Genomic DNA, 56,215 nt, shown 5'->3' with positions numbered 1-56,215 from the left:
CACCAAGGGACCACTGGGGAAACGCTGGGAAGGTCTAGGGGGGACACCGGGGGGAACCAGGGTTGGGGACATCAAGACGGTTCAAGAACTGGGGTTGGGGACATCAAGGGGACACGGGGGATGGTTGGGAGGTCTAGGGGAACCGGGACTGGGGTGGGTGTTGGGGGACATCCAAGGGGGACACTGGGCACGGTTGGGAAGTCTAGGGGGACCCACCCGGGACCAGGTGTTGGGGACATCAAGATGGGTTTTTCCAAGGACTGGGGGGTGGGTACATCAGGGACACGGGGGGGGGGGGGACATGGTTGGGAGGTCTAGAGGGACCACAAGGACTGGGGTGGTGACATCAAGGGACACCTGGGGGACACAGTTGGGAGGTTAGGGAAAACACCGGGGACGGGGTTGGGGACATCAAGGGGACACTGGGGACATGGTTGGGAAGGTCTAGGGGACACCAGGACTGGGGTTGGGGACATCAAGGGACACTGGGGACACGGTTGGGAAGGTCTAGGGGACACCGGGACCAGGGTTGGGGACATCAAGAGGTTCCAAGACTGGGGTTGGGGACATCAAGGGACACTGGGGACATGGTTGGGAGGTCTAGGGGACACCAGGACTGGGGTTGGGGACATCAAGGGACACTGGGGACACGGTTGGGAAGGTCTAGGGGACACCGGGACCGGGGTTGGGGACATCAAGGGACACTGGGGACATGGTTGGGAAGGTCTAGGGGACACCAGGACTGGGGTTGGGGACATCAAGGGACACTGGGGACACGGTTGGGAAGGTCTAGGGGACACCGGGACCAGGGTTGGGGACATCAAGAGGTTCCAAGACTGGGGTTGGGGACATCAAGGGACACTGGGGACATGGTTGGGAGGTCTAGGGGACACCAGGACTGGGGTTGGGGACACCAAGGGACACTGGGGACATGGTTGGGAAGGTCTAGGGGACACTGGGACCAGGGTTGGGGACATCAAGGGACACTGGGGACATGGTTGGGAAGGTCTAGGGGACACCGGGACCAGGGTTGGGGACATCAAGAGGTTCCAAGACTGGGGTTGGGGACATCAAGGGACACTGGGGACATGGTTGGGAGGTCTAGGGGACACCAGGACTGGGGTTGGGGACATCAAGGGACACTGGGGACATGGCTGGGAAGGTCTAGGGGACACCAGGATGCGGGTTGCAGACATCAAGGGACACTGGGACCATGGTTGGGAAGGTCAAAGGGACACAAGGACTGGGGTTTGGGGACATCGAGGGACACCAGGACTGGGGTTGGGGACACCAAGGGACATTAAGACTGTGGTTGGGAAGGTCTGGGGGACACCAGAACCAGGGTTGGGGACACCAGAACCAGGGTTGGGGACACCGAGGAGTGCCAGGGTTGGAGCTGGGGACACCAAGTGACAGCGGGACCGTGGTCGGGGACACCGAGGGCCACCAGGACCGTGGTCGGGGACCGCGGTGGCTCAGGTGTCCCCTGTCCCCGCAGGCGCCGCGGGACCGGGGCTGGAGGACGTGGCGGGGCTCTGCCTGGTGGCCTTCGTCCTCTGCGGGCTCTGCCGCTGGCTCAGCCCTGCCCGTGAGTAGTGTCCCCATCGTCCCCTCGTCCCCATCCCCGTGTCCTCCCATGTCACCCCTGTCCCCATGTCCCCCCTTTGATCCCCATGTCCCCCCTTTGATCCCCATGTTCCTCATCTCCATGTCCCCCCAATGTCCCCAAGCCCCTCCATGTCCCCCAATGTCCCCAAACCCCTCCCTGTCCCCATGTCCCCCCAATGTCGCCAAGCCCCCCCATGTCCCCAAGTCCTCCATGTCCCCATGTCCCCCCCCATGTCCCCAATGGCAGCAGCCACCTGACCCCCCCTCTCTCTCCCGCAGCCCCGTGCCTCGACCAGGAGCCCAAGGTAACGTCCCCGTCCCCATCCCCGCGGGGTGCCAGCCCCCCCCCCATGTCCCCAAGGTGTCCCCGAGCCTGACGTGTCCCCTCCCTCACAGAAAACGCAGTGACCCCACGCTGGAGCCTGACGACGACGAGCCAAATAAAGTCTTTTTTTCCCCAAAAGTGGTGGCAGTGGTTTTGTGTCCCCATGTCCCCCTGTCCCCCCATGTCCCCAAGCCCCCCCAATGTCCTCATATCCCCCCATGTCCCTTCCATGTCCCCCCATGTCCCCAAGCCCCCCCCAATGTCCTCATATCTCATGTCCCTTCCATGTCCCCCCTGTCCCAATGTCCCCCATATCCCCCCATGTCCCCCCCTTTGTCCCCCATGTCCCTCCTTGTCCCCCCATGTCCCCCCAAAGTCCCCATGTCCCCCATCCCCCATGTCCCCATATCCCCCCATACCGCTCATGTCCCTCGTGTCCCCCCATGTCCCCGAGCCCCCCCATGTCCCCCCTTGTCCCCTCATCCCCCATGTCCCCCCTGTGTCCCCTTGTCGCCCCCATGTCCCCCCAAAGTCCCCATGTCCCCCATGTCCCCCCATATCACTCATGTCCCCGTGTCCCCCATGTCCCCCCGTGTCCCCCGTGTCCCCCTTGTCCCTCCTTGTCCCCCCAAAGTCCCCATGTCCCCCATCCCCCATGTCCCCACATCCCCCATATCCCCCCATACCACTCATGTCCCCCGTGTCCCCCCATGTCCCCAAGCCCCCCCATGTCCCCCCGTGTCCCCCATGTCCCTCCTTGTCCCCCCATGTCCCCCCAAAGTCCCCATGTCCCCCATCCCCCATGTCCCCATATCCCCCCATACCACTCATGTCCCCCGTGTCCCCTCATGTCCCCAAGCCCCCCCATGTCCCCCCTTGTCCCCTCATCCCCCATGTCCCCCGTGTCCCCTTGTCGCCCCCATGTCCCCCCTGTGTCCCCATGTCCCCCATGTCCCCCCATATCACTCATGTCCCCCGTGTCCCCCCATGTCCCCAAGCCCCCCCATGTCCCCCCCGTGTCCCCCTTGTCCCCCATGTCCCTCCTTGTCCCCCCATGTCCCCCCAAAGTCCCCATGTCCCCCATCCCCCATGTCCCCATATCCCCCCATACCACTCATGTCCCCCGTGTCCCCCCATGTCCCCGAGCCCCCCCATGTCCCCCCTTGTCCCCTCATCCCCCATGTCGTCCCCGTGTCCCCCCATGTCCCGTCCCCCCTCCCCGGCGCTGACACTTCCCCATCGGAAGCCGCTCCCACCCCGCGGTTTCCTGCCGCCCTGTAGGGGCGGGGACGTGGAGCCGGGCCCGACGACACCTCCGGGTGACAGAGGGGACACCCCTGTCCCCCTTTTAACCCCCCCCCTCCCGGCAGAATCCAGCGCCGGGTTTTGGGAGGCGCCGAACCGGGGGGGAGGGGGCGGCGGCTCCGCTCCAGCGGCGGCTCCGATCCAGGCCGGGGTTTAGCGCTGACCCCGCCCCCTTCCCCTCCTCCGTGGCCCCGCCCCCCTCGGCGGTCTCCGCCCCCCCCCGCGCGCGCCTCTAGCGCCCCCCAGCGGCTCCCCGCGGCGCTGCGGGACCCCGGCGGCAGCGAGGGAGGCTGCAGGTGGGAGTGGGGGGGGAACTGGGAGGGACTGGGAGCACTGGGGGGGGACTGAGAGGGACTGGGGGGAACTGGGAGCACTGGGAGGGGGACTGGGAGCACTGGGAGGGACTGGGAGGGAGGACTGGGAGGGGACTGGGAGGGGGAACTGGGAGCACTGGGGGGGGAACTGGGAGCACTGGGAGGGACTGGGGGGACTGGGAGCACTGGGTGCATGGGGTTGGGGGGTGGTGGGAGTTTAATGGGAGGACTGGGAGCAGGAAGTGGTGGTGCTGGGAGGGGGAACTGGGGGGTGACTGGGACCAGGCTGGGAACCGGAACTGGGGGGACTGGGAGGGACTGGGGGGGGGACTGGGAGCACTGGGAGCACTGGGAGCACCGGGAGGGGGAACTGGGAGCACTGGGAGGACTGGGAGCAGGAAGTGGTGCCGGGAGAGGGAACTGGGAGGGACTGGGAGCACTGGGGTTTGGGGGATGAGGTTACTGGGAGCAGGGACTGGGAGCACTGGGATGACTAGGAGCAGGGAGTGGTGTTGCTAGGAACAGGAACTGGGAGGGACTGGGAGCACTGGGGGGACTGGGAGCACCGGGAGGGGAAACTGGGAGCACTGGGAGGATACTGGGAGCAGGAAGTGGTGCTGGGAGAGGGAACTGGGGGGAACTGGGAGGGACTGGGAGCACTGGGGTTCAGGGGATGAAGTTACTGGTAGCAGGGACTGGGAGCACTGGGATGACTGGGAGCAGGGAGTGGTGTTGGTGGGAACAGGAACTGGGATGGACTGGGAGCACTGGGTGTGGGGGCACAGGGAGCATGGGGTTGGGGGAATGGGGGTTACTGGGAGCAGGGGAGTGGGGGGGGTCAAGGGGGGCTGCAGAGCCATACTGGGAGCACTGGGAGGGCAGTGGGGCAGCACTGCTGCACTATGGGGCAGCACTGGGGTGCTACGGGGCAGCACTGGGAGCACTGGGGGAGCTGTGGGGCAGCACTGGGTGGCACGGGGCAGGACTGGGAGCCCTGGGACGCTATGGGGCAGCACTGGGAGCACTGGGGGTGGCAGCGGGACGGCACTGGGAGCACTGGGGGGGGCTGTGGGGCAGCACTGGGAGGCCACAGGATGGCACTGGGAGCACTGGGGGTGGCAGCGGGATGGCACTGGGAGCACTGAGGGGGCTGTGGGGCAGCACTGGGGGGCCACGGGACGGCACTGGGAGCACTGGGGTGCTATGGGGCAGCACTGGGAGCACTGGGGGGCCACGGGGGCAGCACTGGGAGCACTGGGGGGGCTGTGGGGCAGCACTGGGGGGCCACAGGATGGCACTGGGAGCACTGGGGGTGGCAGCGGGATGGCACTGGGAGCACTGGGGCGCTATGGGGCAGCACTGGGAGCACTGGTGGGGCTGTGGGGCAGCACTGGGGGGCCACGGAGTAGGACTGGGAGCACTGGGACGCTACGGGGCAGCACTGGGAGCACTGGGTGGTGGCAGCGGGACGTCACTGGGAGCACTGGGACGCTACGGGGCAGCACTGGGAGCACTAGGGGGGCTGTGGGGCAGCACTGGGGGGGCCACGGCATGGCACTGGGACCACTGGGGGTGGCAGCGGGATGGCACTGGGGAGCACTGAGGGGGCTGTGGGGCAGCACTGGGAGGCCATGGGGCAGCACTGGGAGCACTGGGGTGCTGTGGGGCAGCACTGGGAGCACTGGTGGGGGCTGTGGGGGAGCACTGGTGGGGCTGTGGGGCAGCACTGGGGGGCCACGGGACGGCACTGGGAGCACTGGGGCGCTGTGGGGCAGCACTGGGGGGGCTGAGCGGCGTCCCCTCTGTCCCAGCGCCCCCGTGACGGCGCCGTGGGGCTGAGCACTGGGAGCAACTGGGGCGCTGTGGGGCAGCACTGGGGGTGGCAGCGGGACGGCACTGGGAGCACTGGGGCGCTGTGGGGCAGCACTGGGGGGCTGAGCGGCGTCCCCTCTGTCCCAGCGCCCCCGTGACGGCGCCGCGGGGCTGAGCACTGGGAGCACTGGGGCGCTGTGGGGCAGCACTGGGGGGCTCTGAGCGGCGTCCCCTCTGTCCCAGCGCCCCCGTGACGGCGCCGCGGGGCTGGGGGGCTCGGAGCACTGGGAGCAATGGGGCGCTGTGGGGTGAGCCACTGGGGGGCTGAGCTTTTGGGGCCGTCCCCTCTGTCCCAGCGCACCGTGACGGCGGACGTTGGGGCTTGAGCACTGGGAGCACTGGGGTGCTGTGTAGGGCAGCAATGGGGGGCCTGAGACGGCCGTCCCCTATCGGTTCCCAGCGGCCCCGTGGACGGCGCCGCCGGGCTGAGCACTGGGAGCACTGGGGCGCTGTGGGGCAGCACCTGGGGGGCGAGCGGCGACGTCCCCCTGTCCCAGCGCCCCCGTGACGGCGCCGTGGGGCTGAGCGCGCCGTGGGGCTCCCCATGCTCCCGCGGGTGCTGCGGTTGTGCTGATGCTGGGAGAGGGGAAAAAAGGGCAAACGGGGCAGAGGCAGGAAGGGGGGTAGGCTCAGCCTAATAAAGGAACCGCCCCCCCGACGGCGACCCCCCCCGGGTGAGACTTGGGGGGCACTGGGGGGACTGGGGGGGGACTGGGAGGGGGGGAGGGGGGGGGGGTCTTGGGGACACCGGGGGGGTGCCAAGGGAGGGGGGAGGGGGTCTCGGGGGGGGGGCGCTGGGTGCTCTTGGGGGGGGCTGTGGGTGTCCTGAGGGGTGCTGGTTTCTACTGGGGGGGCACTGGGTGCTATGGGGGGGCACTGGGTGCTATGGGGGGTCACTGGTTTCTATTGGGGGGCCCTGGTTTCTACTGGGGGGGTCACTGGTTTCTACTGGGGGGGTCCCTGGTTTTCTATTGGGGGGCCCTGGTTTCTACTGGGGGGGTCACTGTTTGCTCTTGGGGTGACTGGTTTCTACTGGGGTCCCTGGTTTCTACCAGGGGTGACTGGTTGCTCTTGGGGGTCACTGGTGTCTACTGGGGTCACTGGTTTCTATTGGGGGGTCCCTGGTTTCTCCTGGGGGTGACCAGTTGCTCTTGGGGTGACTGGTTTCTACTGGGGTGACTGGTTTTCTGCCGGGCCCCCCCGGTTTCCGTGGGGCTGACCAGTGTCTCTTGCGCTGAGTGGTTTTGATACGGGGTGGGACTGGTTTCTTTGCATGGGGGCCCCCGGTTTCCGCTGGGGCCTGAAACTGGTGCTGGGTCCCCCCTTGCGGGGGTTTGGATGTGTCTTACGGGGGGTGGGCACGTTGGTTTTTCTTACTGGGGGGCTCCCTGGGTTCTTTTAGCCCATGGCCCCCTGTTTTTTCTTAACTGGGGGGGTGGTTTGGGAACTGGTTTTTATGGCTGGGGGTGTCCCCCCCTTTTTTCCGTCTTGGTGGGGGGTGAACCAGTTTGTCCCCTCGCGGGGTGGAACTGGGGTTTATTTTGTTACATGGGGGGGTGGGAACTGGTTTCTAATGGGGGTGGGGGGAATTGGGGTTCTGGACCCTGGGGTTTTGCGGGGATAACTGGGTTGGCCCCCCGGCGGTGGAAACTGGGTTTTGGTTGCATGGGGTGATGGGGTTTGTTTCCCTTGGGGGTGGGGGACTGGTTTTTCTACTGGCGGGTTGGATGGGTTTGTCCCCGGGGGTGGGGTGGGGGGGGAAATGGTTTTGGTGACCCGCGGGGGGGGGACTGGGTTTTTTTTAACTGGGGTGAAATGGGGTTTATATGGGGTTTGTGGTTTGGACTGGTTTGTTTAGTCATGGGGGGTGGACTGGTTGTCTGCGGGGGGCTTGGATTGGGAGGGGACGTCCTCATGGTCGGGGGAAACTGGTTTTTTTCTAATGGGGGTGGGGATGGTTTTTGGTTCCTGGGGTGGGGGGGGGGGGGGACTGGTTCTTCCACAGGGGGGGCTGACGGTGTTTGGTCCCCTAGTGGGGGACTGGTTTGTCCGGGGGTTGATGGTTTTTGTACTGGGGGGGTGGGGGGAACATGGTTTTCCTCTTGGGGGGTTTGGGGGGGACTGGGTTTTCTTCGCGAGGGGGGCTGAAAACCCAGGCGGGTCCCTCGCGGGTTGGGGTGGTTGGAAAAAGGGGGGGGGGGGGGGGGGGGGGGACGAACTGGTTGTCCTGGGGGGGGGCAAAAAACCTTTGGGTTTCTCCCGGCAGTTGGGGGGGGGGGGGGGGAATGGTTTTTTTTCTATGGGGGTTGGGGGGGGGGGACTGGTTTTCTGGGCTGGGGAGGGGGGGGGGGGGGGGGGTGGGGGGGGGGGGGAACTGGTTTTGCCCCCGGGCGTGGGGGTGAAAATGGTTTGCCCCGGGGGTTTTGGGTGGGGGGGACTGGTTTGGTTCCTGGGGTTGGGGGGGGGGGGGGGTGGGACTGTGTTCTGACTGGGGTTTGGAACTGGTTTGTTGCCCCGGGTGGGAGACTTGGGTTTTGTCCTGGGGTTGAACTGGTTTTCTTCCTGGGGGGGTGGGACTTTGGTTGGCCCGCGGTGACCTGGTTTGTGCCCCCGCCGGTGGACTGGTTGGGGCCCCCGGGCCGGGTTGAAAACTGGTTTTTCTTTTCCCGGGGGGTGGGGGACTGGTTTGGCCCCCGGGCGGGTTTGGGGGACCCGGGGTTTGGCACCACGCGGTTTGGGGGACTCGGTTTCTCCCAGGGGGGTGTGGTGGACTTGGTCCCCCGCCGGGGCCAAGCCCGAGGGCCCGAGGCCCCGGAGCCCCGAGGCGGAGGAGGAGGGGAGGGAGGAGGGGGAAAGGAACGGAGGGAAAGAGGAGGAAAAGGAGGGGGGAGGGAGGCAGGGCCGGAGGGGGATGGTTGTTCGGGCGGGCTGGGAACCCCCCCGCACGCGGCATTCTTGCACTGCCCCCACGGGGACCCGGGGGGCGCCTTTGCGGGGGGCGGGCCCCGCTGCCCCGGCGCTTGGGTAACGGGGCAACCCCTGCTGGAGGGGCCCAAGGGGGCGGGCGGGGGCGGGGGGGACGGGGGGGTGCAACGGCCGCCCTTCGGGCACCCCCGGCCCCGTCCTCGGGCCACTTCCAAGCCCAAAACGGCATTCCGGGCCCGCGGGGGGGCCACCACGTCCTTGGGCGGGGGGCTTGCAGTTTTGCTTGGCGGCCGGTGAGGGGCCGGGGGGGGGGCCGGCGGGGGTGGGGAGGTGGGGGAAAAAGCCTCGGGGGGGGGCGGTGGATGGTGGGGGTTGAGGACCAGGAAGGGGGGAGGTCGGGGAGGGGGGGGCGGGGGGGTGGTGGGAGGGCCGAGGGGTGGGGGCGCAGGGTGGGGGGTTAGGGGGTGCTTGTAAATCGTGTATGGGGGGCGATGAGGGGGGATGTGGGGGGGGAGGGTGGGGGTGGGGGTGGGTGCGCGGGGGGGGTGATTGGGGGGGGTCTAGTGGGGCGGCGGGGTGCGGGTATGGGGGGGGGGTGTAGGGGGTTTGTTTTTAGGGGGGGGGGATGCAGGGGGGGATTGTGGGGAGGGGGGTTAGGGGGGTATTTGGGGGGGGGGTGAGGGGGAGGGGGAGTCTGGGGGTTTTGTTGTATGGGGGCGATTGGGGGATGTGTGGGAGGGGGGTTTGGGGGGGGGGGGGGGTGGCTGGGGGGAATGGGGGGGGGGTTTTTGAAAAAGGGGCGGAAGGGGGGGGGTAAAAAAGGGGGAGGTTGTATTGGGGGGGGGTCAGGGGTGTTTCAGGGGGGCGGCTGGTGGGAGGGGGCTGGCGGGGGACGATGGGAGAGGCAGGGGGGGTCTGGTAGGGGGGCAGGGGAGTCGAAGGGGCGTGTCGGCTCAGCGCATGGGGGGGACATAGGATTGAGGGGGGCGGGCAGGGGGGGGGGAGGGGCGTCACCTCCCCTGGGACCGCTGTCCGCGCTGGCAGTGCGTTCAACCCTTTCCCCATAGGTTAATTTCCCGAGGCGGCCATCTCCCTGTCTTTTCTTGCGTTGTGAGAGGCGGGGGGGGGGTCTCCATTGAGCGCGCCTGCCCGCTCACCCTCGATTCCCCTGTTAAGCGGCAGGGGTGGGGGTGTTCCCGCCTAGGTGGGGGGGGGAGGGGTGGGGGGGGTGAACATGGAAGTGTGGGTTAATCCGGGAGGGTGGAGTGGGGGGTGGGGGTAAGGCGGGGGGGGGAGGGGACCCGGGGCGGGTGAGGGGTGCGGCCGGGTGCGGTTCAGGGGGGGGGGAGGGGGGAACGGGTGCTTTGGTGTCTCCTCACCCCTTCTCCCCGTCCGGGCATTATCCCTTTCTTACGAGGCGGGAGGGAGGAGGACGGGGGGGGGGACCGATTCGGGGGGTATCCGACATGGGGGCCCATGGGGATAGTTTGGTGGTGGAGGAGCGGGGGAGCGCGGGTGGGAGGGGAGGGTGACGGAACGGGGGGGGCTTGAGGGAGGGGGGACATCGGGTACCATACTTCTCTTCTCACACTGCCTATCTCTTCCTAGTTTGTCAGTGTACGGGGCCAACCCCCCGCCGTATACTCTTCTCAACTCATTTGCGCTCCTCATCGCTCACTTAACGACCTAGGGGTCCCCGGCAGGGGACCCGCTTTTTTGGATTTTTCACCCAGCCCTCCCGTTGTGATACCAAGGCTACCCTCCCAAGCATGCAGCGCCAACCCAGCGTCATTACGGATTACAGCAATTGCACCCACCCCCATTCGTAGCTCAATTCACTTACCTGCATTGTAGACATCTCCGAGAAGTGCTGGACTCCTCCTGGCACGAGACTCCTCCACATCCCACCTTTCGACCCACTCTCCGGGCTCCCCCCCCCATGTTCCTCTCCACATGTCACGCCCCTCTCACTCACTTGCTGGAAACCGTAACTCTCCTGCCTCCCCAGGTCCACTCCGTGGTAGCCCCCTAGTCAACCCAACCCTAAGGCTGGTACCTCCTTTTCTTCCTCCACCTGCCTACACGTATTTCGAAGACCGGGCTGTATGAGGCCCCCGGCGAGATGCCCCGACCCTGTCTTTTTATCTCCGAAACCGCACCACTCCCCGTCTGGATTGCTCTCGTCGCTTGAGGCCAACCTTAACGACCCCGCCATTTGTTCATTCCTCACCTGGAGGGGCAGTTCAGCAAATTGGGCAGGAGGCAATATGCACACCGTCTTTAATTGCGGCGCCCCCACTTTTCACCGCCTGCCTCCGCTTTAGCTCCATCATCCCCTCCTTTATGACACACCCCCCCAGCCCTTTCACTAATTATTGAATGGAACCTCGCTTGTCCTATGTTTCCCCAAAAGATTAGATCTTTGGGCCATTCCAGCTTATCCCCGAGTCCCTCATCCCGGGTCCCCCCTTCCCCTACGTCGGCCGCCCCAACTCGTCCATTCCGAAAAGTTAGATAGTACCCCCTTGCCCACTGCCACCTTCGACCCGATTTCCGCTAGGATGGTTCCCGTGTACGTCGGACTTTGTGCCACGCCCGCCGCAGTTGTACCCCCTGCCAGTTTTGTGTCGATGACTCTGTTTCTTGGCCCAGCTGAGCTACGAATGCCTCTTTCATCCCTCAGCCTACGGCATCGGCTGCTTTTATCTAGCGAACTCGGTCGCTTCCGCGGAGGACTGGGCGCTCTGCCCTCCCGTGGCATAGGCTCTTTGGAGAGTTAGCTTTGGGGGCGCATCGTAGGGGGGGGGTTACAGGAGTGTATGGGGGGGTTGGGGGGGGTCAGGAGGCGTGGGAGAGGGTTAGGGGGGTGTATGGGGGGGTATGGGGGGTATGTAGGGGGGGGGCGGGTGTGGGGGGGCGTTGGGGGGGGTATTGGGGGCTTAGGGGGGTGTATGGGGGGGATGGTATGGGGGGGGGTTACAGGAGTGTATGGGGGGGGTTATGGGGCTGTGGGAGGGGGTTGGGGGGGTATGGGGGGGTAGGGGGGGCGTTAGGGGGGGTATGGGGGCTTAGGGGGCTGTGGGAGGGGGTTAGGGGCATGTATGGGGGGGTCAGGGGGGGTCAGGGGGCCGAGGGGGGTGGTAGGGGGGGCATTAGGGGGTGTAGGGGGGCTTAGGGGGCTGTGGGGGGGGGGTTATGGGGGGGGCAGGGGGCTGTGGGAGGGCATTAGGGGGTGTATGGGGGGTGTGGGGGGGGTTACAGGGGTGATTGGGGGGGTTAGGGGGGGTCAGCGGGCCGTGGGAGAGGGTTAGGGGGATGTATGGGGGGGTTATGGGGACTGGGGCGGGTTAGGGGGTGTATGGGGGGGTTAGGGGGGTCTATGGGGGGGCTTACGGGGTGTATGGGGCCTTAGAAGGCTGTGGGAGGGGGTTAGGGGGGTGTATGGGGGGTTATGGGGGGGTTACGGGGGTGTATGGGGTGGTTAGGGGAGTGGGGGGGGGGCTTACGGGGTGTATGGGAGCTCAGGAGGCTGTGGGAGGGGGTTAGGGGGGTGTATAGGGGGGTATGGGGGCTGGGGGGGTTAGGGGGTGTATGGGGGGCATTAGGGGGGTATAGGGGGGCTTATGGGGTGTATGGGGGCTTAGGAGGCTGTGGGACGGGGTTATGGGGGTTATGGGGGGGTTAGGGGGTGTATGGGGGGGTTACAGGGGTGTATGGGGTGTATGGGGGGTTAGGGAGCTGTAGGGGGGGTTAGGGGGGAGTTAGGGGGCTGTATGGGGGGGTTATGGGGGCTGTGGGGGGAGTTAGGGGGTGTATGAGGGGGTCAGGGGGCTGTGGGAGGGGGTTAGGGGGTGTATGGGGGGGTTAGGGGGGCTGTGGGGGGAGTTGGGGGGGTTGGGGGGGTCAGGGGGCTGTGTGGGGGGGTTAGGGGGCTGTATGGGGGGGTTAGGGGGGCTGTGGGGGGAGTTGGGGGGGTTGGGGGGGTCAGGGGGCTGTAGGAGGGCGTTAGGGGATATATGAGGGGGTTGGGGGTGGGGGGGGTGTTGGGGGGGTTTAGGGGGCTGGGGGGTCAGGGGACTCTATAGGGGGTTAGGGGGGCTGTATGGGGGTCAGGGTGCTGGGGGGGGAGGCGGGGGGGCATCACACAAGTACCTCTGACCCCTCCCAGGCTGGAAGAACTCGGGGCGCTCTCAGAGGCCCCCGACACTCCGGAGCTGACCGAGGCCAAGGCGTGAGTGACCCCCCCCCCCCCCATTGTGTCCCCAACTGTCCCCCCCCCACCACTGACCCCCCCCCATGTGTGTCCCCCCCACCCCAGGGCTCTCTCAACTCTCCTCTGCTCCTGGCTGGACGGGTACCCCGAAGATTTTAGGGGACCCCAAATCCCCCCCCTTAGCCGAGGGCTTGATCCGAGTGTTGGGGCCCGACTCGGAAGCTGCGCGACGCCTGGAAAATTTGGGGGGGCTCCCCCAAAGCGCGCCCCCCCCGGAGGAAGAGGAGGAGGAGGGTGACGAGGATGAGGAGGGGGACGCCGACCCCCTGGACATTCTGTCCTTCCAGGCCCAGGAGGTGGCCGAGCAGCTCACCCTGACCGAGGCGGTGAGGGGGGGAGCGGGGTGGGGGGGGGGCACCCCAAAACCCACAGCGCCCCAAAACCTCCCTATTGGCACCCGTTAACCTCTCCCGGCACCCCAACCCCCCCCCCAGCACCCCTAACCCCCCCAGCACCCCAAAATCTGCCCCAGCACCCTCTTGTGTCCCTGGGTCCCCCATGTCCCCCTCCCACCACGTCCCGTCCCCCCCCGTCCCCATGTCCCTCTGTCCCCTCGTCCGTCATGCCCGTGTCCCTCCTGTCCCCAAGTCCCTCTCAATCCATGTCCCCCCGTCCCCAGCACCACTGTCCCCATATCCCCCGTCCCTCATGCCAATGTCCCCTAGTCCCCAACACCCATGTCCCCTGTGTCCCCTGTGTCCCCATGTCCCCTAGTTCCCAACACCCGTGTCCCCAACGCCCCATGTCCCCATATCCGTGTCCCCGTGTCCCCTAGTCCCCGACACCCAATGTCCCCCATGTCCCCAACGCCCCATGTCCCCTAGTCCCTGACACCCATGTCCCCCATGTACCCACGTCCCTGTGTCCCCTAGTTCCCAACACCCGTGTCCCCCATGTCCCCAACGCCCCATGTCCCCATATCCGTGTCCCCGTGTCCCCCAGTCCCTGACACCCATGTCCCCCATGTCCCCATGTCCCTGTGTCCCCTAGTCCCCAACACCCAATGTCCCCCATGTCCCCAACGCCCCATGTCCCCATATCCGTGTCCCCATGTCCCCGTGTCCTTGACACCCATGTCCCCCATGTCCCCATGTCCCTGTGTCCCCTAGTTCCCAACACCCGTGTCCCCCGTGTCCCCAACGCCCCATGTCCCCATATCCGTGTCCCCGTGTCCCTGACACCCATGTCCCCCATGTCCCCATGTCCCTGTGTCCCCTAGTCCCCAACACCCGTGTCCCCCATGTCCCCAACGCCCCATGTCCCCATATCCGTGTCCCCATGTCCCCTAGTCCTTGACACCCATGTCCCCCATGTCCCCAACGCCCCATGTCCCCATATCCGTGTCCCCGTGTCCCTGACACCCATGTCCCCCATGTCCCCATGTCCCTGTGTCCCCTAGTCCCCAACACCCAATGTCCCCCATGTCCCCAACGCCCCATGTCCCCATATCCGTGTCCCCATGTCCCCTAGTCCTTGACACCCATGTCCCCCATGTCCCCATGTCCCTGTGTGCCCTAGTTCCCAACACCCGTGTCCCCCATGTCCCCAACGCCCCATGTCCCCATATCCGTGTCCCCATGTCCCCCAGTCCCTGACACCCATGTCCCCCATGTCCCCATGTCCCTGTGTCCCCTAGTCCCCAACACCCAATGTCCCCATATCCGTGTCCCCGTGTCCCCATGTCCCCTAGTCGCTGACACCCATGTCCCCTGTGTCCCCATGTCCCCTAGTCCCCGACATCCGTTGTCCCCGTGTCCCCCATGTCCCCAACACTCCTGTCCCCGTGTCCCCAGGAGCTCTTCTTGCGCCTGGTGCCCTACGAGTGCCTGGGGGCCCTCTGGTCCCAACGGGACAAGAGGGGACGCGAAGGCGCCTGTCCCAGCGTCCGGGCCACCGTGCGCCAGTTCAACCGCCTGGCGGGGGCCGTCGTCCGCTCCTGCCTGGGGGGCGTGGAGCTGCGGCCCCCCCCAGCGCGCCCGCCTGCTCGAGAAGTGGATCCGGGTGGCCGAGGTCAGTGGGGGCCCCCTGGGGGGGGGAGACGGTGACACACGTTGATCCCCATGGAGGTGTTCCTCAACGGAGGTGGCCCCGTGGAGGTGTTCCTCAATGGAGGTGGCCCCATGGAGGTGTCCCTCAGTGGAGGTGGCCCCAGGGAGGTGACCCTCAACAGAGGTGGTCCCATGGAGGTGTTCCTCAACGGAGGTGACCCCATGGAAGTGTTCCTCAATGAAGGTGACCCCGTGGAGGTGTCCCTCAGTGGAGGTGACCCCATGGAGGTGTCCCTCAACAGTGGTGGCCCCGTGGAGGTGTCCCTCAGTGGAGGTGGCCCCATGAAGTTGGCCCTCAACAGAAATGACCCCATGGAGGTGGTCCTCAATGGAGGTGGTCTCATGGAGGTGACCCCATGGAGGTGGCCCTCAACAGAAATGACCCCATGGAGGTGTCCCTCAATGGAGATGACCCCGTGGAGGTGTCCCTCAATGGAGGTGACCCCGTGGAGGTGTCCCTCAGTGGAGGTGACCCCATGGCGGTGGCCCTCAACAGTGGTGGCCCCATGGAGGTGTCCCTCAGTGGAGGTGTCCCTCAATGGAGGTGGCCCCAGGGAGGTGGCCCTCAATGGAGATGACCCCATGGAGGTGTGCCTCAATGGAGGTGGCCTCATGGAGGTGACCCCATGGAAGTGTCCCTCAATGAAGGTGACCCCGTGGAGGTGTCCCTCAGTGGAGGTGACCCCATGGCGGTGGCCCTCAACAGTGGTGGCCCCATGGAGGTGTCCCTCAGTGGAGGTGGCCCCATGGAGGTGTCCCTCAATGGAGGTGGCCCCAGGGAGGTGGCCCTCAATGGAGATGACCCCGTGGAGGTGTCCCTCAGTGGAGGTGACCCCATGGCGGTGGCCCTCAACAGTGGTGGCCCCATGGAGGTGTCCCTCAGTGGAGGTGTCCCTCAATGGAGGTGGCCCCAGGGAGGTGGCCCTCAATGGAGATGACCCCATGGAGGTGTGCCTCAATGGAGGTGGCCTCATGGAGGTGACCCCATGGAAGTGTCCCTCAATGAAGGTGACCCCGTGGAGGTGTCCCTCAGTGGAGGTGACCCCATGGCGGTGGCCCTCAACAGTGGTGGCCCCATGGAGGTGTCCCTCAGTGGAGGTGGCCCCATGGAGGTGTCCCTCAATGGAGGTGGCCCCAGGGAGGTGGCCCTCAATGGAGATGACCCCATGGAGGTGTGCCTCAATGGAGGTGGCCTCATGGAGGTGACCCCATGGAAGTGTCCCTCAATGGAGGTGACCCCGTGGAGGTGTCCCTCAGTGGAGGTGGCCCCAGGGAGGTGGCCCTCAATGGAGATGACCCCATGGAGGTGTCCCTCTGTGGAGGTGACCCCATGGCGGTGTTCCTCAACGGAGGTGGCCCCATGGAGTTGTCCCCAACAGAGGTGACCCTGTACCCGAGGCGTCCCCCGTGGAGGTGTCCCCACGGAGGTGGCCCTGTCCCCAGCGGTAGCATCTCTACCCCAAGGGGGGGGTTGGTGGCCCCAACGGAGGTGTCCCTGTCCCCACCCCTGCGTGTCCCCATCCCATCGGGGTTGTCCCCACCCCGGCCGGGGTTGGTGACGGTCCCCGTGTCCCCAGGAGTGCCGCGCGTTGAGGAACTTCTCCTCGCTCTGCGCCATCATCTCGGCGTTGCAGTCCAGCCCCGTCCACCGGCTCCGGCAGAGCTGGGACGAGACCAGCCGGTACGGGGACACGGAGGGGACACGGCGGGGGGGGGGGGGGGGGGACACGGGGCGGGGGTGACGCGGTGGCTTTGTCCCTGTCCCCAGCGATGCCCAGCGCAGCTACGAGGAGCTCAGTGCCATCTGCTCCGAGCAGGACAACTACAGCGCGAGCCGCCAGCTGCTGCTCCAGGCGGGGACATGTCCCCAACCCCTGTCCCTGTCCCCAACCCCAGACCCCTGTCCCCAGCCCTGACCCATGTCCTTGTCCCCAACCTCAACGTTTGTCACCAGCCTCGTCCCCAATCTTGACCCCCTGTCCCCGACATGGATCACTGTCCTTGTCCCTAGCTATGTCCCTTGTCCCCAACCCCTGTCCCTTGTCCCTGTCCCCATCCTTGTCCCCAGCCATGTCCCTTGTCCTGGTCCTTGTCCCCATCCTTGTCCCCAGCCATGTCCCTTGTCCCCATTCTTGTCCCCGTCCTTGTCTCCAGCCATGTCCCTTGTCCCCATCCTTGTCCCCAGCCATGTCCCTTGTCCCCAGCCATGTCCCTTGTCCCCATTCTTGTCCCCGTCCTTGTCTCCAGCCATGTCCCTTGTCCCCATCCTTGTCCCCAGCCATGTCCCTTGTCCCCAGCCATGTCCCTTGTCCCGGTCCTTGTCCCCAACCCCGTGCCTTGTCCCCAACCCCATCCCCTGTCCTTGTCCCCGTCCCACGTCCCTTGTCACCAGCCCTGTCCTTGTCCCCGTCCTTATCCCCGTCCTTGTCCCCATCCTTATCCCCATCCGTGTCCCCAACACTGTCCCTTGTCCCCAACCCCATCCCTCGTCCCATGTCCCTTGTCACCAGCCCTGTCCCCAGGCCTGACCCCTGTCCTTGTCCCCAATCCCCCTCCCTGTGTCCCCCCTCCTCCAGGACCCCCCCCCCAGAGCCCCCCACCCGCCGCCAGCCCCGCCGCCCCCCCGCAGCAGCGCTCTGTGGTGAGGGAGGGGACATGGGGACAGGGAGGGGACGGTGCCACCGCCTGACCTCACCCGTGTCCCCCCCCTCCGTGTGTGTGTCCCCCCCCCCCAGGGGGTCGTGCCCTACCTGGGCACCTTCCTGCGTGACCTGGTGATGCTGGATGCGGCCATGAAGGACGAGCTGGAGGTGGGTGTCACTTGTCCCCAAGGGGGGGCTGCCCCCAAGGAGGGAGGGGGGTCCCCAAGGTGTAGGGGGGGGGTTGTCCCTAAGCCAGGGGGGGTCCCCAAGGAGAAATGTCCCCAGGGGAAGGGATGGCCCTGAGGTGGGGGTGTCCCCAAGGGGGGGCAGGGTGTCCCCAAGGGGGGGGGGGGGTGTCCCCAAGCTGATGCCCCCCCCCCCTCCATCCCACAGGATGGCTACATCAATTTCGACAAGCGTCGCAAGGTGTGCGGCCCATGTCCCCCCCCCCATATCCCCTGTCCCCTCATGTCCCCAGATCCCCCTGTCCCCATGTCCTCCCATGTCCCCTTGTGACCCCATCCCCATGTCCCCATGTCCCCCCCATATCCCACTGTGTCCCCCCATCCCCATGTCCCCTATATCCCCATGTCCCCCCCCATGTCCCCCATATCCCCCCCAAATCCCGCCCCCGTCCCCTATATCCCCATGTCCCCCCGATGTCCCCATGTCCCCCCCAAATCCCATCCCCCCCATGTCCCCTATATCCCCATGTCCCTGTGTCCCCCCCAATGTCCCCGTGTCCCCCCATATCCCCCATCCCCCATGTCCCCCAACACTCCGTGTCCCCGCAAAAATCCCATCCCCCCAAGTCCCCTATATCCCCATGTCCCTGTCCCCCCAAATCTCCCCAAATTCCCAGACCCCTCCCATGTCCCCCCCCCATCCCCGTGTCCCCCATATCCCCTTGTCCCTCCCACATGTCCCCAGATCCCCCCGTCCCCCCCATTCCCCATGTCCCCCATTCCCCTGCCCCCTCCCCACCCAGTGACACCAGTGTCACCCCCCCCCGTCCCGTTCCCCCCCCCGCCGCGGTGTCCCGGCAGGAATTCGAGGTGCTGGCGCAGGTGCGGGGGCTGCAGGGGCTGTGCCGGGGGTACCGCCTGCACCCCCAGCCCCGCTTCCGCCGCTGGCTGCGCACCCTGCGGCCCCTGCCCGAGGCTCGCAGGTGGGGGGGGGTGTCCTGGCACATGGGTGGCATCTCCTGGGGGGTGGTATATGGGTGGGGGGGTCCTGGTACCATGGGTGGTATCTCCTGGGGGGGGGGGCTCGTACGTGGTGTGGGGGGTCCTGGCACATGGGTGGCATCTCCTGGGGGGTGGTATATGGGGGGGGGGTCTCCTGGCACATGGCTGGGGGGTCCTGGTACATGGGTGGCATCTCCTGGGGGCACTGGTACGTGGGTGGGGGGGGTGTCCTGGCACATGGGTGGCATCTCCTGGGGGGGTTGGTATATGGGGGGGGGGTCCTGGCACATGGCTGGGGGGTCCTGGTACACAGGTGGTATCTCCTGGGGGGGGCTCATATGTGGCGGGGGGGGGGGGTCCTGGCACATGGGTGGCATCTCCTGGGGGGGTGGTATATGGGGGGGGGGGGTCCTGGCATCCTGGTACCATGGGTGGTATCTCCTGGGGGGGCTCGTACATGGCGGGGGGGGGGGGGTGTCCTGGTACATGGGTGGTATCTCCTGGGGGGGGGCTCGTACGTGGTCGTGGTGGGGTCCTGGCCAAATGGGTGGCACCTCCTGGGGGGGGTGGTATATGGGGGGGGGGGTCCTGGCACATGGCTGGGGGGTCCTGGTACATGGGTGGCATCTCCTGGGGGCACTGGTACGTGGGGGGGGGGGGGGGGGGGGGGGGGGGGGGGTGTCCTGGCACATGGGTGGCATCTCCTGGGGGGTTGGTATATGGGGGGGGGGTCCCTGGCACATGGGTGGCATCTCCTGGGGGGTGGTATATGGGGGGGGGGGGGGTCCTAGCACATGGCTGGGGGGGGTCCTGGTACATGGGTGGTATCTCCTGGGGGGGGGCTCGTACGTGGTGTGGGGGGTCCTGGCACATGGGTGGCACCTCCTGGGGGGGTTGGTATATGGGGGGGGGGTCCTGGCACATGGCTGGGGGGTCCTGGCACATGGGTGGCATCTCCTGAGGGGTGGTATATGGGGGGGGGGGGCGGGGGTGGTGGTGGTCCTGGCACATGGGTGGCATCTCCTGGGGTGTTGGTATATGGGTGGGGGGTCCTGGGGGGGGGGGGGGTCCTGGCACAAGTGGGGTGTCCTGGCACATGGGTGGCACCTCCTGGGGTGGGGGGGGGGACTCTGGCAGACGGGGGACACGTCCCCACGTGGGGGGGGGGGGGGGGGTGGCAGGTCCCAGCGCGTCCCCTCCCGTCTCTCCGCAGCCACAGCCTCTCCTACGAGATCGAGCCCCCCGGGGACCCCCCCCCGCGCCCCCTCAAACCCGCCCCTGGTCATCACGCACTGCGCAGAGTGAGTGGGGGGGGGGGGAGAGGGGTGGGTGCACCCCATGTGTGCCCCCCCCTCACCCCTGACCCCCCCCCCCCCCAGGCTCCTGAGATCCGTGGGGACCCCCTCAGTGACCTGGGACCAACCCTGCCCCCCCGATGTGCTCGTGTCCCCCCCCTCGGGCCCCCCCCCAGCTGCCCTCGCGCCTGGAGCAGGTAAGACACCCCCCCCCCCAAAAAAAATGCGGGGGGGGGGGAAGATTTGGGGTGTCTCGATCCCATCAGCACCCCAACCCCCCCAAAAAATTCAAGGGGGGGGTTACAGGGTGCCCCCCCCCAAAAAAATCCAGGGTGCTACCATCACCACCCCAAAAGCCCCCCCAAATCCGGGGGGGGGTATTGGGGTGCCCCCCCCCACCCTGTCACCCCCCTCCCCAGGTGAAGTGGCCATCGGTGTCGGCGCTGGACAAGGCGGCCGCCCCCCCCCCGCTGCCGTCCCTGTCCCCCCCCCCAGGGACATTGTCCCCCCCCCCGGGGTCACCGACGTTCAGCCTCTTGTGGCTCAACCTTCCCCCCCTAAAGCTGGGGGAGACCCGGGGGGGGGCGGGGGGCGGCCGGGGGGGGCCCCCCCCACCGACTGCCGCATCATCCGGGCCCGCATGGAACTGCACAACGGCAGCCTCTACAAGAGCATCCTGGTGAGGAACCCACCCCCCCCCAAAAAAAAAAATTGGGGTCCCCCAGGACCCCCAAAATCCTGGGGGGCGGCTTTTAGTTTTGTATACCGTGTCCACCCCCCCCCCCAAAATCACTTTCAGGAGTGTCCCCCCCTCTAAAAATACAAGGAAGGGGATTTTGGGGAGGGGGGGTGTCCCCATCACCACCCCAAAAGCCTCCCCCCTCAAAAAAAAAATCCAAGGGGGGTGGATTTTGGGGGTGCTGACCCCCCCACCTCGCCATGCCCCCCCCCCCCCCCCCAGATCACCAGCCAGGACAAGACCCCGGCCGTGGTGGCCAAAGTGCTGGAGAAACACGGGCAGGATCCGGGTGCTGCCCCCCGCTTCCAGCTGCTCCAGCTGCTCCCCGAAAACCGAGGTGAGCTTTTGCTTTGCGGGGGGGGCACCCCTAAACCCCCCCCCCCCAAAAAATACCCCTTCACCCCCTCTTTGCCCCCCCCAGAACTGCTCCTACCCCCCTCCGCCAACGTCTTCTACGCCATGACGGGGACCAGCCTGGATTTCGCCCTACGCCCCCGGGAATTGGGGGGGGGTCCCGGTCTTTGCCCCCCCCCCATCTCAACCCCGGGGGGCCGAGCTCAGCTCCACCTTCCCTAAAATCAAAGCCACCGGCCGCAAGATCACCCGCGCCCTCTTTTAGGGGTGCCCCCCCCCCCCCAAATTAATCTAGGGGGAGGCCCCCCGTGCTGGGGCTGTGACACTACGGCAATAAAGACACTACGGGAAGGAGCGGGGACACCCGACGCTCACAGCGTTGTTTCTGTTTTGGGAAGGGGTTTAATGTGAATTGGGGAGGGAGTTTGGGGTACAAGGACCCCCCCCCCCCCAAAAATAAATGGTGGAGGGGCCCCCAAAAAACAGCTAAGCTTTTCCCTGCGCCCGCTGGAGCTCCTGCTGCAGCCGCCCCAGCGTCTCTCGCTGCTGCTCCGAGCGTCGTTCCAGCTCCTGCATCTGCTGCTCGTAGCGCTTGCTGCCAAATTTTTTTGGGGGGGGGGGGGTATATGAATGCCACAGCCCTCCCAAAATCCCCTTGCCCCCCCCCGTGTCCCCCCTCCCCCCGAGTACCTACATTTCGCCAGTGATGTAATCCAGGCGTTTGCTGACGGTGGTTTTGGCTTCTTCCATATCTTGTTTTACCAACACTGGCCCCATCAGCTTGAAAATGGTGTTGGTGGCATCCAGCAGCTCCAGCTCCTGGGTTTTTTTGGGGGGGGGTCAGTAGGGTGTGTGGGGGGTCAGTAGGGTGTGTGTGGGGGGTCACCCTTAGAGGGGGGGTTTTGGGCTTCACCCACCTCTTTCACGATATTGTTCTCTGTCAGCTGCGCCTCCAGTTTCTGCCGCGCTGTCACCGACCTGCTCAGGTCTGGGGGGGGGGGGGGGGGGGGGCACACAAAAAAAGGGGGGGGGGGAGTCACCCGGCCCTCCCCCTGGTGCTGGCACCCCCCCCAAAATAGGGGTCCTGTGGCACCCTGTGAGGAGGGGAAGGGTGGGAGGGGGGGTGGTGGGTGCTGGAGGGGGAGGAAGGGGGGGTTATGGGGTGCAGGGGGGGGTCTGGGGGTGGAGGGGGGGTTATGGGGTGCAGGGGGGGTCTGGGGGGGCCAGGCTGTACCTTTCTGGAGCTGCTGGTATTTCTCCAGCTCGCCCTGCAGCTTCTTCTGGATCTGTTCCGCCATGGGGGGGGCTGGGGGGGGACACAGCAGGGGGGGGTTGGGGGGGGCACCTCTCACCCTATGGAGCCCTCCCCCTCCCCAAAATCCCAGGGCAGTTCTGTGCCCCAGGGGGAACCCCTGCACCCCAGAGAGCCCCCCCAAACCCCAGAGAGCCCTCAAAGCTGTGCCCTCCCCCTCCCAGACCCCCCCAAACCCCACAGAAACACCCCCCCAGGCCCCAGGGGAACCCCCCCCCCCCCCGCAGACTTCTATAGGGCCCCCAAACACCCCCTGCACCCTCATGGCCCCCACAAAGGCCCCCTCGACCCCCCTGAGCATCCACCCCCCAGGGTCCCCCCCAAACCCCTCTAGCACCCCCCCCCAACCCACAGGACCCCCCCCCCCAGACCACTCCAAGCCCCCCAGGGCCCCCCCAAATCCCTCCAGGCACCCCCCTCACCCCACAGGCCCCCCTCAAACCCCTCCAGGACCTTCCCACCCCACTCCACAGGCCCCCCCAAACCCCTCCAGGACCCCCCCCCCACTCCACAGAACCCCCCTCACCCCACAAGCCCCCCCCAACTCCCCCCAGAACCCCCCAAACCCCTCCAGGACCCCCCTCACCCCACAGGCTCCCCTCAAACCCCTCCAGGACCTTCCCACCCACTCCACAGGCCCCCCCAAACCCCTCCAGGACCCCCCCCCCACTCCACAGAACCCCCCTCACCCCACAAGCCCCCCCCAACTCCCCCCAGAACCCCCAAACCCCTCCAGGACCCCCCCTCACCCCACAGGCTCCCCTCAAAACCCCACAGGCCCCCCCAGACCCCTCGAGGACCCTCCCACCCACTCCACAGGGCCCCCCAGGCCCCCCCAAACCCTTCCAAAGCCCCCCCAAACCCTTCCAGGGCCCCCCCCCACCCCACAAAACCCCCCCAGACCCCCCTCACCCCCAGGCCCCCCCCCGCACCTCTCCGCTCGCCTCACGCAGGAACCGGCTCTGGCCGGGCCCCGCCCTCCACCTCCCACGTGACGCGCCGCGTCCCCGCCCCCTCAGCTCCGCGCCTGCGCACCCCATCCCTCTCCCCCTCCACCCTCACCACGCCCCCTCCACCCTCACCACGCCCCCTCCACCCTCACCACGCCCCCTCCACCCTCACCACGCCCCCTCCACCTTTACCACGCCCCCTCCACCTTCACCACGCCCCCTACCACCACGCCGCGCCCCCCACGCCCTCCCCTCTCCCCCAACACCACGCCCCTCTCCCCACTACCACACCCCCTCTCCCCAACACCCACGCCCCCTCCCTCTCCCCAGCCCCGCCCCCTCCCCTTTGGCCCCGCCCTCCCGGCGCGCCGCGCAGGCGCACTCTCCCTCCTCGCCTCTTCCCGCTCCGCCCCCGAGGAACTTTGCCCCCACGCGTGTCACCCCGCGGGTTCTACGCACCCGTGGGCTCCCGGGGGGGGCTGTCAGGGACCCCCCCCGGTAAGCGGGATGTGGCGGTGGGAGGAGGCGGGGGGGGGCTGCGGGGGGCGGGGCGGGGGGCGGGGCTGGCGCTGGCGCTGCTGGGGCTCGCGCTGGTGGGGGGAGGGGGGTGGGGGGAGGAGCTGGTGGCGGCCGGGCTGGCGGTTTGGCGGGAAAGGGGAGGGGGGGGCGGGGGGGAGGAGGAGGGCTTGGGGGGGGGCGGTGAGGGCGTGGGGGGGTGCAGGCTTTGCAAAGGGCGCAGGCGGTGCAGTTGAGGCAGGTCTTGCGAAGGATGCGGGTCTTGCAAATGGTGCAAGCTTTGCAAACGGTGCAGGCGTTGCAAAGGATGCGGGTGTTGCAAAGGATGCGGGCGTTGCAAAAGGTGCAGGCGTTGCAAAGGATGCGGATGTTGCAAAGGATGCAGGCGTTGCAAAAGGTGCAGGCGTTGCAAAAGGTGCAGGCGTTGCAAAGGATGCGGGCGTTGCAAAGGATGCGGGCGTTGCAAAAGGTGCAGGCGTTGCAAAGGACGCGGGCATTGCAAAGGACGCGGGCATTGCAAACGGTGCAGGCATTGCAAACGGTGCAGACATTGCAAACGGTGCAAGCTTAGCAAAGGATGCAGGCATCGCAAACGACGCCGGCGTTGCAAACTCCGCGAGCTCTGCAAGCGCCGCAGCCCTTGCGGACGACGCAGACCTCACCAACGACCCCCCCCATCCTCCTCTCCCCCCGCGGCTGCGGACCGACCCCCCCATTCCTCCTGGTGCTGGTGCCCAGCGCCCCGTCCCCACTCCGCTCGACGCCAGGCCATCCGAGAAACGTGGGGGGGGGGGGGACGGGCGACCGGGTGGGCTCCCCACCCGCACCCTCTTCGTCCTGGGGGTGCCGACGGTGCCGGCCGAACAACCGGCGGTGCGAGCGGAAGCTCACCGCCACGGCGACCTCCTGCAAGGCGCCTTCGCCGACACTTACGCCAACCTCACGCGCAAAACGGCGTTTTTGCTACGTTGGGCGGCGAGCCGTTGTCCCGCCGTCCCTTTCATCCTCAAAGCCGACGACGACGTCTTCGTTAACCTCCCGGCCTTAACGAGTTATTTAGCGTCCTTCCGGCGAGCGCCACGGTTATACCTGGGACGGATCCATTGGTGGGTTCGACCCCAACGGGACCCTCGCGGTCGTCACCACGTCCCCGTCGCCGTTTATCCCGCCGCCGCCTTCCCCCTTTATTGCAGCGGCACGGCGTACGTCTTATCGGGGGAGGCGGCGGCGGCCGTGCTGGCGGCGGCCCCCCGAGTCCCTTTTGTCACCCCCGAGGACGTTTGGGTGGGCCTTTGCGCCCAACGAGCCGGTTTGGCACCCCGCCATTCGGCTCGGATGGCCGGATCGGCGCGTTTCCCTTTGGACGGGTGCTGTTACGGCGAGGTGCTCTTCAGTTCCCACGGGCTCGGCCCCGGGGAGTTGCGGAGGGTCTGGGGGTTGTTGCAAGGAGAGGGGGGGGGGTTGTAACGCGTTGCAACGGGCGTTGGGCGTGCTGCGGTGCAAGGCGCTGGCCGTCGGCGAGTGGCTTTGGCAGTGAGCGGGGAGGGTGACGGTGCGGCGAGGCCGAGGACGTCGCACGGGGCTTGCACGTGTTGGAGGAGCCGCAGCAGCGCTGGGATGCAGCGTGGTGTTGCTGCGAGCCATCAGCCGCGGCGCAAAGAGGACGAGGACGTTGCACGTGTTCAAGGAGCTGCAGCAGCGCTGGGATGCAGCATCGCTGCAAGCAATCAGCTGCAGTGCAAAGAGGACGAGGAGGTTGCATGGGGCTCGCGCGTGTTTGACGAGCCGCAGCAGCCCTGGGATGCAGCGTTGTGTTGCTGCGAGCCATCAGCCGCGGTGCAAAGAGGACGAGGACGTTGCATGGGGCTCGCACGTTTTTGACGAGCTGCAGCAGCCCTGGGATGCAGCGTTGTGTTGCTGCGAGCCATCAGCCGCGGTGCAAAGAGGACGAGGACGTTGCAAGTGTTCAAGGAGCTGCAGCAGCGCTGGGATGCAGCGTTGCATCACTGCAAGCAATCAGCCGTGGTGCAGCGCCGTTGAGGATTTTGGATGGGGCTTGCACATGTTCAAGGAGCTGCAGCAGCCCTGGGATGTAGTCTTGTGTTGCTGCAAGCAATCAGCTGTGGTGCAAAGAGGACTTTGTACGGGGTTTGCACGTTTGACAAGCTGCAGCAGCGCTGGGACGCAGCGTTGCGTCACTGCAAGCGATCAGCCACGGTGCAGCAACAACGAGGATGTTGTACAGGGCTTGCACGTGTTGGAGGAGCCGCAGCAGCGCTGGGATGCAGCGTGGTGTTGCTGTGAGCCATCAGCCGCGGCGCAAAGAGGACGAGGACGTTGCACGTGTTCAAGGAGCTGTAGCAGCCCTGGGATGCAGCGTTGCATCACTGCAAGCAATCAGCCACGGTGCAGCAAAAATGAGGATGTTGCACAGGGCTTGCACATGTTGGAGGAGCTGCAGCAGCCCTGGGATGCAAACATTATGTCACTGCAAGCTATCAGCTGTGGTGCAAAGAGGACGAGGACGTTGCTTGTGTTCAACAGGCTGCAGCAGCCCTGGGATGCAGCGTTGCGTTGCTGCAAACCATCAGCCATAGTGCAGAGAGTACAAGGACATCGCACGGGATGTTGCACTTGTTGGAGGAGCCGCAGCAGTGCTGGGATGCGGCATTGCCTCACTGCCAGCGATCAGCTGCTGTGCAACAAGGACATTGCACAGGGCTTGCATGTGTTGGAGGAGCTGCAGCAGTGCTGGGATGCAGTGTTGTGTTGCTGCACGCGATCAGCCGTGGTGCAGCAAGGACAAGGATGTAGCACAGGGCTTGCACTTGTTCAAGGAGCTGCAGCAGCCCTGGGATGCAACATCATGTCACTGCAAGTGATCAGCTACAGTGCAACGAGGACGAGACCATTGTACGGGACGTTGCACGTGTTGGAGGAGCTGCTGCACCACTGGGATGCACCATTGCACTGCTGCAAGTGATCAGCCATGGTGCAAAGGCAAGGTTGCACAGGGCTTGCACGCGTTCAGGGAGCTGCAGCAATGCTAGGATGCAACAACATCGTGTCGCTGCAAGCAGTCGGCTGCGGTGCGACGAGGACGTTGCACGGGACGTCGCACGTGTTGGAGGAGCCACAGCAGCGCTGGGATGCAGCGTTGCGTCGCGGCAAGCCCTCAGCCGTGGTGCAAAGAGGACGAGGACAGTGCATGGTGACAAGGCCGTTGCACGGTGACTGACAAGGCCATCGCACGGCGCTGCCCACACTCCCCCCCCCCCCCCCCCCCCCGGCGTTGGCAGGCGCCACGGCTGCAGCGTCCCCGTCCCCAGCGGGCAATAAATGCGACGGGGCTGGTGACACCAGCGGTGGCACTTGGCTTTTTTTGGGGGACGGACGGACGGGGACACACAGGGACAGCAGGGGCTCGGCAGAGAGACTTTAATAATGGGGGGGTCACGTTGGGGACCCCCAGAGTGTGCAGGGCAGGGGGGTGTAGGGGACCCCCATAGTGGGGGACACCCCAGGGACCCCCAAGTTGGGGACACACACACACTGGGGACCCCCAAGCCGGGGGGGGACACAACAGCACCCTGAGGACCCCCATAGTGGGTGTTGTGTGTCCCCCCCCCCAAATTATTTCTTGAAGCGGTCGAGGGCCCCACGTTTTGGTGGGGGGGAGGACTCCCCCTTCCTCCTCTCCTTCTTCTTCCCCTTCTTCTCCTGCTCTCGCTGCTCCACGCTCTGACGGATAACAGCCTGCGGAAGTGGGGGGGGGGGGCGGAATAAAATGAAGCTGGGTGGCTCCCGCCCCCCAAATTATTTGGGGGTTCATGGAGGGGGGGGGGTCTCCAACACGCACCCGCTGCTCCTCGTGGGCCACCTTCCGCTTGCGGTGCAGGAGGTTGTTGCCCTTCGCCCGTCGCCGCGGTTTGAATTTGGCCTTGGCCTGGGGGTCGAAACCCTGGGGGGGGGGGCAAAAATACAAGGCGGGGGGGATTAGCTGGGGTTGAGGGGGGGCTGTACCCCAAAATAGAGATCAAACCCCTCCCCTCCGGGTACCAGGCGCTGGATCCGCTCCTCCCGTTTCTGCTGCAAGCTGGCCGTGTCCACGTGTCCCAGCTGGGTCGGATCCAGTGTGATCAGCTCCGCCGGGACCTGGGGGGGGTGTCAGTGGTGAGTTTGGGGGGGGCAGGAGATTTGGGGGGGGGGGTCAGCTACATTTTGGGGGTCATCTGCAGTAGTTTTAGGGGGAGTCACCAGCGGTTTGGGGGGTCAGAAGTAGGATTGGAGGGGGCAGCAGGATGTTTGGGGCCCCCCCCAGGAGCTTGGGGGGGGGTCAGCAGCAGTTTTAGGGGGGCTCAGTAGCCATTTGGGGGGGTTCAGTAGCCATTTGGGGGAATCACCAGCAGTTTAAGGAGATCAGCGGTGATTTAGGGAATCAGCAAAAGGTTTGGGGGTCAGCTGCACTTTTGGCCCCCCCTCAGCAGTTTTGGGGGGTCCCCCCCCCCCAAATTACCTTTTCCAGCAGCGCCTTCACCTCCCACTCCTGCCGCTGCCGCCGGCTGCGATAGGGATTGTTCTCCAACGCGTCAAAATTGGCTTCACCGGCACCTAGACGGCGGCGGGGGGGGGATAAGGGGTGGGTGGGGTGTCCAGAAACATATTCCCCCCACACACACACACACTTTTGAGACCCTTGGGTGGGGGCCACCCTACCTGGCACCAAAATGCTGGTAAAACCGTGACCGTGGCCGGCACCGAGGACGTCCTCGAAGGGGCAGAAGCGAAGCCCGTGGGGTGGCCGGGGCGGGCGATGGCAGAGATACGGTTGGGGCGGCACCTCCTTCCCCACTCCCTTGTACACCTTGGTTTTTTTGGGGGGGACATACATTTTTAGGGGGGTCATAGGAGGGGAACAAATCAGGGGGATGTTGGGGGGGGGTCCTACCTGTACTAGGTCACCGCAGGCGGCTGCCAGCAGCCCGCGTTGGCTGAAGGCGAGGTGCCCGGCGCCCTGCGGCAGCACCAGCTCCTGCAGCACCCGGTACGTCCGCAGGTCGAACAGCCGCAGTTTGCGGTCCAGCCCCGCCGACGCCATGTACCTGGGAAAAGAAATAAGTGGGGGGGACACACACACACAAAAAAGTGACACGTCGGTCCTCGTTAGCTATAAGATTGGGTGTCCCCCCCTCAAAACGTTTCCCGGTGCTCACGTGCCAGTGGGATCGACGGCGAGCGCCCGCAGGGCACCGCGGTGGCAAAGCATCCGCACCAGCGGCTCCGACACAGTGGGACTCCACAACGTCACTGTCCCTGGGGACAAGGATGTGATTTAAGGGAGGGAGAGAGTTAAAGACACCCCCCCCGGGTTGGTTTTTTTTTTTTGGGAGGGGGGTGGTCTTACCGTTGCTGTGACCCAGGTGGATGATGGCATTAGCCGGATTCTGTGCCATAACGGCCAAACGCCCACCCCGGGTGCAAAGCGCGGCCACCTCCTTCCCCACCGAAATATCCAGATATTGCAAAAACCCTTTGTCGTTCTGCAAAAAGAGAGAAAAAAAGATCATCAGGACCTTCCCACCCCCAACAAAACCCCCCCCACCCCCTCCCTGACCCCCACCCTGCCGAGGACCCCGGCGTCCCGGCGGGCACCCACCGCGGTGGCCAAGAGGAAATGGTAAGGCAGGAATTGGAGCTGTAAAACGCCGGGGAAAACTCTTGAGGCAGTTGAGTTCCAGCCCTTGGTTGTCGTAAACGTGGAGCCACCGGCGCTGGGCCACCGCCAGCAGCGTCTCCGTGTGCAGCCACCTGCGGGGGGGACACGGGTGGGGGGGACACGGTGGGGGACACGCACAAGGGACGAGGGTTGCACGGGGCTGCGCGTGGGGCAGGCGAGATGCAAGGGGTTTGCGGGCGTGGGCGCAGCGCGGCACGTGCAAAGGGTTTGCACGTGGGTGCACGGCGCAGCACACGGGCCACGCAAGGGGTTTGCAGACGCGTCTCTCGCTCTGCACGTGGGGGTTTGCGAGTGGGCGCACGGTGCGGCACAAAGACGGGATTTGCACGCGGGACACGTAATGGGTTTGCGCTCACGTCCGCGACTCTGCACGTGAGGTTTGCACGCACGTGCACGGCGCTGCGCAAGCAGGGTTTGCGCGTGGGTGCACAACGTGACACGGAGGATTTGCAGGTGGGCGCACAGCGCGGCACGCGGGACACGCAAGGGGTTTGCACGCGGGTGCACAGCGCGGCACACGGGACACGCAAGGGGTTTGCACACGTGCGCGTGGTGCTGCACCTGGCACGTGCGACGGGTTCGCACGCCTGCACGTGGGGGTCTGCACACACGTGCGCAGCACAAGGAGCTTTGCACGCACATCCCTGACTGGGGCTTTGCACGCGAGCGCCCAACGTGGCGCAAGCAACGGGTTCGCTTGCACGCACACGCCGGGCGCTGCGCACAGAGCTTTGCACGCGCATCCCCGGCTTTCCACACTCGCACGCGCCGCAGCTTACGCCCACACGTTCCCGGCTCCGCACGCTCACGGTGCGACGCCACCGCCGCGGCTCCGTGCACACTCACGCCACATCTGTCACCGTCTCCATCACGTTGATCTCGCACATCAGCGCCTTCGTCTGCCAATCCATGGCGGCCACGTGGCCCCGTCGGCCCCCCAGCAGAAGGTGCCTGCGGGACAAGGAGGGGACAGGAGGTGACAAGGAGGGGTGACAAGGGGGAGGACACCCCGACCCAGCACAACTCACCGCCCGTTGCGGGTGTAATCCAGCCGGTACGGCCCGAACTGTTCCAACCTCAGGTCAAAGTGCTGCGGGAAAGGGAGAGGAAGGGGGTGAGACCCCCCGCCAATGTGTCGTCCCCCCCCGCCTTGCTGCGTCCCCGTCCCACCTTAGCGGCGCTGGCGATGTCCACGGCCTCAGCGATGTCCCCTTGGGTGACGGTGCAGGTGTCCTCGCCAGGGTCGGCCTCCAGGAATCTGGGGGGGGGACATTGAAGGTGGGGGGGGGGGGAGGGTACAAAGTAGGGCAGAGGGGGACACAGGTGACACTGGGGGGGGGACACAGGGGACTCACCCCGGCTCCTCGGGGAGCAGCAGGTCCAACCGAGCCGCCCGGGCGGCCGCCGCTTCCTCCCGCTGCCCCGACAGCTTCAGGTGCCACCGCAGGCGCTGGCTTTTGGCCCGGGGCTGGCGGGGGGGGGGGGGGGAGGACACACCGTGAGGTGGGGACACCCCCCCCCGCCAATATCCACCCCCAGAGCCCCCCCCAAACCTCCACCCCAACAGCTCCTTCCCCAGGGCCCCCCCCAATCCCTCCCCCAGCCCCCCTGACACCTCCCTCACCCCAATATCTTCCCCCCCCCTCCAATTCCCCTCTAGACCCCCCCGGGGCTCCGGTTCCCCCCCCCCGGGGCTCCGGTTCTCGTCCCCGGGGCTCCGGTTCCCCGTCCCCCGTTCTCACCGCTTTCTCCTTCGTCCCCCGCAGGAACCGCTTCACCCTGGGCCGGGGCAGCGGGGCGGGCCCGGGGAACGGGTCCTTCCTCTGTGGAGAGAGAGAGAGGCCTGGTACCGGGGGGGGGAGACGCACCGGGAACCCCCCCCCCCGGTACCGAACCCCCCCCCGAATTCCCCTTTTCCCGCAGCGGGATCCCCCTCCCGGAGTCCCCCGCCCTACCCCGGACACGCTGCCGGTGTCTCCCCGTCCCCCGCCATGGCTGGCGGAGGCGGCGGGGCCCGGCCCGGCCCGTTGCCGTCGGTGAAGGGTGCGGGATCTCCCGCCGTTTGCTGCCGCTGCCGCCGCCGCCGCCATGTGCGATCTCCCTCCCCGCCCTTTCCGGCGTGGCGACCAATCAGAAGACAGGGAAGGAAGAGCGCGGCCAATCAGAACGCAGAGGCGCGGCGGAAGGGGTGAAGCCGGCGCCGCCATGTTGGAGGAGGGCAAGGGTGAGGCGGCGCCGCCATGTTGGTTGAGGGCAGCGAGGGCGGGGCGGCGGCCACGTTTGTTGAGGGCAACTAGGGGTGGAAGCCGACGCCGCCATGTTTGTTGAGGGCAGCTGGGCGGACGGCAGCTCCATAGCACACGCGTGGCAGCGGGTGGGCGGGGCTTGCACACTCGAGGCAAAGGGGCGGGGCTTGCACACCACTGCCCCGCCCCCCGAGGCCTGGCTGCCCTTGTACAGCGGGCAGGCAAGGCCCCGTCGTCGTGCAAAGCCCCATCCTCGTGCAAAGTCCTCGTGCGACGCCCGTCGTCGTGCAAGGCACCATCCTCGTGCAAGGTGTTGTCCACCTCCCGAAGCCCCGCCCCCACGGGGAGCCCAGTTCTCATCCGACAGTCCGTCCTCGTGCAAAGCCTCGTCCTCGTGCAAGACCTCGCCCTGGTGCAAAAGCACCAGCCCCAGGGCCGAAACCCCTTGTGCAAGGTCCCATCCTTGTGCAAAGACCCTCCCTGTCCCCGTGCGAAGCCCTGCTCTCCCGTGAAGGCTCCAACTTCCTGAGGCCCCATCCTCGTGCGAGGCCACATCCTCGTGCAAGGCCACATCCTTTGACGGGGTCTCTGTCTTCCCACGACTCTCCCTCCTCTGAGCCCTCATCCTCGTGAGGCCCCATCCTCACACAAGCCCCCCTCCTCCTGCGAGCCCCCACCCCGTCCTCGTGCGAAGCCCCCCCCGTCCTCGTGCGAAGCCACACACGCACACAGGGGACACCTCTGTCACCACCAACGTCACTTTTATTCCTCCCCCGCCCCCGTCACTTCTTCTTGGAGACGCCGACGGTGCGGCCCCGCCGGCCGGTGGTCTTGGTGTGCTGTCCTCGCACGCGCAGCCTGGGGGGGGGGGGGGCGACAACACACGAGGGACGTGTCACCAGTGTCACCTCCCTCCCTCTTTGTGTCCCATGTCCCCAAATCCGCCCCCTTCACCTCCAGAAGTGCCCCAGCCCCTCGCACATGGGGCGACACACGACACAACAGCGGTCTCAAGGACCCCATTCCCCCCTAGTGTCACCACTCCCCGTGTTCCCACCCCCCGCGGTGTCCCCAAGCCCCCCCCCGTGTCCCCAAGCCCCCCCCCCGGTGTCCCCAAGCCCCCCACTCACCCCCAGAAGTGTCGCAGTCCCCGATGCGCCCGGATTTTCTTCAACCGCTCCAAATCCTCTCGCAGCTTATTATCCAAGCCGTTGGCCAAGACCTGCAGGGGGGACACGGCGACACATTAGGGGACATCAAGGGACATTGGGGGACACCCGGGGGGGTGTTCCACGTGTGTCCCCCCCCCTCACCTGGCTGTACTTCCCGTCTTTCACGTCTTTCTGCCGGTTGAGGAACCAGTCGGGGATTTTGTACTGCCGGGGGTTCTGCATGATGGTGATGACCCGCTCCACCTGGGGGGGACAGGGTGGGGGGACACCCCCCCAGAGATGTCTCCAACTTCCCTAGAGATGTCCCCAGCCCCCCCCGAGATGTCCCCAAGCCCCCTAGATGCCCCAAACCCCCCAGAGGTGTCCCCAAACCCCTACAGATATCCCCAAGTTCCTAGAGATGTCCCCAAATCCCTAGAGATGTTCCCAACCTCCCTAGAAATGTCCCCAAAGCCCCCTAGAGATGCCCTGAACCCCCCTAGACATGTCCCCAACACCCCCAGAGTTGTCCCCAACCTCCCTAGAAATATCCCCAACCCGCTAGAGATGTCCCCAAACTCCCTGAGATGTCCCCAAGCCCCCTAGAAATGCCCTGAACCCCCCTAAAAATGTCCCCAACCCACCTAGAGATGCCCCAAACCCTCCAGAAATGTCCCCAAGCCCCAGAAATATCCCCAACCTCCCTAGACACATCCCCAAGCCCTCTAGATATCCCCAAGTTACCTAGAAACATCCCCAACCCCCTTAGAAATGTTCCCAAGCCCCTAGAGATATCTGCAAGCTCCTAGAAATGTCCCCAGCCCCCCTGGAGATGCCCCCAACCCCCCAAGAAATGTCCCCAACCCCCCAAGAAATGTCCCTGTCCCCTGCCAACCCTCTCACCTCGTCCTCGGTCAGCTCGCCCGCTCGCTTGGTGAGGTCGATGTCGGCTTTGCGCAGCACCACGTGGGCGTAGCGGCGTCCCACGCCCTGGGGGGACAAAACACACACGCGACAAAAAGTGTGGGGGGGTCGTCACGTCACCGTGTCATCCCCCCCCCCCCCGCCTCGTATCCCACCCCTCCGGTGTCCCCTCACCTTGATGGCGGTGATGGCAAAAGCGATTTTCCGGCGCCCATCGATGTTGGTGTTGAGGACACGCAGGATGTGCTGGAACTTCTCGGGGATGACGAGAGACTGGGGGGACACGCGGACACGGTCACCGGGGGGGGGGAAACACGGTCACGGGGGGCGTGGGGTTGGCCACCGGGGCTGACATGGCCGCCACCGGGGAGGAAGGGGGGGGGGGGGTGTGTCCGGCCACACAACCGCTGCCATCTCTTCCCGCCGCCGCCTCCATCCCTCCTCCCCCGCTCCCCCGTATCCCCTCGCTTCTCCCCGCTCCCTCCCCGCCGCTCTCTCCCTCCCCCCTGGCCCCGATGACGGCCGATAACCACCGGCACCCACCATGGCTGCGGCCTCCTCCTCCCGCCGGCTCCTTTGGGAAAGAAAGCGGAAGTGACGTCAGCGCGCCGGGCCGGGGAGCGGGGGAGCACCCGTCACGTGACAGAGGCAGGCTGTCATGGCGGCGGGGATGGAGGTAGAACCGGGGGTGGGGGAATACCGGGGGGGGTTTGGGGGTCCCGGGGGGGGTTTGGGGGTCCCCGGGGGGGTCCCGGGCCGGGTTGAGCCGTTCCCTTTGTCGCAGGTTCGAGTCTCGGAGCCGCCGCTGGAACCGGAGCTGGAGGCGGAACTGGGCCCCGGCCCCCCCGACCCCGAGCTGGACCTGGGGGGGGAAGATCTGGTGTTGGATGAAGTGGACGGTGGGGGACAACGGGGGGGACCGGTTATGGCGGGGGGGCGACACCGGGGGGACCGGTTATGGGGACGACGACACACAGGGGACCTGTTATTGGGGGGGGGGAAATGAGGGACCAGTGATGGGGGGGCACAGGGGAGCTGTGATGGGAGGGGAGGGCCAGGGGGGGTGTTTTGGGGGAGCTGGGGGGGGGGGGAAATGGGGATACAGGAAAGGGGGAGGGGACAGCTGAGGGGGACACTGGGGTGTTTTGGGGGGGGATGATGGGGAACAGATGATGCTGGGGGGGGGCAAGGATCGGTTAGGGGGCTGACGTAGGGACAGTGGGGACATCCAGCCACTGTCATGTCATCCCCCCCTCAAAAAATAAATCCCCGCCCCCAGTTCACATCCAGGCCAACCTGGAGGACGCGTTGGTGCAGGAGGCCCTGAAGACGGTGAGTGGCTCTTGCTCCCCCCCCCCCCCCAAACACCCTACCCCATAGCGTCCCCAGCCCCCCCAGCGTGTCCCCCCCCCCCCCAGTGACGCAGCTGTCCCCTGTAGGGCGTGGACCTGCAGCAGTATTCCAAGCAGGTGGAGCTGGAGCTGCAAGAGGTCGAGCGCGCTTCCATCCACGACTGTATCCTTGTTTTGGGGGGGGGCCGTGGAGGGGGGAGGTGGCTGTCAGCTAGGGGGGACACACAGTGTCCCCCGTGTGTCCTCAACGTGTCCCCACATCCTTTACCCGCCCCCGCAGACATCAAAGAGAGCGAGAACATCGCCTCGCTGCACAATCAGATCACCGCTTGCGACGCCATCCTGGAGGTGAGAGCTGGGACGGGGTGTCCCCGTCTCCGTGTCCATCCCCCCCCTCCCCATGTCCCCAAGGCGTCCCCTGACCCCTCGTTGTGTCGTGTGTCCCCCCCACCAGCGCATGGAACAGATGCTGAGCGCTTTCCAATGCGACCTGAGCAGCATCAGCTCCGAGATCCGGACGTTACAAGAGCAGTCGGTGGCCATGAATTTGCGGCTGAAGAACCGCCGGGCCGTACGGCAGCAGCTGGGCCAGCTCCTGGATGAGCTGGTCGTCCCCGCCGCCATGATCAGGTGGGATCCGGGGGACGAAAGAGGTCTCTTGTCACCTCCGTGGCCCCGTGTCACCTTTCTGTCACCTCGTAGCACCATCCTGGAGGCGCCGGTGACGGAGCCGGAATTCCTGGAGCAGCTGCAGGAGCTGAACGGGAAAATCAACTCGGTGAAGGAACAGGCATTCAGGGAGACCGTGGCCTGTGCCGATGTCCAGCACGTCCTGGAGAAGCTCAAGATTAAGGTGAGGACACCCCAACCAGCACCCAAGGGACCCCCCCCAGCACCCAGGGGACCCCTCAGCATCCCCCAACCCATCCCTGTGCCCCCCCCAGGCCGTCACCAAGATCCGGGAGTTCGTCCTGCAGAAGATTTACTCCTTCCGCAAGCCCATGACCAACTACCAGATCCCCCAAAATGCCTTGTTGAAGTACAGGTGAGGTGTTAGGGGGGGAATCAGGGAAGAAAATGGGGGTGCAGGGGGGGGGTACCCCAACTTCTCCCCTTGCCCCGAGCAGGTTCTTCTACCAGTTCCTGCTGGGCAACGAGCGGACGGTGGCGCAGGAGCTGCGGGAGCAGTACGTGGACACCATGAGCAAGATTTATCTCTCCTACTTCAAATCTTACACCAGCCGCCTCATGAAGATCCAGGTGGGGTTTGGGGGGCTGGGGGACGTGTTGGGGACACCGGGGGCCGTGTTTTGGGTGCTGACTCCCCTCCGTTTTGTCCCCCGCAGTACGAGGAGGTGGCCGAGAAGGACGATCTCATGGGCGTGGAGGACACGGCCAAAAAAGATATCCTGGGGCTCGTGGGGGATGGGATGACGACAGGGGAGAGGTTTTGGGGGGGGGAGGAGGGGGAGGAGGCTGGGGACACCCCGTTATTGCCTTGACCCCCGTTATTGTGTCATTTCTGCCCCCCCATCACGTTTTTTTTCCAAGCCCTCGCTGAAAAACCGCAACACCGTCTTCACTCTGGGCAACCGGGGCAGCGTCATCGGGGCGGCCGAGCTGGAGGGTCCCATCATCGTCCCCCACGCCGCCCAAAAGAGCGACGTGCAGGTGAGTTATGAGGAGGGAATTACGGGGCGGGGGGGGCCCCCGGGGGGGGTGTCCTGATCTCTGTCTGTCCCTCTGTCCATCCATAGTACCCCTTCGAGTCACTGTTCCGCAGCCAGCACTACGCTCTCCTGGATAACAGTTGCCGCGAGTATTTGTTCCTCTGCGACTTTTTCATGGTGACGGGTCCCAGCGCCCAAGATCTTTTCAACGCTGTCATGGGAAAGACCTTGACCATGTTCCTGGTGAGTTTTTTTTTTGGGGGGGGGAGTGCCGTAGGGTTTTGGGGGGGGCCCGCAAAGCCACTGGCTGACGTGTCCGTCTGTCTCTGTTCCCCCCCGCAAAAAAACCATAGAAGCACATGGAAGCGTACGTCTGCGATTGCTACGACAGCATCGCCATCTTCCTCTGCATCCACATCGTCCTGCGCTTCAAAGCCATCATGGCCAAGCGCAACATCCCCGCCGTCGATAAGTGAGTGGGGGGGACAACGCACCCACCGGGGGGCACCCCAAAAATCCTGCAGGGACCCCCCCAAATCTGTGTGTGTGTGTCCCCCACCGCCCAGGTACTGGGACACGCTACTGGACATCCTGTGGCCTCGCTTCAAGCACATCCTGGAGCTGAACATCCAGAGCATCCAGAGCACCGACCCCCAAAAGTTGGGGTTCCTCGACACCCGACCTCACTACGTATGGGGAGGGCGATGCGGGGGGGTGGATTCTGGGGTCCTCCCAGTATCCCCCCCCCCTCACCTCGCACCCCCAACCCGCCCCCAGATCACCCGTCGCTACGCCGAGTTCTCCTCCGCCATCGTCAGCATCAACCAGACCTTCCCTAACGAGAAGACCCACGCGCTGCTGGGGCAACTCCAGGTATTGGGGGGACACCCCGCCCCCCCAAACTTCAGGGGGGACCCAGGAGTGTTGGAGACCCCCTTCAACCCCCCCCTCGTGTCCCATTCCCCCCCCCCACAAGGTGGAAGTGGAAAACTTTGTGCTGCGCGTGGCGGCTGAGTTCTCTTCCCGCAAGGAGCAGCTCATCTTCCTCATTAACAACTACGACATGATGCTGGGCGTCCTCATGGTAACGAACATGCCCCCCCCCCCCCCAAAAAAACCCAGGGGGGCCCCCCCAAATTTAAGGGGGGCCTCAAAACCTCCGTGTGTCGTTCCCCCCCATCTCGCTTCCAGGAGCGGGCGGTGGAGGAGAGCAAAGAGGTGGAGGGCTTCCAGCAGCTACTCTCTGCCCGTACCCAGGTAAAAGCCCCCCCCCCCTTTCTATTTTTGGGGCTCCCCCAATTTTAGGGTGACACCTTGGGGTGGGGGGAGGTGTCACCTTCACCCCCCCCCCCCACCTCCTGCAGGAATTCATCGAGGAGATCCTCTCCCCCCCCCTTCGGCGGGATGATTGCCTTCGTTAAGGAGGCCGAGGCACTGCTAGAGAAAGGGCAGCTGGAACGGCTGCGCGGGGAGGAGGGTAAGAAAGGGGGGGAAGTCCCCCCCAAAATGTGAATTTTAGGGACCCCCACCCTGAAAGGGAGAAGGGGGGGGTCCTCAATTTTTATACATCTCCCCCCCTCAACCTCCTCAGCCCGCGTAACGCAACTGGCTCGAGGTTTTTCCAGCACCTGGAAGGCGGCGGTGGAGTCGCTCAGTCAGGACGTCATGCGTTCCTTCAGCAACTTCAAAAACGGCACCGGCATCATCCAGGTGGGATCCGGGGGATTTTGGGGAAGGGGGGGGGGAGGTTCCTAACGCCCCCCCCCCCCCCCACCTTAAACCCCCGCCTCGGCCCTCTCCCTAGGGTGCTTTGACGCAGCTGATCCAATATTACCACCGGTTCCACAAGGTGCTGGCGCAGCCCCCCCCTCCGCTCCCTGCCCGCCCGCGCCGAGCTCATCAACATCCACCACCTCATGGTCGAGCTCAAGAAGCACAAACCCAACTTCTAAAAAACAAAAAGGGGGGGGGGGGGTTTTATCCATCTGTCTGTCTGTGTCCCCCCCCCTCCAGCTGCCTGTCTGGCCATGCCAATGGCAGCTATTGTCCCCGCTGTCACCCCCCCATCCCCTCCTCCCCGCTGCGTGTGGATAAAAGCGAGGAGGTGCAGGAAGATGCTTTATTGCTGCTGCTGACAGCGAGGGGGGGGGGCCGGGGGGGGGGTTAGGGGGGTGTCAAAAGTGGGGGGGGGGCAGCCACAGGGGGGGGTGTGTGTGTGTCCCTGGGGTGGGGGACGAAGGGCAGGAGGTGGCATCTCGCTGCGGTGATGCCGTCTGCTGCTGGTGGGGACACACACACACACAAAACCTCGGGGGGGGGGGGGGGGTTGGGGGTCCCTGGGGACACCGGGGGGGGGGTCAGTGTCCCCCCCCCATGCAGTGGGACCCCCTGGGTGTCACCTCTAGCTCTCCCCCCCGCCATCGCCGGCTGCTCAGAGGCTTCTCTCACTCCAAAGTGGGGCAGGGGGGGACGTGTCAGGCATCAGGACCCCCCCCAGAGCCCCATAGATTTTTGTCCCCCTGATCCAGGACAGCGTCGTGTGTGTCCCCCCAGGAGATGACTGGGGGGGGGCATTTCAGGCGGGGGGGGGAGGGTGTCAGCTGTGTACATAACCCCCCCCCCCCCCCAGGCTGGGGTTTCCCTTTGTGTCCCCCCCCCCCAGCCCAGCTTAGGGTTTCCCAGGGCTGAATCCCCCCCCCCAGTCCCCCCCCCCCTTGGAGCCTGGGCCGGGGGCTCCCAGCTTCCCCCCCCCGGGGGGGGGGGGGGGGGGGCACCAGGACTTCACCCCCCGCCTCAAATCCCTCCCTGGGTGGGAAGGGGACACTGGGCTTGTCCCTGTCTGTGTCCGCCCCCCCCCATTACCACCAGTGGGTGACTGGGGATGATCCCTGTCCCAATCCTTCCCTGGGGGGGGGGGCACTGGGATTGTCACCTCCCCTTCCCCTCCCCCAGCAGGTGACAGGGGACCATTACACACCCCCTCCCCCCATGTCCCCCCCCCGCCAGCATCACCCCGATGCTGCTGCTCCAGAGAGAGAGAGAGAAAAAAAACACCTTCAGGAGCCCCCAGCCAGTCTGTGGGGACGGGGGGGGACCCTGGGGGGGTCCTGAAGGACCCAGGGGGGGTCCGGGGGGGTCTCCCCCCCCCCCCCCCCCCCTACTTCTGCTCCTTGGTGGGCGCGTAGTAGAGCTCCAAGGGTTTGCTGACCTTCCAGTACTTCTCGTTCACCAGCTCCAGCGTCAGGGACCCGTTGAGGGTCTAGAGGGGGGGGAAAGGAAACGGGGTCACCCCCTGTCACCCCCCCTGTCAAGACCCTCCCCCCAACCCTCTGTGTCCCCTTTTTTCCCCCCCCCCCGGTACCGTGAAGGCTCCGCCGGCGGTGGTGATGTAGATGGTGTACTGCTTCTCGCTCACCTCCTCCAGCCCGGCCGTCGCCTCGGGGCCCGGCCCCGGAGCTTCCTCCAAGGCGATCCGTAGGGCCAGGTACTTGGAGAGGTGATCCACCGTGGCGTTGGCCGTCGTCTTCACGTACCTGCCGGTGGCGGGGAGGAGGAGGGAGAGAGGAGGAGGAGGGGGGGGGGAGGAAGAAGGAGAGAGGGGCAGGGGGGAGAGAGAGAGAGGAGGGAGGAAGAAGAGAGAGGCAGGAGGAGAGGGGAGGAAGCAGGAGGGGAGATAGAGGAGGGAGGAGGAAGAAGAGAGGCAGGAAGGGGAGGGAAAAGAGGGGAGATGGAAAGAGAAGGAAGAAGGCGAGAGGGAGGAAGAGGAGAGAGGCAGGAGGAAAGGGGAGGAAGCAAGACAGGAGATAGAGGAGGAAGGAGAGGAGGGAGGAAAGAGAGAGTCAGGAAGGGGAGAGGAGATGGAAAGAGGAGGGAGAAGGCGAAGGGGAGGAGGAGGGAGGAAAAAGGTAGGGAGAAGGAGAGGGGAGGAAGCGGGAGAGGAGGAGGGAGGGAGAGGGAGAAGAGGAAGGAGTGAAGAGGAGGAGGGAGGAGGAAGAAGGAGAGACAGGCAGGGAGGAGAGAGGAGGGAGACGGGAGATGGAAGGAGGAAGAAGGCCGGGGGGAGGAGGAGGGAGGAAGAAGAGAGGCAGGAGAGGGGAGAGGAAGGAAGCGGGAGAGGAAGGAAGAGGGAGGCGGGGAAAGGAGCAAGGAAGAGGAGGAGGAGGAGGAGGAGAAGGTGAGCAAGAGAGAAAGGCAAGACAGAGGAAAAGAAGGAAGAAGGCCTGAGGCCGGCGGCAGGGGGAGGAAGGCTTCCCACTGCCCTTGGGGGATTGGGGGGGATCACCCCCTGCTCTGCCACCCACCCCGGGGAGCTGGGGGGATCTTGGGGGGGATGCTGGACCCCCTGCCCGCACCGCGAACCCCCTGCCCATGCCAGCGGAGCCCCTGTCCGTGCGGGCAGAGCCCCCTGCCCATACCACGGACCCCCTGCCCGCGCCGGCAGACCCCCTGCCCTCACCGTGTCTGCGAATACTCGCCCTTCTCCACCAAAAGAGGATGCGGACGGAAAACCAGCTCGATCTCGCTGCTGCCCGGTTCGGCGCCCGGCTCGGGGCTCCCCCGCCCTCCCCCCTCGTGAGAGGTTTCGGGATCAGGATCGGGCCCGGAATCGTCGGAAGCTCGGGAACGTTTCCGACTGGGTCCGGCCTCGGGATGACTGGGAGCCGAGGCGTTGCTGAGGTGGGAACGACTGTCGCAGTTGTCCTCTCCGCCGCTGAACGTGGCATTATCCGATTCCTGGTGAAGCTTCCGAACTCGCTGAGCCCTACAGGATGAGACGACGGATCAACCGGGATCGACTCCGTATTAAAATCACGGAAAGGTTTGGGTAGGAAGGGACTTTGGGAAGTCACCTCCTCCACGAGCAGGGACATCTCCAACCAGATCAGGGTGCTCAGAGCCCCGGCCTTGAATGTCTCCAGGGCCGGGGCATCTCCAACCTCCTCCAGCGTCTTGCCACCCTCAGCGTAAAAAAAATCTTCTCTTTTTAGATCTAAATCTTTCCTTATTTAGCTTAAAACCCATCCCCGCTCGTCCTATCGCAACAGCCCTTACTAAAAGCCCTGTCCCCAGAAGGACCGAAAGGCCACCACGAGGTCTACCCGGAGCCTTCTCTTCTCCAACTCTCTCAGCCCGGCCTCACAGCAGAGGTGTCCCAGCCCTCGGATCATCTCCGGGGCCTCCTCCGGACCCGCTCCAACAGGTCCGTGTCCTTCTCGTCCCGAGGACCCCCGGGTGCAGTGCTCCGGGTGGGCTCTCACCGGAGCAGAGGGGCAGAATCCCCTCCCTCGGACCTGCTGGCCACGCTGCTTCCGACGGCCCGGGAGACGGTGGCTTTCTGGGCTGCGAGCGTCCGCTCTTCATCCCCCCGAGTCCTTCTCCGCTCTCCATCCCTTCATCCCCCCGAGTCCTTCTCCGCTCTCCATCCCTTCATCCCCCGAGTCCTTCTCCGCTCTCCATCCCTTCATCCCCCGAGTCCTTCTCCGCTCTCCATCCCTTCATCCCCCGAGTCCTTCTCTGCTCTCCATCCCTCATCCCCCGAGTCCTTCTCCGCTCTCCATCCCTTCATCCCCAGCCTGCTGTCCACGTTGGGGTTGCCCCAACCCAGGGGCAGGACCTTGCCCTTGGCCTGGTTGAACCTCCGGCCTGTCCAGGTCCCTCTGGATGGATCCCATCCCTCTGGAGTAGCAACCACCCCACTCAGCCTGGGGTCACCTCCAAACTTGCTGAGGGTGCACTCAATCCCACCATCTATGTGGTTGATGAAGATATGGGACAGTACTGGACCCAGTAAGGACACTTGGGGGATGTCACTCATTGCTGGTCTCCATCCGGACACAAAACCATTGACCACGACTCTTTGGATGCCACCATCCACCCAATTCCTGCTCCACCAAATGGTCCGTCCCTCAGCTCCAATTTAGAGAAGAGGACATTGTAGAGGATCACGTCAAAGGGACGACGGTGGCACGTGTCATTGATGAAAATATGGGACAGTACTGGTCCCAGTAAGGACTCCTGAGGGACTCCACTCATCACTGGTCTCCATCCAGACGCCGAGCCGTTGACCACAACTCTTTGGATGCCACCATCCACCCAATTCCTGCTCCACCCAACCCATCTCTTTCCAATTTAAGGACAAGGACATCATGGGGGATCCCGCTGGATCCCTCGCTCGCTCTGGGGGGGGGGTGCAGATTTTTTTTGGGGGGGGGGGGGGTCCTACCTGTGCATCGCCTGCATCTTGAGCCCCTCCTCGATGCTGCTGCTGAGCGCCTGCTGGTTGTGGAGGCGGCTGAGCTTGGCCAGGACGCGATCCTGATGGGCTTCGTACTCATCCCGGCTGGGATAGATCTTGGAAATCAAGGCGTCAAAGTTAGGATCCGGTCGCAGGGATCGCTTGGAAACCAATTTTTTCCGGCACGTGGGACACTCCTTATTCCTGATAAAAAAAAAAAAAAAAAACCAAAAAAAACAGGATAACGGGCGAAGCGTGAATCCCAACCGAGGCGGTGATGCCATCGCCGCGCCGTACCCGCTGCGCAAAGCGGTGACGATACAGTCGGAGCAGAAGCGGTGGAGACATTCCTTGGTGGTCATGGTGTTCTTCAGCATGTCCAGGCAGATGGGACACATCAACTCGCTGTGGAGGCTGCGCGGGGACACCGCGATCTCCGTCCCATCCATGATGGCTTCCTGGGGGGGGGGACGGGGGCGGGGATGACAACACAGACGGACACGGACGGACACAGGGACACGGGGAAAGGGGACGTTGCGTCACGGCCGATGGAGTGACAAGACACTGGGATGGGGCGGCTTGATCTGGGTCTGCTGCTGAGGGGGTGACAGGATGCATCCGTGTGTCCGTGTCCCCCCCCCCGCCTCAGCCCCACTCTTCTGGGGTTTGGGGTGACGCGACGCTGCCGCCCACCCCACCCCGGGGACACCCCCCTGCGCCCAGGATTTAGGGTGACAGCACCCTGTCCCCACACACAATGGCCCCCCCCCACCCCGAGGGGTGCCAAACCTCATCCCCCCCCAACCCCCCCCCCAACTTGGGGGTACCGCCCCCATCTTCTGGGGGTGCCAGGCCTCAGTGTCCCCTGTCCCCCCCCCTCCCTCCAAGGGGGTACCCCCCCCATCTTGGGGGGCTGCCAGGCCTCAGTGTCCCCTGTCCCCTGTCGCCCCCCTCCCTCCAAGGGGGTACCCCCCTCCCCTTCCCCCCCCGGGGGGGTGTGTGTGTGCGTGTGTCCCCCCCCCCCCCGCCCCAGACCTGCGGGGTGCGGTGCAGCTCGTACAGGCTCAGCTCCCAGGTCTTGCTGGCGCTCTGCGCGTTGGCGGGGGCGGCCATGGCGGGCGGGGCGTTCTGCGGGGAGGGGACGGGACCCGGTTACCGGAGGCTCCCCCGGTACCGACCCCCCCCCCTCCCTCAGGGTCCCGGCCGCCCCCTCACCCTCGGCCACCGGCGGGTTCCCCCCCCCCCCCCCCAAAAAACCTTCTTCCTGCCGCTCGCCGAGGAAGCGGCGCCTGGGAGAGCGCGTCACTTCCTGCTGGCCCGGGTTGATGACGTCGCCCGCGGCGCCCGCCTGGCTTCCCCCCCCCCCCCCCCCCTCCCGTAACCAATCACAACCGGGGAATTTCTCCCGCGAGTCCCGGCAGCCAGTAGGATTCACCGCCGGCGCTCTCTCCGTTCTCCCCGCCGATGGAACGGCTCGGCCAATGGGGAAGAAGCAAGGGGGCGGGGTCCCGAGGGAGGCGGAGCCGGAGTTGCAAGAGGGCGAGTATCGGGGCGTGCCCAGGCGTGGCGGGGGCGTGGCCTAGGCGGGGGGCGTGGTCAGTGCACTGAGGGGGCGGGGCCTCAGAGCCACTTGGCGCCGGCACCGGGAGGAGACGGCGCGGAGGGGGGGGGGGACACGGCCGGGATCGGGGGGAGCCCCGGGGGTCCGTGACCGGGGTGGGGGGATTCCCGGGGTCCGCCCTCCCCCCCCCCGCAGTCCCCGGTGCCCCCCGGGACCGGGGGGGGGGAAAGCCCCGGCTCTGCCCCACCGGGTCCCGGTGTGTGCCCCCCCTCCCCGGTCCCGGTGCCCCCTCCACCTCCCGGTGCCCCCCCTCCCGCTCCCGGTGCCCCCCCCCCGTCCCGGTGGAGAGGGGGGGGTCCCGGGGACCATCCCGGTGAGACCCCGTTATACTGGGGGACACACACCGGGTGTCCCGGCAGGAACAGCGGGGGGGTTTACTCCGTTTATTTTTTGGGGGGGGGGGGGGGGGGACGACATTGCGGGGGGTTGACACGGTGGGGGGGGGGGGCAGGGCTGGATCCGTCACATGAAGAGACCCCCTGAAATGAGAGAGAGTTGGAGGGGGGGGACACTGGGGGGGGGACGTGGGGACACGGGGGGGGGACACAAGGACATTGGGGGGGGGCAAGAGGGACCCCAATGGGGGACATGGGGACATTGGGGTGGGGGACATGGGGGACGCTGGGGGGACTCAAAGGGACACTGGGGGGGCAAGAGGGACCCCAATGGGGACATGGGGATGCTGAGGGGGGGCATGGGGACACTGCGGGGGGGCAGCAGGGACCCCAGTGGGGACATGGGAACACTGGGGACACACACACAGGGACACTGGGGGGGGGGGCAAGAGGGACCCCAATGGAGACATGGGGACACGGGGGGGGGGAAGAGGGACTCCAATGGGGACACAGGACACTGGGGGGGGACACGGGGACCCCAGTGGGGACAGGGACCCCGGGGGGGGGGGGGGGGGTGACAGCACATCCCCAACCTGTCACCTCCACGCTGGCCCCCGTGATGTAGCTGCTCTCCTCCGAGGCCAGGAAGGCGCAGACGTCCGCCACGTCTGGGGGGGGGACGCGGGGGGGGACACACACGGTGACACTCTGGGGACCGTCCTGTCCCCCCAGGTGTGTGTGTGTGTGTCCCCCCATGTCCCCCACTCACCCTGCGGGTCCCCAAGACGTCCCAGCGGCACCATCCCTGCAAACTTGAACCAGGACAGCGTCACCCCGCGGGTGTCCCCATGTCCCCCCCCCCCATGTCCCCAAGTGTGCCCCCCCCCCATGTCCCCATGTCACCCCCCCCCTCAATTACCTTCTCCAGCACCTTGGGGGGCACCTTGTCCGTCATGGGGGTGACAATAAACCCCGGCAGCACCGCGTTGCACCGGATCCCGAACCTGGGGGGGGGGACGACACATAACACAGGTGGGGGTCAGGGTGTCATGTGCCCCCCCCCCACGTCCCCATGTCCCCCCCCCCCCGTGTCCCATGTCCCCTACCTGGCCAGTTCCTTGGCGCAGCTCCGGGTCAGCCCCTCCACCCCGGCTTTGGAAGCCGCGTAGTTGGCCTGGCCCAGGTTGCCCACCTTGGGGGGGGGGTGACACGAGTGGGGGGGGTGTGACACGAGTGGGGGGGTGTGACACGAGTGGGGGGACACACACACCCATGTCCCTGTCACCCCTTGTCCCCGCGGCGCTGCCCACCTTGCCCACGATGCTGCCCACGTGGATGATGGAGCCGCCGGGAGCCCCCGTGGCCACCAGCGCCCGGGCCCACCGCCTGTGTCACCAGGAAGGTCCCCTGGGGGGGGGGGCCATGTGTTGTGTCATGGCCCCCCCCGTGTCCCCCCATGTCACCTATGGCCCTCCATGTCCATTTCCCCTGTCGCCACATCCCTCCATGTCCCCATGTCCCACGTCCTCCAGTGTCCCCCAATGTCCCCGAACGCTCTCCGTGTCCCCCCGTGTCCCCATGTCCCCAATGTCCCCAATGTCCCCCCATGTCCCCCCAATACTCCCCGTGTCCCCCCATGTCCCCACGTCCCAAGTGTCCCCGTGTCCCCAACACCCCCCCATGTCCCCCTGTCCCATGTCCCCAACACTCCCCGTGTCCCTCCCATGTCCCCACGTCCCCATATCCCCCCATGTCACCCGTGTCATCCCCATGTCCCCCCCCGTGTCCCCCCATGTCCCCAATGTCCCCATGTCCCCCCATGTCACCCATGTCCCCATGTCTCCCCCCATGTCCCCAATGTCCCCATATATCCCCCATGTCCCCCATGTCATCCCCATGTCCCCCCCGTGTCCCCCCATGTCCCCAATGTCCCCATATCCCCCCATGTCACCCGTGTCATCCCCATGTCCCCCCGTGTCCCCCCATGTCCCCGATGTCCCCATATCCCCAACACTCATGTCCCCCCATGTCCCCAGATCCCCCCATGTGTCCCCCCCACCCCGTGTCCCCCCATGTCCCCCAATACCCCCCTTGTCCCATGTCCCCAACACCCCCCATGTCCCCAACATCCTCATGTCCCCCCCAATGTCCCCAGATCCCCCCTCATGCCCCCCCCGAGTCCCCGCCATGTCCCCTGCTCCGCCAATACTCCCCTTGTCCCCCCATGTCCCCAATGTCCCCGTGTCCCCAGTGTCCCCCCCATGTCCCCCAGATCCCCCCATGTGTCCCCCCCCGTGTGTTGTGTCCCCCCCCGTACCGTCAGGTTGACCCCCAGCACCTCGCGGAAGGCCCCCTCCCCCAGCCGCAGCAGGAACTCGTCACGGGTGACACCCGCACACCCCACGCACACGCGGGGGGGGACCCCAAAATGGTCCTGTAAGGGGGGGGGGGGGCGTGGGTAGGGGGGCCCATCCCAGCTCCCCACTTTTTTTTTTGGGGGGGGGGGGGGAGGTGGGGGGGTTACCTGGACGCGGGCCAGGAGCTCGGTGACGCTGGTGGCCGAGGCCACGTCCACCCCGAAGGCGGCGTGGGGGGGGGTGGGGGGTGGCCCCCCCCCCCCTCCACAGAGCCCCCCCACCGTGTCCCGTGCCCCCCCCTCGTCCAGATCGGCCACCGCCAGGCGGGCGCCTTCCCGCGCCAGGCGGGCGCAGACGGCTCGGCCGATGCCGCTGGCACCTCCTGGGGGGGGTGGGGGGGGTGGGGGGGGGGGTGTCACGCGTGGGGGGGGTGGGTTTCACTCGTGGGTGCTCCCCAGGATATACACCCCGCCCCCTCCCCCCCCCCCCGTGGTATCTGTCACCCACTCCACACGGCGCACGGGATTCTCTATGTGTCGTGTCACCCCCCCCAAAGTGCCACCCGTGGGGGTCTGTCACCCCCCCAAAAGTGCCACCCGTGGGGTCACCCCCCCCAAAGTGCCACCCATGGGGGTCTGTCACCCCCCCCAAGTGCCACCCGTGGGGTCACCCCCCCCAAAGTGCCACCCATGGGGGTCTGTCACCCCCCCAAGTGCCACCTGTGGGGTCACCCACCCCAAAAGTGACACCCGTGGGGTCTGTCACCCCCCCCCACAAGTGACAGCTATGGGGGCTGTCAGCCCCCCAAGTGCCACCCATGGGATCACCCACCCCAAAAGTGCCACCCGTGGGGGTCTGTCACCCCCCCCCCAAGTGCCACCCGCGGGGTCACCTCCCCCAAAAGTGCCACCCGTGGGGTCACCCCCCCCCCCCCAGGACCACCCGTGGGGTCTGTACCCCCACCCCCACCCCGAGTCCCCCCCCCCTCCACGTCACAGGGGATCGTGTCACTCCCCCCCCCCCGGTGGGGTCTGTCACCCCCCCTTACGTCACGCGCGACCCCGCCCCACGTGGGGTGTCCCCCCCCCGCCACGTCACGGCCACCTGTGACCAAGGCCAGCGCCCCGCCGAGGCGGCCCGCCGAGCTCATGGCGGCACCGGAAGTGACCAGCGAGGGGCCGTGAGGAGGGCACCGCGCGCCGCCGCTCTACACCCGCTCTATGGTAAAAGTCCTCCAAGCATCCTCTGTTTTTTTGGTATTTTTTTCCCAACCTTTTTCCTGGATTTGGGTGCCACCCGGATTTCTGGGTGTCCCCACCCCCGTGGGCCCTGCACACCCCTCAGGACCCCTTTGGCTCATCTCAGCCTTTACTCTTTTAATTAATCGAAGCCACAATCTGCTACAGTCGTTAAAAAAAAACACAAGTCATCACCCCAAAATCCGCCCGGTAACAGGGACCCCGGACACCTGGGTCCCGTCCCCCCATGTCACCCCCCCTTGGTCCCCAGCGCCGAAGTTGTGTGTCCCCCCCCCCCCCAAATCAGGGAGCCACAGGACCCCCCCGCTTTGGTCCAGAGAGCTGGGGGGGGGTCAACACGGCTCCCCCTCTCCCCAGAGGAACAAGCCCCCAAAATGGGGCACACATGGGGCTGGAAAACCACCCCCCACCCCCCCAAAAAAAAAACCAAACCCCACCCTCCAGGGCTCCCTACTCATAGTGGGCGATGGCTACCATCATGGCGACTCCGGCCAGTAGCCCCAGGACCTGGAGGGAAGGACTGGAGGGGCCCGGCGTCCCGCAGCAGTTCGGGGATGACGGAGACGGTGCCCACGTAGATGAGCCCCGCCGGCGGTGAAGGGCAGGACCCCCAACATGGCCGCCTCGCCCGCTCGCTCGGCCAACAACGAGCAGGCCGCCCCGGCCACCGCTCCCAGCGCCGTCACCAGCTGCAGCCGCATGGCCTGGGGACGAGGACACCGGGACGGTGGCACCTCCTCCCAGACCGTTCCTACATACACTGGACTGGGGGACTGGGGGACTGCTGGGCAGAGACGGGGCTCCTGGACACTGGGGACACAGGGGGTACTGGGGGAACTGGACGCTGACAGGCATAACGGGATCCCTAAGGACACGGGGGACTGGGGACTGGGACACTCTGCTGGGCAGAGACGGGCTCCCTGACACTGGACACCGGGGGTTACTGGGGAACTGGTGACGCTGACAGCAGACGGGGCTCCCTAAGACACCGGGGGGACTGGGGGAACTGGGACACTGCACTGCTGGGCAGAGACGGGGCTCCCTGGACACTGGGGACACAGGGGGTACTGGGGGAACTGGGACGCTGACAGGCAGACAGCTCCCTAAGGACACCGGGGGGACTGGGGGAACTGGGACACTGCTGGGCATACATGGGGTCTCCCTAAGGACAACCGGGGGGGGACTGGTGGGACACTGGGACACTGCTGGCGGACATGGGGCTCCCTAAGGACAACCGTGGGTACTGGGGGAACTGGACACTCTGGGCATGACGGGGCTCCCTGGACACTGGGACACAGGGGGTATGTGGGGAACTGGGACGCTGACAGGCAGACGGGCCTCCCTAAGGACACCGGGGGGACTGGGGGAACTGGGACACTGCTGGTCAGAGACGGGCTCCCTGGACCTGGGGACACAGGGGGTACTGGGGGAACTGGGACGCTGACAGGCAGACGGGATCCCTAAGGGACACCGGGGGGACTGGGGGAACTGGGACACTGCTGGGCAGAGACGGGCTCGCCCTGGACACTGGGACACAGGGGGTACTGGGGGAACTGGGACGCTGACAGGCAGACAGGGCTCCCTAAGGACACCGGGGGGACTGGGGGAACTGGGACACTGCTGGGCAGACATGGGGCTCCCTAAGGACACCGGGGGGACTGGGGGGACACTGGGACACTGCTGGGCGGACATGGGGCTCCCTAAGGACACCGGGGGTACTGGGGGAACTGGGACACTGCTGGGCAGAGACGGGGCTCCCTGGACACTGGGGACACAGGGGGTACTGGGGGAACTGGGACGCTGACAGGCAGACGGGGCTCCCTAAGGACACCGGGGGGACTGGGGGAACTGGGACACTGCTGGGCAGAGACGGGGCTCCCTGGACACTGGGGACACAGGGGGTACTGGGGGAACTGGACAGCTGACAGGCAGACGGGGCTCCCTAAGGACACCGGGGTGGACTTGGGGGAACTGGGAACACTGCTGGGCAAGACGGGGCTCCCTGGACACTGGGGACAACAGGGGTCTGGGGAACTGGGACGCTGACAGGCAGACAGGGCTCCCTAAGGACACCGGGGGGACTGGGGGACTGGGACCTGCTGGGCAGACATGGGGCTTCCCTAAGGACAACCGGGGGGACTGGGGACACTGGGGACACTGCTGGGGCGGACATGGGCTCCCTAAGGACACCGGGGGTACTGGGGGAACTGGGACACTGCTGGGCAGAGACGGGGCTCCCTGGACACTGGGGACACAGGGGGTACTGGGGGAACTGGGACGCTGACAGGCAGACGGGGATCCCTAAGGACACCGGGGGGACTGGGGGAACTGGGACACTGCTGGGCAGAGACGTGTGCTCCCTGGACACTGGGGACCAGGGGGGTACTGGGGGAACTGGGGACCTGACAGGCAGACGGGGATCCCTAAGGACACCGGGGGGGACTGGGGGAACTGGGGACACTGCTGGGCAGAGACGGGGCTCCCTGGACACTGGGGGACACAGGGGTACTGGGGGAACTGGGACGCTGACAGGCAGACGGGGATCCCTAAGGACACGGGGGGGGGGGACTGGGACTGGGACACTGCTGGGCAGAGACGGGCTCCCTGACACTGGGGACACAGGGTGTACTGGGAACTGGGACGCTGACAGGCAGACGGGGATCCCTAAGGACCCGGGGTACTGGGGAACTGGGACACTGCTGGGCAGAGACGTGGGCTCCCTGGACACTGGGACACAGGGGGTACTGGGGGAACTGGGACGCTGACAGGCAGACAGGGCTCCCTAAGGACACCGGGGGGACTGGGGGAACTGGGACACTGCTGGGCAGACATGGGGCTCCCTAAGGACACCGGGGGGACTGGGGACACTGGGACACTGCTGGGCGGACATGGGGCTCCCTAAGGACACCGGGGGTACTGGGGGAACTGGGACACTGCTGGGCAAGAACGGGGCCTCCCTGGACACGGGGACCACGGGTGTACTGGGGGAACTGGGACGCTGACAGGCAGACGGGGATCCCTAAGGACACCGGGGGGACTGGGGGGAACTGGGACACTGCTGGGCAGAGACGGGGCTCCCTGGACACTGGGGACACAGGGGGTACTGGGGGAACTGGGACGCTGACAGGCAGACGGGGCTCCCTAAGGACACCGGGGGGACTGGGGGAACTGGGACACTGCTGGGCAGACATGGGGCTCCCTAAGGACACCGGGGGGACTGGGGGACACTGGGACACTGCTGGGCGGACATGGGGCTCCCTAAGGACACCGGGGGGACTGGGGACACTGGGACACTGCTGGGCAGAGACGGGGCTCCCTGGACACTGGGGACACAGGGGGTACTGGGGGAACTGGGACGCTGACAGGCAGACGGGGATCCCTAAGGACACCGGGGGGGACTGGGGGAACTGGGACACTGCTGGGCGGACATGGGGCTCCCTAAGGACACCGGGGGTACTGGGGAGACTGGGACACTGCCGGGCAGAGACGGGGCTCCCTAAGGACACCGGGGGAACTGGGACACTGCTGAGCAGAGATGGGGTTCCCTGGACACCAGGGGAACTGGGGACACAGGGGGTACTGGGGGCACTGGGGGGGACTGGGACACTGCTGGGTAGAGATGAGGGTCCCTAAGGACACCAGGGGTACTGGGGGAACCGGGACACTGCCAGGCAGAGATGGGGCTCCGTGGACACTGGGGGTATTGGGGGGACTGGGGGAACTGGGGACACCAGAGGTACTGGGAGGACTGGGACACTGGGGGCACTGGTAGCGCTGGGGGTACCGTGGTCACCGCGGCCACCGCGAACGCTCTGGGGCACCGCTGTCACCAGGGGCACCAGGGGTACTGTGGTTACTGGTGCTACTGGGGACACCGTGGTCATCGGGGGTCCTGTGGCCACTGGGGAGTACTGGGGACCCCGGTGACGCCGCTGCCACCGCGTCCCCTTCCTCACCTTGCGCTTGCTGCAGCCCGACTGGACGAGGATGGCGAAGTCGCCCACCTCGTGGGGCAGCTCGTGCAGCAGGACCGTCACCGCCGTCACCGTCCCCAACCCCGTCCCCGCCAGGAAGGAGGCGCCGATGGCCAGCCCGTCGGTGAAGTTGTGCGCCACGTCGGCCGCCAAGTTCAGGTACCCCGACACCTCCATGGCTGCGGGGACAGTGGGGGGGCGACACACAGTGGGGACGTTGGCACCCCGTGACGGTCCCTGCCACCCCCCGCAATGTCCCCAACCCCCCCGGTTGGGGTCCCTTCCCCGTCCTTGTCCCCATGGGGTCCCTCTACCCCATCAGGGTCTCAGTCGTCCCCCCCCTCAGTGTCCACGTCCCCACTGGGGTCCCCGTGTCCCCTCCAGGACCCCCCCCCCCCACTCCTTGTCACCCCCCCAGTGTCCCTGTCCCTAATTGGGGTCCCCCTCCACCCTTGTCACCCCCCCCAGGAACTGATACAAAGTGGCCAGTGTCCGTCCCACTGGGGTCCCCCTCCCTCACTCCTTGTCACCCCCCACCAGTGTCCTGTCCCCACTGGGGTGCCCCCTCATCCTGTCCCCCCCCAGTGTCCCTGTCCCCACGGGGTCCCCCTCCACTCCTTGTCACCCCCCCAGTGTCCCTGTCCCCACTGGGGTCCCCTCCAGTCCCTGTCACCCCCCCATGTCCCCTCCCCCACTGTGCCCCCTCCACTCCTTGTCACCCCCCCCAGTGTCCCTGTCCCCATCGGGGTCCCCCCCCACTCCTTGTCACCCCCCCAGTGTCCCTGTCCCTAATTGGGGTCCCCCTCCACTCCTTGTCACCCCCCCCAGTGTCCCTGTCCCCACTGGGGTCCCCCTCCACTCCTTGTCACCCCCCCAGTGTCCCTGTCCCCACTGGGGTCCCCCTCCAGTCCCTGTCACCCCCCCAGTGGTCCCTGTCCCTATTGGGGTCCCCTCCAGTCCCTGTCACCCCCCAGTGTCCCTGTCCCTAATGGGGTCCCCCTCCACTCCTTGTCACCCCCAACCGTGTCCCGGTCCCCACTGGGTCCCCCTCCAGTTCCCCTGTCACCCCCCAGTGTCCCTGTCCCCATCGGGGTCCCCCTCCACTCCTTGTCACCCCCCCCCCAGTGGCCCTGTCCCTAATTGGGGTCCCCCTCCACTCCTTGTCACCCCCCCCAGTGTCCCTGTCCCCACTGGGGTCCCCCTCCAGTCCCTGTCACCCCCCCAGTGTCCCTGTCCCCACTGGGGTCCCCCTCCACTCCTTGTCACCCCCCCCCAGTGTCCCTGTCCCCACTGGGGTCCCCCTCCAGTCCCTGTCACCCCCCCAGTGTCCCTGTCCCCACTGGGGTCCCCCTCCACTCCTTGTCACCCCCCCCAGTGTCCCTGTCCCTAATTGGGGTCCCCCTCCACTCCTTGTCACCCCCCCAGTGTCCCTGTCCCCATCGGGGTCCCCCTCCACTCCTTGTCACCCCCCCCAGTGTCCTTGTCCCCACTGGGGTCCCCCTCCACTCCTTGTCACCCCCCCCAGTGTCCCTGTCCCCACTGGGGTCCCCCTCCAGTCCCTGTCACCCCCCCAGTGTCCCTGTCCCTAATTGGGGTCCCCCTCCAGTCCCTGTCACCCCCCCAGTGTCCCTGTCCCTAATTGGGGTCCCCCTCCACTCCTTGTCACCCCCCCGTGTCCCTGTCCCTAATTGGGGTCCCCGTCCACTCCTTGTCACCCCCCCAGTGACCCTGTCCCATCGGGGTCCCCCTCCACCCTGTCACCCCCCCAGTGTCCCTGTCCCTAATTGGGGTCCCCCTCCACTCCTTGTCACCCCCCCGTGTCCCTGTCCCTAATTGGGGTCCCCGTCCACTCCTTGTCACCCCCCCATGTCCCTGTCCCCACTGGGGTCCCCCTCCACTCCCTGTCCCCCCCCCAGTGTCCCTGTCCCCATCGGGGTCCCCCTCCACTCCTTGTCACCCCCCCCAGTGTCCCTGTCCCCCACTGGGGTCCCCCTCCATCCTGTCACCCCCCCAGTGTCCCTGTCCCTAATTGGGGTCCCCCTCCAGTCCCTGTCACCCCCCCCCAGTGTCCCTGTCCCCACTGGGGTCCCCCTCCAGTCCCCGTCCCCCCCGCCCCATACCGGACTCCTCCGCCACCTTCCCCGCCGGCCGGTTCTTGCCGCGGTGGCCCTTGGTGGCCGTCCTCTCCCCGCCGCCCCGTCGCCCCCGGCTCCTCCTCACCTTCGCTGGAGCTGCTCTTGGCCTTCACCCCTGCGGAGAAGGACAAGGGGGTCGGGGTGGGGGGACATCAGCGCGTCCCGCGCCCCCCTAAAACCTTCCCGTCACCTCCTCCCCGCCGGGGATGTCACCTACCGTGGCCGTGGCCGTGGCCGTGGCCGCCCTTGGCGTGCCGGACGAAGGTCTCCACCACCAAAAAGGCCACGATGCCGGCGAGCACCCACATCCCCACCGTCAGCATGCGGCCGTGCTCCTGGCCTGGGCGAGGGGGAACGACACGCACAGCGTGAGCGGTGGCACTGTCCCCTCGATGTCCCTAGAGCGTCCCTACGGTCACCGCCACGCCCCCCCCCCCCCCCCAAACCGCCGCCGCCACTTCAAGCGTCCTACCGTGGTGCGAGTGACCGTGGCCGCCCGGCTCGGCGTGCGCGTGGCCGCCGTCGCCGTGATGCGCGTGGGGGGCTGCGGGGAACGGCAAGAAGGAGGGACGGTGAGCGTCACCGCCGCGTCCCCGTTGTCCCCAAGAAGGGGGGGGGACGGGGACACGCACTCACCGAGGGCGTGGGGGATGAGGTGGAGGAAGGCGTCTCCCAGCAGCCCCCCCGCCGCGAAGCTGAGGAGCAGTTTGAGGAGCGCCTGGTGCCGGGGAGCGTTGGACTCCACCGGGATGAGGAAGAGGACGAGGTACGGGGCGGCGCTGATCACCAGGGTGGCCGCCATCGTCTGCGGAGGAGGCGGGAGGTGACGCACGAGGAGGGTGTCACGGGGTGTCACTTCCCTCCCACAACGCTTGTCCCTTGGGGACACTGTGGGAGGTGGGGGTCCTTGGGGGTGGGGGGGGACACGACACACACTCACGTGCATCCACAGAGTCACCGTGTCCGACCGCGGCGACGGTTTGGAGGGATCCGGGGCTAAACGCTCGTGCGAGGGGCGGCGGGCGTCCTGGTGCGAGTGGCCGTGATACACGTCCTCGTGCGAGTGGCCATGGCCATGGTGCAAGCCCTCGTGCGAGTGGCCGTGGTACATGCCTTCGTGCGAGTGGCCGTGGCCATGGTGCAGGTCCTCGTGCGAGTGGCCGTGCTCGTGGTACATGCCCTCGTGCGAGTGGCCGTGGCCATGGCCATGATACAAGTCCTCATGCGAGTGGCCATGGCCATGGTGCACGTCCTCGTGCGAGTGGCCGTGGTACATGCCTTCGTGCGAGTGGCCGTGGCCATGGTGCAAGCCCTCGTGCGAGTGGCCGTGCTCGTGGTACATGCCCTCGTGCGAGTGGCCGTGGCCATGGCCATGATACAAGTCCTCGTGCGAGTGGCCGTGCCCGTGGTACACATCCTCGTGCGAGTGGCCACCCTCGTGCGAGGCGGCGGGGGCCGGCAGCAGGCAGAGGGCCAGCACGACGCCGGCGGCGAGGCCAGCGCCGAATCCTCGCATCCGGAGCGCCGCCGCCATCGCCCCGGTGAGGGGACACG

The 56,215-nt window shown here is 66.3% G+C and overlaps 10 protein-coding genes and 1 long non-coding RNA gene across 16 annotated transcripts; 6 read left to right on the top strand and 5 right to left on the bottom strand.

Moving 5' to 3' along the window:
* Positions 1-9,815: 9,815 nt before the first annotated feature.
* Positions 9,816-21,333, top strand: RGL2 (ral guanine nucleotide dissociation stimulator like 2). Its single transcript, XM_030007077.2, has 13 exons — positions 9,816-9,864; positions 12,668-12,948; positions 14,416-14,632; positions 16,248-16,351; positions 16,439-16,523; positions 17,247-17,311; positions 17,406-17,480; positions 17,706-17,738; positions 18,359-18,480; positions 19,879-19,991; positions 20,214-20,473; positions 20,756-20,870; positions 20,955-21,333. Exons 1-13 carry the CDS (start codon positions 9,816-9,818, stop codon positions 21,107-21,109), a joined length of 1,674 nt encoding a protein of 557 aa, XP_029862937.1. The 3' UTR covers positions 21,110-21,333.
* LOC121233146 (foot protein 1 variant 2-like) lies at positions 14,639-16,241 on the top strand. 3 transcript variants are annotated; one of them, XM_041121983.1, is made up of 4 exons: positions 14,639-15,288; positions 15,319-15,648; positions 15,679-15,738; positions 15,769-16,241. In XM_041121983.1, the coding sequence occupies exons 1-4, from the start codon at positions 14,683-14,685 to the stop codon at positions 15,874-15,876; spliced, it is 1,104 nt and encodes a 367-aa protein (XP_040977917.1). In that variant the 5' UTR covers positions 14,639-14,682; the 3' UTR covers positions 15,877-16,241. The 3 variants fall into 3 exon arrangements, with proteins under 3 accessions (XP_040977917.1, XP_040977918.1, XP_040977916.1); XM_041121984.1 differs by having other exon boundaries at positions 14,639-14,854; positions 15,289-15,648; positions 15,679-16,241; XM_041121982.1 differs by having other exon boundaries at positions 15,679-16,241.
* PFDN6 (prefoldin subunit 6) lies at positions 21,270-23,239 on the bottom strand. Of its 2 annotated transcripts, none has more exons than XM_030007083.2 (5): positions 23,133-23,239; positions 22,122-22,195; positions 21,805-21,875; positions 21,582-21,706; positions 21,270-21,482 (listed from the first exon to the last, which is right to left on the bottom strand). In XM_030007083.2, exons 1-5 carry the CDS (start codon positions 23,237-23,239, stop codon positions 21,374-21,376), a joined length of 486 nt encoding a protein of 161 aa, XP_029862943.2. In that variant the 3' UTR covers positions 21,270-21,373. The 2 variants fall into 2 exon arrangements, with proteins under 2 accessions (XP_029862943.2, XP_029862944.1); XM_030007084.2 differs by having other exon boundaries at positions 22,122-22,192; positions 23,132-23,202.
* Positions 23,240-23,656: 417 nt separating this feature from the next.
* B3GALT4 (beta-1,3-galactosyltransferase 4) lies at positions 23,657-27,022 on the top strand. The gene is made up of 2 exons (XM_030007076.2): positions 23,657-23,756; positions 23,871-27,022. Exons 1-2 carry the CDS (start codon positions 23,657-23,659, stop codon positions 25,130-25,132), a joined length of 1,362 nt encoding a protein of 453 aa, XP_029862936.1. The 3' UTR covers positions 25,133-27,022.
* Positions 25,467-27,022, top strand: LOC115338503. 3 transcript variants are annotated; one of them, XM_030007087.2, is made up of 2 exons: positions 25,467-25,930; positions 26,210-27,022. In XM_030007087.2, the coding sequence occupies exons 1-2, from the start codon at positions 25,467-25,469 to the stop codon at positions 26,646-26,648; spliced, it is 903 nt and encodes a 300-aa protein (XP_029862947.1). In that variant the 3' UTR covers positions 26,649-27,022. The 3 variants fall into 3 exon arrangements, with proteins under 3 accessions (XP_029862947.1, XP_029862945.1, XP_029862946.1); XM_030007085.2 differs by having other exon boundaries at positions 25,467-26,119; XM_030007086.2 differs by having other exon boundaries at positions 25,467-26,384; positions 26,485-27,022.
* A 67-nt stretch (positions 27,023-27,089) lies between these two features.
* WDR46 (WD repeat domain 46) lies at positions 27,090-31,984 on the bottom strand. Its single transcript, XM_030007080.2, is given in 16 exon segments — positions 27,090-27,421; positions 27,525-27,626; positions 27,725-27,820; positions 28,182-28,276; positions 28,382-28,529; positions 28,614-28,767; positions 28,879-28,978; positions 29,070-29,205; positions 29,322-29,369; positions 29,371-29,473; positions 30,249-30,353; positions 30,431-30,492; positions 30,573-30,660; positions 30,758-30,870; positions 31,145-31,225; positions 31,358-31,984. Coding segments are annotated over 16 exon segments (1,806 nt in total). The 5' UTR covers positions 31,610-31,984; the 3' UTR covers positions 27,090-27,298.
* A 406-nt stretch (positions 31,985-32,390) lies between these two features.
* On the bottom strand, positions 32,391-34,359 carry RPS18 (ribosomal protein S18). The gene is made up of 6 exons (XM_030007081.1): positions 34,267-34,359; positions 33,898-33,996; positions 33,703-33,789; positions 32,962-33,063; positions 32,779-32,870; positions 32,391-32,506 (listed from the first exon to the last, which is right to left on the bottom strand). Exons 1-6 carry the CDS (start codon positions 34,267-34,269, stop codon positions 32,431-32,433), a joined length of 459 nt encoding a protein of 152 aa, XP_029862941.1. The 5' UTR covers positions 34,270-34,359; the 3' UTR covers positions 32,391-32,430.
* On the top strand, positions 34,302-38,858 carry VPS52 (VPS52 subunit of GARP complex). The gene is given in 22 exon segments (XM_030007078.2): positions 34,302-34,399; positions 34,508-34,622; positions 35,003-35,055; positions 35,163-35,238; positions 35,356-35,423; positions 35,530-35,705; positions 35,778-35,928; positions 36,020-36,120; positions 36,203-36,335; positions 36,422-36,479; positions 36,613-36,746; positions 36,833-36,988; positions 37,099-37,217; positions 37,312-37,435; positions 37,523-37,618; positions 37,722-37,829; positions 37,937-38,002; positions 38,110-38,133; positions 38,135-38,222; positions 38,337-38,455; positions 38,550-38,606; positions 38,608-38,858. Coding segments are annotated over 22 exon segments (2,130 nt in total). The 5' UTR covers positions 34,302-34,381; the 3' UTR covers positions 38,698-38,858.
* Positions 38,859-39,083: 225 nt separating this feature from the next.
* Positions 39,084-48,482, bottom strand: LOC115338498 (E3 ubiquitin-protein ligase RING2-A-like). Its single transcript, XM_030007079.2, is given in 15 exon segments — positions 39,084-40,004; positions 40,107-40,278; positions 41,202-41,507; positions 42,969-43,184; positions 43,278-43,438; positions 44,016-44,108; positions 45,537-45,604; positions 45,706-45,748; positions 45,856-45,940; positions 46,043-46,128; positions 46,247-46,315; positions 46,317-46,343; positions 47,254-47,370; positions 47,461-47,675; positions 48,398-48,482. Coding segments are annotated over 15 exon segments (1,806 nt in total). The 5' UTR covers positions 48,444-48,482; the 3' UTR covers positions 39,084-39,902.
* On the top strand, positions 47,833-48,063 carry LOC115338501. The gene is made up of 2 exons (XR_003922419.2): positions 47,833-47,882; positions 48,007-48,063. It is a non-coding gene; the product is annotated as an uncharacterized LOC115338501 (long non-coding RNA).
* A 172-nt stretch (positions 48,483-48,654) lies between the features above and the next one.
* SLC39A7 (solute carrier family 39 member 7) lies at positions 48,655-56,209 on the bottom strand. The gene is given in 10 exon segments (XM_030007088.2): positions 48,655-49,065; positions 49,067-49,138; positions 49,140-49,256; positions 52,509-52,705; positions 53,494-53,585; positions 54,647-54,781; positions 54,878-55,001; positions 55,134-55,205; positions 55,298-55,466; positions 55,602-56,209. Coding segments are annotated over 10 exon segments (1,635 nt in total). The 5' UTR covers positions 56,196-56,209; the 3' UTR covers positions 48,655-49,002.
* Between the last annotated feature and the right edge of the window lie 6 nt (positions 56,210-56,215).

Source organism: Aquila chrysaetos, unplaced genomic scaffold (assembly GCF_900496995.4).
Source record: "Aquila chrysaetos chrysaetos unplaced genomic scaffold, bAquChr1.4, whole genome shotgun sequence".
Lineage (NCBI taxonomy): Eukaryota > Metazoa > Chordata > Aves > Accipitriformes > Accipitridae > Aquila > Aquila chrysaetos.
The sequence above is the reverse complement of the archived record's forward strand: the minus strand, read 5'-3'. Positions and strand labels throughout refer to the sequence as shown.

What these genes read in the sequence shown, in the direction of transcription:
- LOC115338503 (XM_030007085.2), top strand. Translation starts at nt 25,467, where the DNA reads ATGCAGCGTTGTGTTGCTGCGAGCCATCAGCCGCGGTGCAAAGAGGAC. An exon ending in GGCTTGCACATGTTGGAGGA is followed by an intron (nt 26,120 to 26,209) that starts GCTGCAGCAGCC and finishes TGTGTTCAACAG; the next exon opens with GCTGCAGCAGCCCTGGGATG.
- LOC121233146 (XM_041121982.1), top strand. Translation starts at nt 14,683, where the DNA reads ATGGAGGTGTTCCTCAACGGAGGTGGCCCCGTGGAGGTGTTCCTCAAT. An exon ending in ATGGAGGTGGCCTCATGGAG is followed by an intron (nt 15,289 to 15,318) that starts GTGACCCCATGG and finishes CCCTCAATGAAG; the next exon opens with GTGACCCCGTGGAGGTGTCC. An exon ending in ATGGAGGTGGCCTCATGGAG is followed by an intron (nt 15,649 to 15,678) that starts GTGACCCCATGG and finishes CCCTCAATGAAG; the next exon opens with GTGACCCCGTGGAGGTGTCC.
- B3GALT4 (XM_030007076.2), top strand. Translation starts at nt 23,657, where the DNA reads ATGTGGCGGTGGGAGGAGGCGGGGGGGGGCTGCGGGGGGCGGGGCGGG. An exon ending in GCGCTGGTGGGGGGAGGGGG is followed by an intron (nt 23,757 to 23,870) that starts GTGGGGGGAGGA and finishes GGGGGGGTGCAG; the next exon opens with GCTTTGCAAAGGGCGCAGGC.
- RPS18 (XM_030007081.1), bottom strand. An exon ending in AAGACGGGAAGTACAGCCAG is followed by an intron (nt 32,871 to 32,961) that starts GTGAGGGGGGGG and finishes TCCCCCCTGCAG; the next exon opens with GTCTTGGCCAACGGCTTGGA. An exon ending in GGACTGCGACACTTCTGGGG is followed by an intron (nt 32,507 to 32,778) that starts GTGAGTGGGGGG and finishes CCCCCCCCCCAG; the next exon opens with GCTGCGCGTGCGAGGACAGC.
- PFDN6 (XM_030007083.2), bottom strand. Translation starts at nt 23,239, where the DNA reads ATGGGGTGCGCAGGCGCGGAGCTGAGGGGGCGGGGACGCGGCGCGTCA. An exon ending in ATACCAGCAGCTCCAGAAAG is followed by an intron (nt 21,876 to 22,121) that starts GTACAGCCTGGC and finishes CCCCCCCCCCAG; the next exon opens with ACCTGAGCAGGTCGGTGACA. An exon ending in GATTACATCACTGGCGAAAT is followed by an intron (nt 21,483 to 21,581) that starts GTAGGTACTCGG and finishes AAAATTTGGCAG; the next exon opens with CAAGCGCTACGAGCAGCAGA.
- RGL2 (XM_030007077.2), top strand. Translation starts at nt 9,816, where the DNA reads ATGGGGGCCCATGGGGATAGTTTGGTGGTGGAGGAGCGGGGGAGCGCG. An exon ending in CCATGAAGGACGAGCTGGAG is followed by an intron (nt 17,481 to 17,705) that starts GTGGGTGTCACT and finishes TCCATCCCACAG; the next exon opens with GATGGCTACATCAATTTCGA. An exon ending in GCTGCTCCCCGAAAACCGAG is followed by an intron (nt 20,871 to 20,954) that starts GTGAGCTTTTGC and finishes TGCCCCCCCCAG; the next exon opens with AACTGCTCCTACCCCCCTCC.